General features: G+C 33.6%; 7 protein-coding genes across 8 annotated transcripts in view; 3 read left to right on the forward strand and 4 right to left on the reverse strand.

The window, feature by feature from the left end:
* LOC125214449 (leucine-rich repeat protein 1-like) overlaps positions 1-1,639 on the forward strand; it is a 1,655-nt gene extending 16 nt beyond the window's left edge. Inside the window, exons 1-7 of the mRNA XM_048115480.1 lie at positions 1-167; positions 241-373; positions 455-526; positions 865-1,008; positions 1,084-1,155; positions 1,239-1,310; positions 1,391-1,639. The exon at positions 1-167 is cut by the window's left edge and continues 16 nt beyond it. Coding sequence (XP_047971437.1) covers positions 104-167; positions 241-373; positions 455-526; positions 865-1,008; positions 1,084-1,155; positions 1,239-1,310; positions 1,391-1,463 — 630 coding nt within the window. The 5' untranslated portion in view covers positions 1-103 and the 3' untranslated portion in view covers positions 1,464-1,639. The remainder of the gene's footprint in view (positions 168-240; positions 374-454; positions 527-864; positions 1,009-1,083; positions 1,156-1,238; positions 1,311-1,390) is intronic.
* A 97-nt stretch (positions 1,640-1,736) lies between these two features.
* Positions 1,737-7,593, reverse strand: LOC125214448 (uncharacterized protein At2g33490). 2 transcript variants are annotated; one of them, XM_048115479.1, is made up of 11 exons: positions 7,287-7,593; positions 6,441-6,513; positions 6,075-6,149; positions 5,597-5,658; positions 5,452-5,520; positions 4,894-4,922; positions 4,570-4,777; positions 4,207-4,482; positions 3,963-4,016; positions 2,400-3,406; positions 1,737-1,978 (listed from the first exon to the last, which is right to left on the reverse strand). In XM_048115479.1, the coding sequence occupies exons 1-10, from the start codon at positions 7,395-7,397 to the stop codon at positions 2,423-2,425; spliced, it is 1,941 nt and encodes a 646-aa protein (XP_047971436.1). In that variant the 5' UTR covers positions 7,398-7,593; the 3' UTR covers positions 1,737-1,978; positions 2,400-2,422. The 2 variants fall into 2 exon arrangements, with proteins under 2 accessions (XP_047971436.1, XP_047971435.1); XM_048115478.1 differs by having other exon boundaries at positions 1,737-1,975; positions 7,287-7,592.
* Positions 7,594-10,910: 3,317 nt separating this feature from the next.
* On the forward strand, positions 10,911-13,180 carry LOC125211829. Its single transcript, XM_048111767.1, has 2 exons — positions 10,911-11,091; positions 12,830-13,180. The coding sequence occupies exons 1-2, from the start codon at positions 10,945-10,947 to the stop codon at positions 12,941-12,943; spliced, it is 261 nt and encodes an 86-aa protein (XP_047967724.1). The 5' UTR covers positions 10,911-10,944; the 3' UTR covers positions 12,944-13,180.
* A 2,870-nt stretch (positions 13,181-16,050) lies between these two features.
* Positions 16,051-17,215, reverse strand: LOC125212011 (NAC domain-containing protein 83). Its single transcript, XM_048112011.1, has 3 exons — positions 16,850-17,215; positions 16,483-16,739; positions 16,051-16,326 (listed from the first exon to the last, which is right to left on the reverse strand). The coding sequence occupies exons 1-3, from the start codon at positions 17,022-17,024 to the stop codon at positions 16,084-16,086; spliced, it is 675 nt and encodes a 224-aa protein (XP_047967968.1). The 5' UTR covers positions 17,025-17,215; the 3' UTR covers positions 16,051-16,083.
* A 9,174-nt stretch (positions 17,216-26,389) lies between these two features.
* Positions 26,390-27,223, forward strand: LOC125209874 (F-box protein At5g07610-like). Its single transcript, XM_048109451.1, has one exon. It carries the CDS (start codon positions 26,390-26,392, stop codon positions 27,221-27,223), a length of 834 nt encoding a protein of 277 aa, XP_047965408.1.
* A 9,685-nt stretch (positions 27,224-36,908) lies between these two features.
* Positions 36,909-37,943, reverse strand: LOC125209876 (F-box protein At5g07610-like). Its single transcript, XM_048109452.1, has one exon. The coding sequence runs from the start codon at positions 37,941-37,943 to the stop codon at positions 36,909-36,911; it is 1,035 nt and encodes a 344-aa protein (XP_047965409.1).
* Positions 37,944-41,892: 3,949 nt separating this feature from the next.
* Positions 41,893-43,286, reverse strand: LOC125211129 (F-box protein At5g07610-like). The gene is made up of 2 exons (XM_048110832.1): positions 43,223-43,286; positions 41,893-43,075 (listed from the first exon to the last, which is right to left on the reverse strand). The coding sequence occupies exon 2, from the start codon at positions 43,063-43,065 to the stop codon at positions 41,893-41,895; it is 1,173 nt and encodes a 390-aa protein (XP_047966789.1). The 5' UTR covers positions 43,066-43,075; positions 43,223-43,286.
* Positions 43,287-72,089: the final 28,803 nt, after the last annotated feature.

Consider the following 72,089-nt stretch of genomic DNA (forward strand, 5'->3'; position numbering starts at 1 on the left):
ATATTCCTTTCTTTCTTCCCAACACAAAAATATAATAGTGATACACACACACACACTAGTTCACACCAATCTTTTTCCAAGAATTCAAGAATTGGAGCTGCACATGGCTCTGAGGATTCCACTCCATCTGTTTCTCCTGATAGTGCCCATATATGCAAATTTAGAAGGTAAAGATTCAATCTTTATGCAACAAATGTGAATTTGGTTGATGATTTTGATGTTTATTTCTGTTGGGATTAGGGGATGCTCTTTATGCATTGAGGAGGGCTGTGAATGACCCAGAAAATGTGTTGCAAAGCTGGGATCCTACCTTGGTGGACCCCTGCACTTGGTTTCATGTCACTTGTGATGCTCAAAATAGAGTTACTAGGCTGTAAGTACACCCTCTCTAGTCATGGGAGTTTTAATTTCAAGAAAAAGTTTTGATCTTTGAGCTTAATTTGGTAATTGGCAGTGATCTTGGAAATGCAAAGCTGTCAGGGAAGCTTGTGCCTGAGTTGGGGAAGCTGGAGAGGCTCCAGTATCTGTGAGTGTAGAATTCTTGAATTCATTCTTGAAAATAAAATTGAAGCATGTATAGTTTTTGGAATTTGTTTGTTCTGGTTCTTAATTAGACCCTTGAATTATTTTGTACTAAGGGCTATTAATTATGATTAGAAAGATCATTTAGATATTAACAAGAAGAGCTAATTCATCAGATTAGTACAATTAACATGTTTAAGATAAGATATAAGAGGGTTTGGAAAATGGCCCCCCAATGCAACATTAATGGATGCAGTGTAATGTTATTATCTGATAGGTATGAGGTCAAGTTTAGCATTGATGAAGCATTCATTTGATGGGAGTTTTGGTTGGTGGTTGTAGGGAACTCTACATGAACAAGTTGATGGGGCTGATTCCAGCTGAAGTGGGACGGTTGAGGAGTCTCGTGAGCCTCGATTTGTATAACAATAACCTCACTGGCTCCATCCCTCCTTCGCTGTCCAATCTTTCCAATCTCAAGTTCTTGTGAGTTTCATCAGTCCATTTGCTATTTGCATCCTAGTTATTGTTTCTAACGTTGTGAAACACCGATGTGTTTAGGCGACTAAACGGTAATAGACTGAGCGGGAGGATACCGAGGGAGCTCACCAAGCTTGGAAACCTCAAGATTCTGTAAGGGGCAACTTTTAAAGCTGTTAAAGACGCAATGTCTCTACTTTTACATGGATTCTGAGCTGGTTTCCTTCTTTCTGCAGCGACGTGTCGAATAATGATTTGTGTGGTACTATTCCCACATCTGGCTCATTCTCAAAACTCACAGAAGAAAGGTACTGATGCTGCATTTTTCATGTTTTGAGTGAAACAATCTGTGTGTTTGTGTTTCACTAATTCTACATTTTTCTTGCAGTTTTATGAACAACTCGAGATTAGAAGGGCCTGAGCTGATGGGGTTCGTGAAATACGACGTCGGAGGGTGCTAAGGCATCTGTATAATTATTTGATAGGACTTTGAAAATGTCATTCTAGTTTCTAAATAGTAGTAAAGAGGGCCTTGAATTGTCAAGTTTGATTTTCATGAGACCACTTCTTTACTTGGAGGATGCAGTTTAGGAATCTTGTAGATTCTATAAATATATCATCTCATGAATTATGTTCAGTTTGATGAATAATAAATCTGATGGATAAACAAATACTGCTTACTGATGAACATTTTAAAATAAAGTTGAAACCCAGAAGAAACTGCATTTCTTGTGTACGAGGAAAACTAGCTCCATTCATTTCAAAATTTGTTACTCCTCATTCATTATGTTAAGTTCTGCCCGTCTAGGCAACGGCAACGGCAACGACAAGTTAGCAGTTTAGACAAAATTTGTGGTACTTTTTACATGACTAGCAAAATTTCAAGGACTAAGAAGAAAGCTATTCACATGGTCTGTTAGCGGATGAACGCTGCAGCTATCCTCAGTCTCGGGGTGCATGCTCTTCAAGTTACCTGCTGACATTCAAAATCAAGAATCATGATAAGAAACTAATATTTCGAGGATCGGAAACTTTGCATTTTTCATACATAAGCTGATGCTATGAAACAAGACTTGTTGTGCCGGTTTGGCAGCCAGCAAATCTCATTTCATACTTGAGTTTCGCAAAATATATAATTCTCTGCATTCGACGATATGTTTGATATGAAAAATGGGACCATGATTCGCGATGGAAAGTAGTGAACACAAGAGCATGCACCAGAGGATATATTGTAACTAAATGACATATTATGTGGCAATTGTATTCAAGGGCACGTTCGATATGTGTCTATGGGTCGAAATCGATGTAAATAGCAAATTGCAGAACAAGATCAAAATGGCAATATACAATTACTTTAAAGATGCATGACGTAGCTGAGATGCTAATTTTACAATTACCTTTTATGTGACTTGCTGGCTAATCACCTAGATGCTGGTTGGGTATTTGGAAAGGAAACTGATGCTGGGGGAGGTGAAGTAATATCTTCTTTCATCTTCGATTGAGACCCTTCTATAGGAGAACGCAAGGCTGATTCTAATGAACCTCCAACCGGAATTGAGTAGCTGCGTGATAATCCCTGGGGTGGGGTTGGGAGTTTGGATGCTGCTATGGACGATGTTGACACGCGAGAGGCAGACAGCTCATTTCTTTTCGATATTAAGGGGCCCGAATGAGCAAAGCGATTGGGGTGCCTTGTATCAGCCATATGGGCTGGTGGTCGAGGAAGCTCATGAAGTTCACTTATTTTAGGTGATGAGACAAAAGTAGATGGAAGATGTGAAGATGGTTTTGGGTTTGATGTTGGCCGAGGCATTGGGGTGCGCAATAAAGATCCAGAAAAAGAGGGAGGGAAGGCCGATGAGACAATGGGACCACTGGCTGTTAACTTTGGCTTACTTGGCCATGGCTTTCCAAATATTGGGCCAGAGAAAGCTTGTCTTTTAGCTTTCTTAGCATTGGACGCCAAATTTGGATCAAGTTGAGTGAACGAACGGCCTTCTGATAATGGAGGGGGCAAGACACTGGCTTTCATGGTGGTGTTACTCTCTTTGAGTACTGACTGAGTGTCTAAGATGATGGGTCCGGACAATTTATCATTTGCCCCAAAACTTTCATACTTGTTCTGATAGAGGGGAGATGAATGCCGAAGGTTGGAATCTGCTAGTCTTGTTTGAGGAGCTTCACTAAATAAATTCCCAGATCTTGGAGTTTTTGTCTCGTCTGGAGTGGGTAGTGCATAAGAAATGAACTTACGTGATGGTGAAGGTCCCATCTGAGCCATTCGCTCAGCTGAATCAACTTTTCTTGGAAAGAGAGGTGCGGATTTGCTGACTGCTCCTGTCCCTCTTTGGAGGAGAGGTGCGGAAAGTGAGTAAACATTTTGGCGATGACCTTGTGAGATCTCCTGCAATTATCAGCAGAACTACATCATCTAGGGTTGTTGATAAAAGTAATGAAGACCTTACATTCTAAATGGATACAGAAAATGAACACGCAACAAACTACATTCATATCCACAGTCATGAACTTTAGACAGTCGTTCTTTGACCCAAACAAGTAGATCCAGAAGTTCAGTTAACAATTCATCAGGACTAAATCAATAGATACCCTTATAGTTATAAACAGTAACCAAAAAATTGCATGAACCCTAGCATGATTTCTTCAGCTTATGCGTTCAGATTATTTTAATTATACAAGGGGTTAATCACAAACTTGAACATGCTTTATTTAGTTTTCACTTATACATCCAGACATTAATCAAATTTCATTACAATTTACAAAGCAACTTAACAAAGATAAATATTGAAAGAGTAAAAGAAAACGAGAGAACTTGAAGAATCAAATGCATAAAAGTGCCACATGTGATTTCAAGTATTATTCACACAAAGTATCCCGCCACCAGTCAGTCAAATAGGAGGCAAGCTACACCATTAGCATTAGCACAGGACAAGAATCCTTACCTTTGCGGGGCCCAATTTCCAGTCAGGAGAGAACGTCACATCAGACTTATCCACCTGCAGAAGGTAAAGTCATTGAGTATGTGAGTAACATACAAAGCTATATTAGCTTAATTATGAATAATTCTCTTTAGACAAGCAAACAAGTACAACAAGGGCCAAGGCAATGTTATAATAACCATTTTAAAATTCTTTTCTTTTGAGTTTTGACTAATAGAATATTATTTCACAGCAGTAGATGTATTACCTCCATTGAGTTTTCTAATGCATGGACTTCTTGCTGTTGAACATTTTGTCCATAATTAAAACTCAATTCCGTGTCATGCATTTCAGAACCATCTTCAGTATCATCATCCTCATCACTTTCGTCGCCATCATCATCATCGCTGTCGTCATTAAGAATTTCACGTCCATCATCTTGGATTCCGCTAAAATGGTAATCAATATGTAGCTGCTCAGCAAGTAAACTGACATGTGGCTCAATTGCCTCCAAAGATCTTGCTGCCCTCTTGAAGAAGTATAACTGTTGTGACAGTGAAGGCTCGCTCAAAAATAAGCTTATGGTAGGGAATCAGAAATATTGAACTTACAATGCAGTAAAGAGAACAACCTGTGCAGCATGATGCCGAGATGCCTGTGTTAGAAAACTACGGGATTGCCCTTGTTTTAGGGATTTCATGCGAAAGACAAAAACATTTGCCTCCTCGTCATATTCATCATGGGCTTCTTTAAGCTGAGGAGAATGAAAATGTTCGCTTTTACTGTTCCTTAACCTTACTTTTTCTTTTTGTTTGTTCAGCAAATCATCATATAGTTCTCTGCAAAGTAATGTTTCACAGTAAAAGAAGAATAGATCAAATGGTGTAATCTTGGACAAAAGACTGAACAAGTGAAACTCTGAAGCAGATCAAACAAAGAAAGAAGTTCGTTTGACCTTTTTTCATCACATCGCTTTTTCATCTCCTGCACAAAAGGGAAACAGAACCAAGATAAACAGCTGTAGGCATGAATTTCAGGCCAAAAAAAAAAAATGAGCATATCGACTGGCTATTAAGTATTAAGCCTAGATGCTATGGATTACCACAGTACATAATCTAGATAGATAAACACTGCTGGTCACCAAACTCAGTCACAAACAGTATGCAGCTAAATACATCCAGGAAGGCATGCATGGCAGATAAAGAGATATTGCTTAACTAAGTATTAATAGCATGCCACTAGCAATATAGGGGATGGATCCAAGGAAAGCATGATTCAGGCTATCTAAAAGAAAAGTATGTCCATTTTCAAAGCACAATGTCCAGGGATTCATCAATGCCCTATTTCAATAATCAATATATACTCCAAGAATCCAAGATTATACTATAGGGAATCGGACTAAAAAATTCTGAACCAATACAATGAACGGAGCAGCTATTTATGCACAATTTTAAGAGGAAAGTAACTATTAAGAGGGGGACCAGAAACAAGGAAAGACTAGAAACGGGCATACCTCTACTATCCGAAGCTCATTTAGAAGAGACTCTGACGGGATTGTGATTGTCTGAAATATATGTGACCTCTGAAATGCAGGACAAAAATATTAGTTGAAAGGCTTAACATATGTTAGAACTAATGTATAGGTTAATTAAACTTACATAACCATCAATAAGCTTCTGAAGTTCAAACTGTACTTTTCCTAGCATTAATAATACCTTCCCTGTAAATAAAATGCTATCGATTATTTTGAGGAAATTAAGTGCAAATAATAAAGATTATTAAAAACAGCAGTGAGAAAGAAATCTAACAGATCCGCTAGCAGCGCACTGGATGAAACTAGTTTAGTAGATGAGTAGAATGATACAAAGTTGGCAATCTAATAAGGTGTGCTATATTTCCTTAAGACAAAACTAAATTAGTTAATAGAAATTTAGTGATACTCCTAATATGTGAGAGACTTTGTATTCACTAATTTACCTAGAAAAAAATTGGAACAATTTGAACCAGGTCTATGGACATATAAATATGAAATAGATATTAGTTTTCTTTCAGGAGTACCCACATATACACAACTTATAGTACAACCATAGTATAATACATTGACCAAAAATTATCTTCAATGTTAGAAAAGCTTACCACTTTCTTCATCATCATTCAGGGCTGTTTTTTCAAGAAGACAATCACCCATCTCCCTTAATGATTCTGAAAATTCTGAAAGTATGGGGAGTTTATAAAAATAAGATTTCAAAATGCTTATATAAATTATAAAAGGTGAAAGAATACCGAAAATCAAAAGGAGACCAAATCATTCAAAGTTTATCACATTAAACATTCAACTTGGTAGCATGAGCTACCAAGTTGCATTAGATACGAACAGTGATAGAAATTGTTAATAAAGCATACATTTCAAAATCAAAGACTAATGGATGATAATCAAATTCATAAAATGTCAATGTGCAGCATCTAGAATACAAAGAGCTCTTTTTCCAATCATTGAGATACCATATACACTGTTTGCAGTTGCGGCTGCAGCAGACAGTAGCCTATCGTAGCAGTCTCTCATATCAATCATGTCCTGGTAAACACATAAAAATTTTCATATCAAATATAGGAATCCTGTGAGCAAAATAACCACAAGCAAATAGAATGCACCCAACAGAAAATTTTCTGGGATGGACACAAAAAGAATACCCACCAATGAATTAAGGCACTGGTTTTCATCACAAGTGATAAACCACCAATGTAACTAAGCACATGTGATGGTTCATCAGCTACAGTTTTCTCCTAAATCAATCAATTACGGAAATGCCACTGATAATCTACTGTTTTGTTTATTCATTCAGTCTTTCCCCAAATACTAATCTAGTAAAGGAAAATCAGTTATTAACTATGTACATAGCGGAATTCTTTTAATATCTCTATCTATTCTATTAAATCAAAAGCCAATTCAAATCAATATATTTCCATTTTAAAAAAAGCTGGCATCAGCTTCCTTCTTCATCCATCTATTGAAACCATTCACATACCTCAAAACACATTCAACATATCTCAGTACAGCTCAAAACACATTCAACAACAATCATACTTCAGTTGCGGATATTAACTTGTGATTCCAAATTAATGAGCACACAACATGCTAGGACTACTACTTTATTAGATCGTTGACCGGTCAAAGTTCGATCCATCTAGTTCGGATTTTCGGAATGCTATGCCAAGCAAAAACAGTCGTAAACAACAAAATTCTCCGACGCCGGGAAATAAATCTCGCAAATTCACATCCACCGCAAATTTCCACCAAATAATGCACATCAATCCAGAAACGGAAAGACGCGTGTAGCACAAAAGTACCTGCGTAGCTCGAGCGTGCTCATCTAGAGACACGGATTGGTTCTGCTTCTGCGCTCTTCTATCGTGCCTATGCGAAGCGAATTTTTGCAATTTCTTCAGCGATGTCTTCATTTCGTTCTAATTTTTTCCTAAAAATGAGTGCAATCAATGAAGCTTTCGATCAGGAGAAAGTGACGGGGTGGAATTGGTAAGTGATGATGAAACCCTAGATCGAATTGAAGGTGTGGAATGTGGAAAGGAGCGAGAAGGCAGTCGCCATTTTTGGTTACGTCAAAGCTAGTATTGTAAGATCGAGGAACACTCGGAAGTTCTATTTTTAATTCTATTTCCTTTTTTAAGGTTTTTCAATTTTTAAGTTTTCATTTTTAATTTAATTTCAGATGGAATTTTTAGTGGAATCATCCATATTTGATTTTTTGTAATTCTATTTGTAGTCATTTTCATCCACTCCTTAATGAAATGCACCTCACCTTTTTAATCATTTTGGTAATTCGTGAACATCCAAAATCCCATTTCTTATTATCTCTTTAAGTATTACATAATAATTTCTTATTGCATGTATTTGTTGTATCTTTATATTGAATTAAAATATATAATAATTATATAATTAAAAATAGTATAAAATTGTTCTTCCTTGCCCTACTCTACACCGATAGTTATAATAATGTATGACATGAGTTTTAATAGAAAGTTAGTCAATGTATGAAATAATAAACAAAGTAATTAAGATATGCATTGTTGGAAATAAATTTACTATAGTACTATAAAAGATGATATCATTTTATTAAAATAAAAATAAATACTCTATATAATAAAAATATAAAACCACAAAAACAATTACTTCACCATTTTATACATTATGTCTTTGTTAGCCTCCTCAGGGCGTAGTTCAAGCGTCTATTGACCGGGCTGTGGATGGAGCTGTCGTCGTTGTACTTCTCAAGCGTCACCTTTATTTTAATCAAATGGCGCATTCGTGCATACTCAGCTCGAAGCTTACGTTTTCGCCCCTACCCCGTTGACCAGGAGTCGTCAACTCTCTCTCAAGTTTTGACAAACTTGAAATATTTTTCAGTTATCTTCCTAATAGACGAAGATCATGAATTTGATTATATCTTTATTTATATCAACATTGTTTGTCCCACTTGCATATTCTTTCTCTTAGTTATTTGTATAAAATTCTAAATGTAACTATAATTTCTTAAACGCATGAGTAGTAGGACGCTTTTTGAGTATGCCGAGTTCTACTTTTCAATGCTTATCTTCTATTTATTGATTACCAACGAATGTATCTTTGATCGTATTGGCTTACTAGACTTCAAAATATTTACAATTACTATAGTACAAGAAACAAATTGCAAATAAACCTTTGCAGAATTGTTTTTTACAAACTTCAAAATATTTACAATTGCAATACTACAAGAAACAAAATGCAAACAACCTTTGCAAAATTGTTTTTTTCAAACTTTATAAATAAAGCACTATCATGTACGCTTGACTGAAGGTTTAAATAATGACTGAAAATAATAGGCTAGATCTTCAAATGCATCTGAAAGATATCATTATTTTTTAATGCTAGTACTATTTTGAATTGTTGACTTTGATCAATTATTACTCTATAATAACTTAACACCCAGGAGTAAAATAATGTGGAAATGACTTACTTCATTATATGGCCTCGTATGTTGACTGAAATGCAATAATATTTGGCGCTTAAAATATTTACAGAAACACATATTGTTTCTCCAAAAAAATTGCAACCCTAATTATTTTAATATTTTTAAAATTGTTAAGGAATGGGATTGCTCATGCGATTTAATTTGAGATCATATATATTTTTTGAACTTTAATTTAAACCCAAATCCTTCCCTGTAAAGTTTATTCAAGCTGAATGAGGTTGTGATATTATATAGTACTACAAAAATTAGACCAATTCATCATCGATACAAAAATATACTAACAAAATTCAGTGAAAGAGGTATCATTTAATTGTATTTCCATTATATATAAAAATAAAATCCATCATCGATACAATTAAACAAATTCCTGAAAAACTTTGAATATTTTTTATAGTCTGGCCGAACATTATTAATCACGCCTAATTTCGTTAATCGCGTTAGATGTTCAGCAATCTCGTTGAACTTTAATAGTATTAACTGTGTTCATATGTGCTTTGCAATTTTATTGAGCTGTATTAAATAATCATGCCTATTTATTTTGTTTCTAGTTTGAGTGAAACTAGTAATATTATTTACTCATATTTTTAATTGCAATCGCATGAGACATTCAGGAAGGTAATGAGCAATTAGTGTAAATTTAAATATTAGATCAATTGAACTCTTTCACCTAATAAATTTGTCTTTTAGAATTGGTTCTCTCATTTGTTTTTAAATAGAGTTGGGTCTTGATAAAATCTGTCCCGATCAATGAGGAAGTTGGATCTTATGGAGGTGGATGTAATCAACAATGATTTTTGGTCCTTGGAGGGTTGATATAGGATCAAGATCAATCGTGTCCAAACCGCACCAAATTGAAAAATCAAAATTTTGTGAAAATACAAATCGAATCGAACTATCCAAAAATTGAAATCCAAATTATTAAACCGATTCGAACAACAAAACCGAAATTGCATAAATATATCCATTAAAAAAAAAAAACAAAATCCAAACTACAAAAATCGAACTTTAAAACCAGAATGGCACAATATATCATAAAAAAAGTAAAAAAAATCCAAAAATTAATTTTCTAAAAAAACACAAAAATTACTAATATTATTACATTTATTATATGAATAAACACAAATACTAATATGAATCATACTCAAATAACACGAATTTTAATGTGTAATTAGTAAAGTAAGAACAAGATGAGGAAAAGTGGGGGTGTCAAAATGGATATCGGATATTGGATACCCGATATCCAAACCCGAAATATCGGGTAATTGGATATCCGATATCCGATTTTTCGGGTTTCGGGATCGGGTTCGGGTATAAGATTTTTGGATTATCGGGTATCGGGTTACCCGATATCCGATCGGGTATACCCAAATTACCCGAATTACCCGATTTTTTAAATTTTTAATTAATTTATTAAATTAAATATTCATTCTTTTATTTTAAAAAATTAAATATACTCTCAAAATCCTTCACTTTTAAGTCAAATTTAGGATTAATATTTGAATTGTGATGTTGATTATGGATGAATAATGGATGTTATAACTTATGAATTTTAATTTTCTTAAAAAATAATAATAAAAAAATATAAAATCGGGATTGGATACCCGAGTCAGGTATTTGGGTACCCGAAATTATTTTCGGAATGGATATCGGATATTAGATTTTGGAAAATTCGGGATCGGATACCCGAAATTTTCGGATCGGGTATCCGCTGATACCCGATTTGACAGGCCTAAGGGAAAGTAAGAAAGAGAGGAAAAATGTAACGGAAGTGAAGTTCGTTGATTATAGTGCCCCAATTATTAGTGGTGAGTAATTAGTTCAAAACTTTCGGTATATCCGAACCGAAAAACTTAAATTTGCCAAAAATTTAAACCAAATCGAATGGAGCCCATGATTTCTACCATTTGGGCTTGGCCCATACAATTAACACGATATGTAGAAAAAAATCTTCTTCTCTCTCAAAACAAAAAGAAGAAGCAATGTCGACGGCGTGGGGTGCATTTTTTGGGACGAGAGTGCTGGAGCTGGTGAAGAAACACGATTCCGGCGGCCTTGTTTGGAAGAGAATAAAGCTCACTCCCACCCGCAAAGCCAATGCCAAGAAACGCCTCCGTCGCGTTTGGCAGGTTCACCTACTTCACCTTTGTTTTTCAATTTAACCAAAATTAACCCTTAAATCAGCTCTTGTGAGAAATGGTTTTGATTAGGTTTCGTAATTTCTCGAAGAAAGGAATACTCATTTTGTATCTGACCTAATTTCTACTCTGCACACGAGCTGTTTGATGGAAGTCCTTAAAAATGACTTCACATAGGAGTAATTTTCTAGGGTTTTATATTTTGCTTCTGAAATTTGGAAATGTGTGCGTTCATCGGCTGTTATTGGATTGTTTAGATTGAGTGAACTACATCACTAGCTGCTGTTTGAAGATATGAGCTTGTAGATTGAATGCATGTTTTCTTCTGAATCATGGATTGTGCGTTGTATGATGACTGTGTTTGGACATTCAAAACTCTCAAGTGTGGTGAGTGTAATTATGTTCTAGCTGGCCGTTAGATTGATTAAAGCTCATGATGAATTTACGGCAATGCTTCTGCGAATTTGAGGATATTTTAAAACTAATTCCTGCTTTTCATCACTGCTCGTCGAAAAATTATGTTTGTGATTTTACTTACCACTGAAAGGAAATAGTCTGCCATAACCCTACTATTCAGAGACTGTTTGAGATCTTCAAGAACTGATTGTGCTTTACTTTTCCATCCTTTTATAATTGTGATGATTATGATTATCCATAGCATGAGCACTCTTTGCCTAGCTTGTTCACTAGCAGAGGGTTAAAGTGCCACACAGAAGTATAGTTGGGGTAAAAAATGTTATACAAACAATGTAAATCAATTTTAGCATTACAAAAAAATATAAATGTGTCTGGCGTTGTGGGATGGGGGGCTACAGCCTCCCCATCGGCTCATGAGGCATTGCCCCGAACCAACAGCTTAATTTCTTGATTCCGCGGAACATTTCATGTGTTGTAATTGTATTTATAAAGATCTTCTTGTTTACCTGAGTACTAGACTTATATATTTGCTGGTATTTCTCTTCAGTGTAATTTCCTGTTTCAAGCTATTGTTATGAATTCAAGGGACTTAAAATAACAGAGGAACTAGTTCTAATATTGAACATAGTTAAGTTAAGTGGGTGGCTTAAACCCTTGATCTCGTGTCTGTGCTTAGGTATGTTCAATAGTCAGTAAACTTAGCTTTAGTAGTCTATACTCTATACCTGAAGTCTACTGGTACTATTCAAGATTGAATAAACTCGAGCAGCACTAGTGACAGAGAAACAATGAAAGAAGAAAACTTAAATTTCATTTGGTATTGCTGGAAAATTAAAGTAACATAATCAATAATTGAAACAAGCAGAAAATACCAACTTTACAAGGCAGGGCTGCCCAATTAACTATGTTGAACACTCCATTGAAAGGTAGGGCTGCCCAATTAACTATGCTGAACAAGGGTGGGAAAGGTAATCAACAGTCAACACCTAAAACATTATTCAGATTATAATCTTATAAATATTGGATCAAATAAAATAAGTTAAAGGTAGAATATCATGTCCTCTATTTGATTTCTGGCTGCATCTTCAGCTTTCCTACATCAAAAAGGATTCCACCCCCCCCCTCCCCTATCAAATAGTCTAATGGCATCAGATAAAGCACCACTACCCCTCAGATACAATTTTGATCTGTAGTTATGATTTGTATGTTCCAGTAAATTTGAGCTCTGATTTTCTTTCTTTGTTTTGTTCTTAAGTGTTTAGGGGGGAGTTTCTCATGTTTTCTAGTTTTAATTTAAGTATCTTCTTTTCAGAATGAGGCTGTTTTGCGGGCATGCTCCGAGACACCTCCCCAAGAAGTATCACAGGCTGAAGGTAGCAGAAATATTGTAAAGGATAACCAAAGCTCCCAAGGTCAGACGAAATGAGTAAGGGATTTAAGCAAGTATAACAAGGGGACTAGGAAGAGTAATACCATCTTTGTGCTTCAAACTGCATAACAAAGTTTCGATATTCTTGAATTTTCCATATTGCTTAGTTTAAGCCAACAACATGCATCAGCTTGTAGTATTTTCCATCTATGTCTCCTTTGGTCTTGTTTTCACTGTCAAACGATAAATTCTACAGCTACTCGCTATCTATTTACATTGGGTTGCTTTATCTTAGAATTTCGTGATTCATTCGTGTATTGACTGCTAGTGCTTTACTAAAAGATGCCCCTTAAGCTGAAGCAACCTTTAGATATTTACATGCTGCACTTACAGTCACAGGAAGAAGGAAAGTTCATTATCCAACCGAATAAGTGGTCCGTCTTAGATATGACATAGTCACTGCTGATGGATATAAAACGACCGAAAGGTTAAATTCCATAGCAGTCCCTTTCTTTCCAGAATACTGATGCTAACAGCTTTTATAGTATTTGCTTTGGGTAGACTTATATGTTGATGAAGATTGAAGATGGCCCTTTTATTTGAATGTGGGTAAAGAAATCAGATGTCTCTGTTGCAGAGATTCTAAGCAACCTTCATAAAAACAACTTATTTTTGAGCAAACAAAAAACACTAGCTGTTTGAATTGTTCAACTTGCATAATTGGAAAATTATGCACATTCCTTGTCTGCAACTTCATCTTTGTAATAGACCAAACTGCCCCTTCCCCCACATCTAGTGGGCCTACCTTTTATTGCTGATTGACCTAATATGGTGATGCTAGTTTTAATATTTCATTTATGTTTGTGCCCCACCACTAACCTCCCTCCACGTCACACACAGTTAGTCAGCTGCACGAATTTTCTTTTCATGATATTATTATAATTTTCTTGTCATGGGAGAGTGAATAGTGATTTCATTTTCTGAAACGAGTTATATTTGTTGGGACGGACTGAGAAAGAAAGTGAATCATAATGAATCATCTTTGCTGAAACAGATGGAGTATTGTTCTTGGAGGAAGGGGCAATTTGGTAACTCTCATTAGCATTATAAAATAGGCCATTTTTGGTTCTTGAAGTGTTAGTTTTAACTAGTTAGATCACATATTGAATTTAACTAGCTGCAAAAGTTGTCAGCTAGGCTTTGTAGTGCAAGTTAGGGATTCTAAATGTGGTCTCAATTTGAGCAATCGATGATCAAATCAATCAAAATTGCTGTTTTAAGAGAAGAAGTTCGACTATTTTTTACCAGATAGAATTGCTAACAACAATAGGGTCAATTCCAATATTCCATCGATGATTAATTACATTACCCTACTTTTTACAAAAACAATTGAAAACGTTATGTGGATAATTTGCAATAAAAAATGCCACCTTTCCTTTCTATCTTTCAATGAGAAAAGACATGAAAATGAAATGTATGGAAAGTGATAATAAACTTATAGAAAGGGTGACGTGAAGAACTCCAACAGCATTAGATAATTCTGCACCATTGTCACAAGGAACTTTGGTCGGCAATTTTAATACTTTGGTGTTCTGTTTTTATGTGTTTTTTTAGTATATTTTTCATTTTTTGCTTTTTTTTTGGAGAATTTTCTTCCCTTAGTACAATTTGCTTAATAATTGTGGACAATTAATCCCTCCATCACCCACTTGTCACATACCATTTTCCTTTCATTGATCTCATCAATCATAAGCCCTTCCGAAACTATCCAAATTATCGCACAACATATCTACTATGTGACACTGACTGATTTAAAAAACGAAACTTGTGAGGTGAAAATTCTTGATCAACCTTCTAAGCAACTAGTAATTTTTTTTTACTAAACGACCTTAAAACAACAACCTATGCTTTGCTTCAGATATGAGCATATCTTGCCTCCCTCTTCGTTTATTTTGTCTTGACTTCCAATCATCGTAGTATCATTTTGCATGATAGAAAGAAAAAGGGTTGAGTTATTGGCAGAGTTAATGGAGTTTTCCAGCAATATTTATGAACTGACAATAGAGTCAATCGATCCCACCTAAGTCCGTCCATGTGCCTCGCAACGTAAAAACACTACTTACATTAAGATGTTACTAACGCCACGCCATTTTTTTGGATGGAGGGAGTATTTTGGTACTCTAATATAAAAATATATTTAAGGTGAGTCAACTACTACTACTATGAGGACTTTGCATGTCCGATGCTTGTACGTAACGTAACATACTAGTCTATTGCATTGAATTCATTAATCAATACTACTAGTATATTATTATAAGGTGCAAAACACAAGAATTAAATTAAACTTTGCCGTGCTCAATTTAGATTTGTGTCCAATCAAACATGGCCCAAAGAATTGAAATAAAGGATGGGTTAGCCAATCAAAGTAATTAAATAAAATGAACTAACTTGTGGGAATTGATTGCCTCTCAACTCACCTACTGGTCCTCTGTTTTCAATGTTTAGTTATTTCTGTTCCCCTAATAAAAGAAGCTTCATTTCCTTACAAGAATTTTCAAATATTTTGGAATCCTAAATTAATATTTGATCGATTCAATGTGGGATTTGATTCTTGAAATATTTGCCTTTTTAGGTTCCATGGAATCCAATGCAAAGGTCATGTGACGTACAATTTTCAAGGATAAAAAAATATTTAGGGAAATTTTAAGAATTTGAGAGAGTAACAAAATGATATGGAAAATTTTTGAGTGGTAAAAAATTAGCTACTTTTTGCTTTTTTACATGCTTCAATTTTTTCCCCATCTTTTAACTTTTGCCCATTCTTGAATAATGTTTTTTGCTTATGCATGGCGAAAGAGTTGAAATGTATTGATGATCAATAATGATTCTTTATTTACTAGCTGATCACATTAACACGAGACCTTTGGACTATCAATTAGAGAAGAACATTCTCAAAGTTGATTTTCGACAGAACTTTATAGTCTTTATTTCTCGTATTCAAAATGTTAAAAGAAGAATTTTTCTAGGATGATTTAAATTAAGTTATATGGTGAGTGGTCTATGTGACTTATTTTGAGGCACAATAATGATGTAATTAGTGGCTAATTAATCCTTTTGATGGAGTGCAAGAAAGTTGAGAGAGATTACTTGATTAAAAAGAAATATTGGGAGAAAAAGAAAATTTATACACTTAAAAATTAATTACTAGAAGACTGCTTCCTTGTAAAAGTAGATGGAAAACTACTACAACTACTCCTTTCTTCTTCTTCTTCTTCAATCTCCGAAGAAGAAATCTGCGTGATTCCACTTGATCCAGAGCTACAATTACCGTTCAAATCTGCTCTCCCCTTCGCCATGAAATCGTAGAACACCGGCGCCGGAGCTTCTCCGGCCTTGTTGCCCCTCCTCTTTAAAAATACTCTGCACAGAACCCAGCTTTCCTGCAACAAAATTAACGTGTCGTGTCAGGTTAATTGATTCGTATTCCTTTTCGAGATGTCCCAAGTTAATTGATTCATTTTCTTTGAAAAAAATTATTATTATTTTTTTAATTTTAAAAAAGAAATGTCTCAACTAACGAAAGAGGGGAGGCTGACCTTGGGCGGCGGGGCGGCGGCGGTGGTGAGGCGGTACTCATGCATGATCCAATCTGTCCGGCCGCCTTTGGGCGGCTTGCCTCTGTAGAAGACAAGTGTTTTCTTCATCCCGACAACTTGGCGGCTCGTGCCCACGATTTGCTTGTCCAAACCGGTCGCTTTCCAGTAGCCGGACACGGTGGCCCGGTTCGACCGGTTTCCGGTGGGATACTTTGCTTCTTTGGTGCTGAAGAAGTACCTCTCCTTGTCTGAATCTCCTGTAATAATGATAATGATGATGATGACGTGGATGATTAGACGCTTTTAAATTTTTTTTTTTTTTTAAAAAAGAGGATAAATAATGGTTCCCGATTTATTAATTAATTACCTGGCAAATCCCAGGGGTCGGCCTTGCAGACATCGAATTCGGAGATGATGGAGGCGGGGATGGGATGGGAGAGTACCTTGCGCTTTAAGTATTGTACCACGAGCTCTTCGTCCGTGGGGTGGAACCGGAAGCCCGGTGGCAATCTCAACGCCTCATGTTTTATTACTTTCTCCATAAATTTCTCACAAGAAAAAAAGGTTTTGATTGATCAAAGCCTTTGGGCCTCAAAGGTGTTTTAGTGTTGTGAGTGGTTGAAAATGGTCATGCACAAACATTCAATATATTACAAGAAGAAGAAAAAGGGGAGGGAGAGAGAGAAGGGGGGAGAGAGGGTTGTTTGGTGAGTTGAGAATTAAGGGGGAAAGTTGGGGTGCTTTATAGTGATGGGGGGTTTTGAAGGGAATAAAATAGTGTGAGGGATGCATATGGCGTGAAGTAGACTCAACAAAAGTTGGAGCTACACAATAACATGGTTTGTTTTCCTATTTTAAAAAGGTTTCACATTTCTTCCATGACCAAAGTTTGCTTCTTGTATTGGAATTTATAACCGCACGGTTAAAATAACCAATCCCCAACGTTTCGACTATGTCTCTCTCTCTCTCTCGTGTGTTTGGTGGGATAGATTTTGTCTAGATTAGCTTATTAATATCGGCCAAATAGTGTTTGGTTGCCAAGATTGATAAGAAATCGGCTTAGATTTAATTCATTGTTTCTCTTGTGCTTAATAATCGTGGCATTTTGCCGTGATTAATCTTCTCAATGTACAAAGAGGTAGAAAGGGGAATGACATGGAATGGTGGACGGAAGGGGGCGGTGACAATGTTGTGCAAGAATTGACTCGAGGAGGAGGAATTGAATCGCGTGCCTGGGTTATGAGGCTAGGTAGGGAATTGAGCTGCGTGTGGTCTGAAATCACGCCCTGTGTGGGCAAAATAAAGCGGTGCTAGGGCTAAAATCTAGTTATGTGCCTAGTTCGAGCAAAACAATGATAGAGGCTAAACCTAAGTTATCTAGACTTTATTTTAGCAACGTGGCCAAACTAGTCCTTCGTTGCAAAAAATAAAAAAACATCTTTACTACAGAGAGTAATTAACTTGTATTTTATCATGACTATGTTGGGTCTTAAATAGTGTGGTTAGGACTTAGGAGAGGTGTGATACTCTTTATCCAATAATTAATGAGATGAATTAAATGGGTAGTAAATGAAAAACGGTGGTGGGGGTATATTGGGGATTAAAATGGTTGCAGCTCCGTAAGGGTGAGGTCAGTGCACCCTAGATCATGCGAGCTCACGAGCACCTTTATTTAGTTGTGGCGCAAACCAAATTACCAAATTACCCTGCTTACAAAATTACCAAATTTTCTAGATTTGTAATAAAAGTATTTATTTTTCTTAAATCAACAAAAACTGGAAGCAGCAACTGTAACTTACGTAAGATACTTACACAAACATACTTATGAAATAGTCCAATTGGACTCATAACTATTCTTCGTGACATTTTATACTCTACCCAACGTGCGCATGATTTTTGATAGAAATCGAGCTTTTTTAGTGTTGTTTTACCTTTAATAAAATCTGTTTCAAGATTTAAAATTTTCATTTGATAAAAGAAATACATATATATGTGTGTTTAATTTTTCATTTTTATTCGTACATATTCATATAGTCCCTACACTGTTTCTGCTTTATATCAAACTAAACATTAATTTATCTATATCCTATACTATATTGTAGCATGCTTATCATATTTCATCTTCAAATATTAACTGTAGTAGTAGGACTATCGTACTAGCCTACCAAAAATAATTTTATAGCTATTCATGCATTGAAAAAAATAACTACTTCGCGTGACTTTTGTTTGATAAGTAGAATGTAATAATTGTTAAAATATATAAAGTACAATATAAGTAATTGTTAAAATATAGGAACTACAATATGATAATCCTCAAAATATAGCTATTATCACCTTTTACGCTTGTAATAAGTACTTACTACTAGCTCATCACATTATCTTGCAGGGCAATTAAACATAAAAAAATGTTGTAGATAAACCTGATATTTTATAGAATAGTTATATGTATTTTAAAAATAATTACATTACTATATAAATAATAGGAGTATATTAGTAATATATTTATTAGTAGTACATTTATTTCGTAAAATGCTTAATTAGACTGCTAAAAGACACAAAACCAAATTTTTTACTTTCTCTGTCTCATTCAAGATATTAACATTTTTATTTTATTACAACTAATACGTCATCTTTTCATATATTCCATAGAATAAAATATCAATAAAAGAGTAATATCGTCATTATGTTATCATGTGATAATTTTCGTGGGTGTTTTTTTATATCAACATTGTGTATTACAAATATCAACAATATCAATACAAGGACAAGAAAATATCAACACATTTTTATTGAGATTGGACATGCATAATATTGAGATTTTGCCTACAATATATTGAGATTTTTTGTTGCATTTGTTGATAAAAGCTGCTTATCAACATGTACGAAAATTGAAATATAATTTATCAAATTTCATCACCCGAACATCGTCGGAACATATGCAATTGAGATCTCGTTGGAATCCTTATTAAATTATCTTTAATTTGATATATTTTTTGCGAAAAAATAATTTAAATTGAGAGAGTTACGTAAATTTAAAGATTTGAGATGATTTTAAGGAGAGAGAAAGTAGTTAGTTATAATTACTACATATAGGATTTGACATTAATACCCTTTTTAATTTAATTAATAATTATTTAAATTTAAAATATATTACACTTGGCATTATATTAACCACAAGATCTTCTAATCTAATGGTTGAAAATTGATCTCAATTTGGGATTGGTAATTAGTTAGCAATTGATTACATCCCTCTATTTGCTTACTATAACATCTAACTTAATACACTAAACAATTCCATCTAAAATCTAGTCTCACTAAAAAAATGGTCATTTTAAATGGAACGAGGTACTTATTTTTTTGAATAACTCTAGTTATGGGGAAAAGACCATATATTTGCTATGAATTTTTAGGTTGGCATGTATATGTGATCTCTTGGAATATGATAAAAGTTTTTTCTTTCACAAAGAAATAGTTGTAAGCAATCCCACTTTAGGATCAAATAATTGGTTCATGATTCTAGTAAGTGACAATCCAAGATAAGAAAAATAGCTGTAAATACAAATACAATAAGTGATTCGTCGACAAATATTTAGTGTGCACGTCATGATTTACCAAGTTATAAAATTTTTCTAATTAATAAAAATAAATTTAGTATATAAGTAAAATTTTGATTTTTCTTACAAAGAATAAGGGCAAAGGCAATAATATGCTTTTCCAAGTTGGGTCCTCTTGAAAATGACAATGCGTTTAAGATTCTTCACAAACGGTCTCCCCTTTTATTATCTTATCTTTTATTCAAATGGTGGAAAAGAAAGGGCATTTTTTTGGGGAACTTTGTTCCCTTCTCCCTTTGCAATTATTGAGTGCACAATAAACTCCAACAGTGTTTATAAATCATTGTATTTAGAAAAAAAAACATTTGGATTTGGATTTAAGGTCAACGAAACACTAGTGATCATGAGATGTGGTTATAATGAAATCGCTTATATATATTACAGAAAACCATTTTTGTTGGATCGGTATTTCGTGGAATTAATGTAGAACTGAAATGAGTGGTGGATCCACATGGACGAGAGGGGTACGTCTGTACCCTAAAAAAGCTCAATAATGCACTGAGACCCTTTTTAAGACGAAGAAAACTTGGTGATGTGGTGGTAGAACTCTGTGTACGTGTAGATTAGGGTTTGATTCTTGTTAGTTCATTTCACTTTTGCTTATTTTTTTTGATTTCTTTGCTTTGGGAAATCATTATATTTAATATTTCTTAGCATATGAGTTTAGTTAGATTATATAATTATTTATTCTACCTTCAAATCAAAATTTTTGAATACGATTGGGACCGCCGGTCTTTAATTGGAGCGGGCCGGTTTTCGTCCCCGCCAATATCCCAAGTGCATCCACAACGACGGCACCCACGTTGGACCGAAGAATAAGAGACAAATCAGGCGATGGCCCATCTCAAGATTTCACAAAATCTTCTTGTCTCACTATTCTCCATCACACTAGCATTATTTACAAACAGACGACAATATGAAATGACTTATATGCCCTTGAAATGGTAAGTCATTTTCATTCTTATAATAGGAGTAATAATTATACATATTATTTAATAATAATATTATTATATGGAATTATGATGAAAGTCTGAACAAATTTTAGGCGTCAAACCCCTCAAACCTTCATTTTAAATATCGTTGAGCACATTGTGATTTAACAAATTGTCCACGAGTACAAGTTGGAGGTGTGCAAATGGCATATAACACAATTATATACTAGTATTTGACATTTCATTTAATCATGTTAATTAGCATTTTGATGTGATGATCATAAACCGAAATTATTTTTAATCTTTTCTTAAACCCCTTTTAGTTCTCAATACCTCTTAGCGTTAGTGTTGGTTCAGTGATAATGGAATTAAGATTGATCTCATGTATATTTCTTCTACTATATATGGATAATTTATTGTATTACTTAGATATTTGAGTAAAAATTAAAAGCTCTTCATTAAATTAAATTATACAATATTCATAAAAGTCAATGATAATTCAGAAGGCTAAGCTAATATTGTGAATTCCTTTCATACAAAAGGTACAAAACTAATCATTTGAACTCGTTACAAAAAGAATACTTGACTTTCTCATGGGTGTTCATAAGATGCAGATTAATCACAAAATATTGAATAAAAATAATTTTTAAACATATAATATTAATAAACATCAATTAGGCAGCCAATGAGAGTTGTCTACTACACGCACATACTAAACAAATAAGAGAATAATAATGTCGTCGATTGAGTGAAAGAAAGCACGATTATTATTTTTTAAAATAAAAAGTCCCACATTAAAGTTAGTGAAAAAGCATGATCAAATTCTCTCTCTTTTTTAAGGAAAAAAATTGCCCATGTAGTTGAAACAAGAGAATCAATGATGTCACGAGAGATAAGAACTCTTGATGCTCATCTTTTTATCTTTGGAAACTTACTTGATAAGCAACATGCATGTTTAAATAATTTCAAACAAAATTTCATTACTAATTTAAGGGATTACCACTATCTAATGTGTCTTTATATTCTTAAACTGTGGTAGTAGTTGAGACACAGACTAACAAAAGTGGCCAAAAATTCTTCATGTACTAGACAAAAAAATTTACTACTTAAATTATGGTGGGATAACATTAATTGGATCCCATGTCACTAGTGCATTATTGTAAAGTTTTTTTATACTATGACACAAAACTCTCAAGAAAACAACTTATCGACTAGGCAGCAATTAATCTATCTAAAATTAAAACAAAAATAAGGGGAAAAAAAAGGTACGACAAATTGTCGTTACCTGTCAATCTTCTTCCACCAGAGAATAGCAACCTCAATGCAAGTCAAAACCGAATAACAATTTCTAACAAAATCTCAAAACAGATAATGAGTGCCGCGTGCCCAAGCATAAAACATGGACCACACATATTGAGCGTTGTCTATCCAAACATAATAAATCAGCCGATAAACAGTGGAATAAAGCCTCAAGAAAAGAAGAGAAGAACACAAACAAAAAAATTACATCACGACTCTAATATGCACCAATAGCAATATTTAGAAATCGATCAAAGAGGATAAAGCCTTAAAGAGCGATACCTAATATCGATGCATCATTATGTATGCAATATTGTAAAGTTCTGAGTAATTTTGAACTTTGAAATGGACCATATAAGTTTTCGGTTACATTTTTGTACTAATCTAACTTTAATGTTTTTTTTTAAATACATAAAAAAGACTCGAGACTAGAAAAGGCGAGTAAATATGTCAAACGAACAAAACTCACTAACAAAAGAAAGACAAAAACATCTGCACAAATGTTATGAATTTTTTAGGGAGAATTTGGGATGGAAAATAATTAATGAGGTTGAAATGTAACAACGTGGGACAGGTTGTCATGTAAGTTGAGTTGGATTCTCAAACATTGAATATTGGCAAGGGTTATTGGTTTCGTAGGGAAAAGGGACACTCTCCATATTCCTATTTCTCTTTGACATATTATATGAATAAAGTTAATTTAGATGTTTGGAGGGAGAGAGGCAAAAAGTAATATAGTATAAATTAGGAAAATGCTCATAATATTTTTGTGGAAACATTAGAGTGAGAATCCCACAAGCAAAGAGCAAATTGTCGATGGAGAGAGAAAGAAAGAGAAATTGCGGCGGAGGGTTTTCATTTCCTAAGTTGAGATATACGTTGTTGGTTTGGAGGGGTCAATGGAGTTTGCGTATGGGTTGTTGAAGAGAGAAACATAAACATGAAGAGCATTTTAAGGAGATTAAGAGAAGAAAGAAAGGTCAAACACCATCTAATTATTTGTCTTTTCTATCGCCCTCATGTGAAAAATTAATTGAAATGTATAATAAAAATCAAATTTCTAAGAAACATTATTGATTTGAGGCCCGATCAACGCCCCGTATCTAAAGTCAGAGCGTAAATCAGATGTGGACTCATACCTGTATCGTGTGGGACAACTCGTACTGCCTCATACCCAATATGGCATAGTAGATGTTACACTTGAGAGATGATATGAGATTTTAAGAGATGTTATTTTGTGTGTTAAGTGGTGAGAAAAAAATATAATTTTATAATTGATGTGAGAAGGAATTTTTTCTAAAAGAGGAAATATGACATTTTTTGTGGGACAAACTAAAAAAGAAAGTGTGACATCTACTATGAGACAGAAGAAATATATATTAATAAGTCAAAATAAGGTATGACTAAATTGTAGCATTGTATACTCACAAAAATACCCTTCCACCAGCTAAGACAATCATAGATTTTGGTATGATTAACTAGGGCAACCAAAGCATTGTAGGGTCTCATTTAATTGAAGATATTATTGAGTGAAAATTGCACTAGGAAAAGAGAAAATGATGCGCAAAGAATGTCAATCATTTAAGCATAATGCTCATTCCATTGTGTTATCATTACTTGTGTTTTTAACTTTCCTCAATAATTATAACCTCACAAAGAATAAATGATATCATTAATATTTAGTTGGTGGTAGGAGTGGCATATTTAGAAATTTTGTTAGAAGTCTAACAATTAATTACTATGAATTTAAGTCTCAAAATTCGAACGCATAAAAGAAGCATCAGCTTACTGTTTTACAAGTAATGTTTTTTTAAATAGAAAACCAATTTCATTTGCAAATATTCAGTAATCATCAGCAAAAGCTGAATATGCTAAAGAAAATATAACTAAATTAGGAAGCCAAAATAACAATAAAAAAGATCAATTAAACCATTAAAATAAGGTTATTCTAGAAGGAAGAAAAACAATTAATAATTTCTAAAGTCGCAATGATGCTTTGTTGACCAAAGGTACCTCTTTATTTTATTTTTTTGATTGAAGCAACGCATTCATGATTATTTTATTTGTAAACATGTAGTAGTAGAGATAGTTTAGATTACTACTAGTAATTTTGATAAAAATACATTATTAAATCGTATATATATAATATTCGATTTATTGAGCTATTATTATATTTCTATATTTAATATCATTCGATTCATAGAATGATGAGTTTGCTAACTTTTTGATTTGGTTATCTAATTAAATAAAATAAATACTGGTTTTATGTAATGAAAAATACATTATATTGCTATTCAATTTATCTATATTTCAAAAAAAAGGAAAACAAAAAAAGTCCCAACATTAACGTACTTCAGTTGTACTGCTAACATCATTGTGTACCTAAATGATTCATATGAAGCAACACATTTCTTCTGATTTCAGAAAATTGGATTGAAACTCCTAATTATCACAAAAAGGAAACAAAAGGAGTTGAGTGGCTAATTTATTACATTACCAAGTAACAAATATTGGTAATCTGTAACAATAATTCGTTTTCATAAAGTTTAGTCGTGATGATGCATTAAAAATGAAGTAATTTGATACTCGAACTATATTTCTTGTCTGATTACTAAGCAATAGTTTTGTTATGTAAACAAAATAAAAAATCAATGAACCCCCTCAAAAGTGAAATTTGATTAAAATTGAAGTAAGTTGTATAGGAATATATTGAAACCAAACATTACTGAGGAACGTTGCACTACATCGTCTTGATTAAATTCTAATTATGATTAATATGTTTTAATGTATTTTAATTAAAATAATGCATTTTACATTCACATGTTTGCCAACATTATTAAGTGGTCACAAATAAAAAAGTATAGTTAATTCATATTGAAATAATCATTTATAGTAGGTGTGGGTAAACGGTTTTCGGTTAATCGGTTAACCGAGAAGCGAACCGAAACCGGTCGGTTATCGGTTCGGTTCGGTTCCGATTTTAAGTTTTGCTAAAAATAATGATAATAATAATAATAGTAATAGTAATAATAATAATAATAATAATAATAATAATAATAATAATAATAATAATAATAATACTGTAATTTACTTCTAAATTTTGTCAAAGTCTCATATTGCAAATTTGCAATGTCAAAAAAGTCTTTTTTAATTTGAATTAATTTATTATGGTGTAGGATAAAATTGAATGATTATGACTAAAATGCAAAAAAATATGATAAAAAATTTGACGTTTTCGGTTTTACAATCATGCAGAAATGCGTAGAATTGAGAATACACAAAATCAATTAACAATCTTTGTGAGAAAATTTCAGAATTTTATATATTATAGATTGAATCATTGAATTGAATGATTGATCATTGAAGGATGGCCGTGAAATAGTTAATTCAACTTTTGGTGATAAACTAATAGTGTGATTAGGTGTAGGTTGAGTTATCTATCACAACCTTAATCATGCAAAATAAACATTTGAATAAGTTAAATCAATTCGGTTAGTTCGGTTATAACCGAGAACCGACCGATTCTAACCGAGTCGGTTAATTAAGTAACTGAACTGAGTCGGTTAATTAAGATCGGTTCGGTTCCGGTTATTTTTTTGAAGGCATTTTGGGGTCGGTTAACCGACAAGTCGGTTCGGTTAATAACCGAACCGACCGAATAACCAGCCCTAATTTATAGTAGTATGTATTTTGGTAACATAATTGTACAAAATGTTTCAAATTTATGCAGAAGAGAATAGTTATTTGTCGAAATTTATAAAGGCATTCCTTTACATAAATCTTGCAGATTTTTTCCTGATTTTGATCCATAAAAATAATGAAATTGCTTTTCTAGATCTAGAGAAAATATTATTTAATGTCATGTAGGTTTGCTAAAACGGCCCAAAAATAGCCCGGCCCAACACCCACGGGCCACTTTAATCAGGGGTTCATTTCCTTTAAAATATTTTCAAGAATTTTTATGCCTATTGAGAAAATATGATTCTACTTTTTGAGAATTTAGTCATTAGATGATCATATTATTGTGAAATATTTTTATTTAAGGATTTATTTAATGGCCTGATGCTGATACCATCTTTTAGAGACTATCCAATAGAGAGTTTCCTTGTTTACAATCCGACCACTAGGCTGTCAAGAAATGTGAGTGCGACCAATGCTAATAGTGTTGTGGCATTTGCCTTAGCTTTTGATCCTTCAAAGTCGCCCCATTACAAGCTTGTATTCATTACGGCAACCACACTCTTTTGCACCAATCCTCATGATCAGATACATACTTACCAGATCGAGGTTTATGAATCAGAGATTCACGCCTGGAAGCTCAGGTTGGGACCATTTACGTTCCCTAAGCAGCTTTCCCAGTGTGGCGAGTGCTGGGGTGCGGGTGTGTATTGTAATGGCTCGATATACTGGGAGATGTGTGATAACATCGTCTACTATGATATTGCTCAGAATGAATTCAAAACTTTCTCTATGCCTCATTATCAATCTTACAAGGCAGGAGAATTCATCAGTGGGAGCATTTCCTGTCTCCAAGAGGCAAATGGTCGTCTATACAAATCTAGATATCTCAGAAGGGACGACAGTATTCTATCAATTGAGGTGTTTGAGTTGGAGATGAATGATGATCGTTCTTCTTCATGGCTATTGAGGTACGAGGGAACAATTTCTCATCATGAACCTAGCTTAGCTTTTCAATTGAGATTCATAAAGGGATCATACGACACTGAGATGTGCAGTGCAGTGTTCAATATTTACGGAAAGATCATAGCCTACAGTTTCCTCGACAGCAGCTATAAGCTGCTTGTTGATATGAATCGCCATCCAATTCCCATTAGTTTTGGTCGTCATGGTTCTAGTAAAATGTATGAATTTGTTGAATGCTTAGCTGTGGTTTGATGCAACTCAGACTTTGATGATATTACTATGTAGATTATGGCTCTATGTTCAAGATCTTTGGTTTGGTGTTTGCTAAGTTATGTCTTATTGCAACATTTTGTATTTTCTTACGTTGTATTTATGAACATTTTGTAATATTTGCATCAATGTTCTTCAGATGCAGGCTTTTGAAACATCCCTCTGTACCACTGCTCACTCTATCTGATAAATTTGGAGACATATCTGACATAGAAAAACACATAATATAGTTTAATGTGTTGTTTGAAGAAAGTACATACTACATAAACAAGAATTTTAGTTACACATAATATAGTTTAATGTACTGTGTAACTCACATTATCATGCACTTCTCTTAACAAGGTTATGGATTCTTCAACTAAGCCATCTAATTCCCCAGGTATACATTTTCTGATAAAGTTATAATTATTTGTGGACACCAGCCACACATCTAATTCACCAACCATTTAACAAGAAAAGCCAAAAACCACTGTAGATACATACTCACCATAGATGCAGTCATGGAGATCAGGTAGCTTCACAATGAGATAAGCCTTCCGCGGTTGATTATGCGACTTGATTCTGCGGTTGTTAATGCGACAAGGAGAGGCAAATTGTGTTTAAAATTTGCTGGGAAATCCATCCGCTAGATTTGGGACTAAAACCGAGCACCCTTCCAATGTGTTTAAAATATTTGTTGAGCATTTCGTACTTGCAAAATCAGACTAATCAGTTATCCACCGAGCACACATAAGGTGCTCGAACAATTTATTTTCGAGCATAGACAGTGCTCGGAAAGTCTCGTATATTCGAAGAAGTAATCGGAGTTATTGATTGTTGCTCGGAGTATGGTTGGAAATACCGTGCACTTGTAGTGCTTGGAGTTTTGTGCTCGCTATTCAACATTTTTTTTTAGTGTTGGTTGTATTTATTTAAGTATTATTTTACTAATTTCACATTTTGTATAAATAAAATAAAACATAACACATTTTGAGAAATTTTAAAGCAAGTTTTAAAAATTTAAATATTTTTTTTTAATTTGAAGACTCTATTTAACATAACATATAATATGTCTATTTTATATTAAAATTGAACGTCATGTTTTAAGTTATTTATATTATAAAATTAATCAATAAAGTGTTGTATTAGAAATCACATAAAGAGAATAATAAAGATTTTATTGGGTTTTTAGGCCAATCCATCGGGATTTCGGTTTAGCCATATATGGTTACGAGCTAATCGGGTGCAGGCTTATCGGGTTAAAAATTTTCAATTCTAATCCTATAAATTTAGCAAGCTATTTGAGTCAAGCTATTTGAGTCAACACACGAGTTGCGGGCTGCACTGACATCACTATTGGTAACTATTTGACAAAAAGTAGTTGTAACATAGGATTAATTTTTAAACAGAAAACGTTTAGTGTTGTACTCGTCATAGAATATTCTTAAAACAGGCCCAAATCTACAATTGTTAGCTAAGATTTGGTTGAAAGTGTGAATGGAGAAGATAAAAGTTATCTTGGGAACCGAACCGGCACTAACTATATTTTTAGTTAGTTCTATAGCGAACAAAGGGATTATGACTTATAGTTAGAGTGATGTATTCTTCTTTTACGAACAAAAACCCTAATTTACAAAACTATTCTCATTTATCACAAAAATTTCAATGCAAATGTTCTATCACGTACATTTATCGCGGAAGAGATCACCTCATGCATTGTATACTACATTACATAATACACCATTAATATATTGACAAGTGTATCTTATTTTATGGAAAGAAAAGCTATTTCCAATATAACCTCTCCATTAAGTAAAGAAATTAAATTACACTAAATATAAAAAACGTATATATTCAAATCAATTTCAGTTAATTATGCTTAATGTCAAAATAAAAAGAAAGTAATGTTGGATAACATTTTATAGAAAGAAAAGTTATTTCAAATAATTTTGTTTGCACTTCGTTTCTACACATCTTTTAGTTTCACTAATTCTCAACATATTTTAATAACTAATCTTGTTTCTCTTCAAAAGTTATCTCCTCATAATTTTGTTAGCTGCTATATCTATAATATATATGTATGTCTATTAATTTTTTTGTATTTTATACTAAAATAACATCGCAATTATTTAGTATTAGCAACATTAGTCGATATATCAGTAATTTTTGTATCATGAAATAAGTACAAATACATAGCAGGAATATAAAAATCAAAATATCATAAAAAAAAAATAATGGAAAAACTTCAAGTAACAAGAAAGAAAATAGTAGGAGTAGTACTACTAAAAAGTAAGAATATATTTAATATACAAAATTTTAAAGGTTCATAATTTATTTATTATAAACATAGCTTCTGCATACAATATGTTTGTATCAAACGATCATATTTGAGTTCTAGAAAAAACACAATATCAAGATAATAAAATTGATTGAAATTATTTTTTTTAATTAAAATTAAGCATAATCAACTTAAATTGATTTCAATAAATACGTTTTTGATATTTAGTGTAGTTTAATTTCTTTACTTAAGTGGAGAGGTTATATTGGAAATAGCTTTTCTTCCATAAAATAAGATACACTTGTCAATTTTTTAATAGTGTATTATGTAATGTAGTATACAATGCATGAAGTGATGATCCCTTCCGAAAAACTGGAATGATATCATTCTACCGAAATCTCGGATTTTGCAGTTTTGAAACGCATGTATAAAATCTTGTGTTTCCTATTCTACCCCCGTAATGTACCAAATCGACCTAATAATGTAACATGGACTATCACATCTCCTACTAATCTAATCCGTCCAACATTAACACTTAAGGAGGCAATAGAACCTTACACTAAATATTTGTAAAATATAAAACACATCTTAATCCGATGGGGATGTATTCAGGTCCTTACACTAAATATTTGTAAAATATAAAACACATCTCAATCCATTGATTTTTTCCATCTAGTGGCCGGTTTTTATGCCAATCGTAATTAATAATATTACTTTTAAAATACTAAAAGGTTAGTTTAGGCATATCCTCAATGCATCGGTTATACATTTCCCTTGATTATCTCCTTCCATTTAGACGTGTATTTCATGGTTGATTTATTTTGATTTTATTTCCTTTCTTAATCTCCTATCTACAGAAACTCACGCAGATTTATATATTCATTCGTCTCAACTCTTCAGAAACTCAGCGAAATAGACTTTAAATTTTTATATCTCCCTATACGTTCAGAAACTCGACCAACACAAGCAACAATAGAAGAAGGTAACGTCGATGTGTAATTTCAAGTACTCAACGTACATGAATTCTTGGTGTGTTGTTTAAATTCTCAACTTTGTATAAGAGCATCCGCAATGGTGCTTAGGCCAGCCATAGGCCAGCAATAGGCCAGCCATTCTCTCCCCTGCCACGTCAGCAACACTAAAAAATCCACCACTGCCGCATTTAGGCCGACATAGCCGGCCCGCAATAAAAATAATTCCAAAATATACTACATTTACGGAATTAAAATTACGATTAAATTATGGAATTAAATTTACGACATATACGGGAAAATCCATTCATTAACTAAAAACACATAATAAAAAAAAATTCGGGCTTCCACACACGAGCCACCTTGAATCTGTTAGAGATAGAGAAAATCGCGTTTATATAGTTTTTCAAAAATTAAGAAAAAGAATTAATTTTTTTTAAAAGAATTAAAAAAATTAAAAAAAAGAATTAAAAAAAAAACAAAATTCTGCGCTGGCCGATCGCTGGCCGATCGGGCCGCCACAATATGCGGCCAGCGCCGCAGCGATACGGCCAGCCCACGCCGATCGGCTCGCCGATTTCGCGCTGGCCGACTCCAATGGTTCGGCTAGCCGGTCGCTAGCCGACCATTGCGGATGCTCTAATATGCGTTCTTTTTATAGTCATGTTTTTGCCGGAAGTTTGTAGTTCCCACTAATTCACAAATTGTGTTTAATGTACGACCAACTGTTTGTAATGTACTTGTCATTTTTCCTTTTTTTTTTCGTGAGTGACATCTTGTAAATTTTCGAATGTAATGTACAATTTTAGGTGTATAATGTAGATTTTCTATACATAATGATGTAGATTTGATACCAGTCAGTAGGGATGTCAATCGGGCCAGCCCACCGGGTTTCGGGCCAGCCCTACTCGGGTTACGGGTCAATCGGGTGCGGGCTAACCGGGTTGTGAATTCTTTCGGGTTATAAAAGTTCAACCCTAACCCTAAAAGTTCGGGTTTCGGGCTAGCCCGGCGGGTTAATCGGGTTGCTACCGATAAGATTAACAAGCGATCAATCCAACAAATAATGATGAAAATTAGTTATATTCATAAAATGTAAAATATTTAATTATGATAAATTTGAGATATATGCTCAAACTCAATCAAAAACATGATCAAATACTAATATTTGAGATATATCGTGAAATTTTAATGCATATATTAGAAAATTAAATAATTTTTTTAAGTGAATTTGAAGTTTTTTATTTATTTATCAATTATTATATTAATAAATATTCAATATATAATTTGTATATTTAATATAAAAAATTGAAAGTTATGTTTTTAGTTACCAATGAAGTGTCAAATTAGGAGTAAAAAATAGAATAATAGAAATTTTATCGGGTTTTCGGGCCAGCCCATCGGGTTTTCGGGTCTGGCCCTAACGGGCCGCGGGTTAATCGGGTGCGGGCTAATCGGGTTTTAATTTTATCGGGCTGGAAATTTCCAGCCCCAACCCTATAAATTTGGCGGGTTATTCGGGCCAGCCCACGGGTTGCGGGCTACATTGACATCCCTACCAGTCAGTTTGCATGAATCATATGGTTCAATAAGAGCCGGAAGTTAAATCAATTCCCCTTTCTTTTGGGCACAGGAAATGGAGTTGGTAGTAGAGTAAATTTTTACCATAAATAGAAATGATTCAAGTGTATTGGGACACTCCAAAGTAGAATAGGGGTCTAATATCTTGAGACGGATGGAGTACTAATTTAATCCTAGCCAAGGTCTATTTTAGTGTATCTTAGAGTACTGTTTTCCGAGACTGAGTTCATCTTATTAAAAAAATTAATTTATTAAAAAATAAAAAGTAATTAATTTTTGTAATCGAATCAAAATGGAAAAATAGAAGTATTGATTGTGAGAGAGTATATTTATAAATGGAATTCTTACGTAAATAATTTCATTAATATCATAACATGATTCTCTAATTGTCAACCATGAGATAATGTTTGTAAATTCAATATTTAATAAATAGTAGAAAGCATTTTCACGTGGAATGCTAATGCCTTTGCTATATGTTCAATGCAAATATTACATTATCATCCTTAAATCCAAAAATGAGATATAAATAAATAGTGATCTATTAAAACTTTTATCATACATAATACATTGTCCCATATTAGTCTACCCTTAATATTTTGTGCTCATAATATCAAATTATTTGTAACTATAGGTACTTTTCTAGAATTTTAATCTATTGGACATTCGTAACTATTGTATACTTTTCTAAATTTATTAATATTCGTTAGAATATGAATATGATGCAAATTAACTTTCTTTAAACAAAATTTATTTTTAAAACTAATTCGTTCCATTCTTTATTTTGGGCATAATTGTTATCAAATCATACAACTTGTATTTATTCAAACGTTTAAAATGAAATACTGATCTATTGAAAAATAATTTTGATAAATAGAATAAGAAAAGCGGGTTTTTCCCAATTCTTGAATTTCCTATTATAAAACTGACGTTTCATTACTGATGTCATTCTATGACGTCAGATATGTAAGAACATTCTATGACGAGTACAACACTAAAGTAAATGTTTTCCGTTTAAAAATTAATCCTATGTTACAACTACTTTTTGTCAAATAGTTAGCATAGTGATGTCAGTGCAGCCCGCAACTCGTGTGTTGACTCAAATAACTTGCTAAATTTATAGGATTAGAATTGAAAATTTCTAACCCGATAAGTCTGCACTCGATTAGCTCGCAACCCTATATGGCTAAACCGAAATCCCGATGGGTTGGCCTAAAAACCCAATAAAATTTTTATTATTCTCTTTATGTGATTTCTAATTCTACACTTTATTGATTAATTTTGTAATTTAAATAACTTAAAAACATAACCTTCAATTTTTATATTAAATAGACATATTATATGTTAAGTTTTTTAGTAAAATAATAAATAAATAAATTAGAATCTTCAAATTCAAAAAAATATTTAAATTTCTAAGACTTGCTTTAAAATTTCAAATTCAAAAAAATATTTAAATTTTTAAGACTTGCTTTAAAATTTCTCGAAATATGTTTATGCTTTATTTTATTTATACAAAATGTAAAATTAGTAAAATAATAATTAAATAAATACAACCAACTACATTATCTTGTATTTACAACCATTGTTAGTGTAAAAGGGGAAACAAGAAAGAGCTGGCATTGTGATTATCACATGAATGTAGCACTAAAGCTGCATATAAGTTTACCTGAGTTTTCCGATCACAAACTCTCCGAAGAAATCGGCGGAGAAAGATGGTTTTCCTTGAACATAATTGTAAGAGAGATCAACGGTTAATCTAGGACGGAGATAGTATGTTTTGACTTGGCCAGAAAATGAACCGATTCGATGAGTTCGACTCCAAACTTTAAGGTTTTGGTACTCAGACCACACTTTGCTAAGGATAGCAAAGCTGGGAAATCGTGACTAGGGGTGGGAAATAAGAAGAGGGGAACAAAAAGTGGATAAAACAATGATCGAATATTCACTCAGAAAAAAGGGGAAGATAATTTCAAATTAACTCTTAATCACTAGAATATGAATGGAAATCTTTTCAAAATTTAAATCCGTATTCATCAATAGCTATTTATTAGAGTATGGAAGAACAATCGATGCTATGCAGCGGAATGAACACGGTCACATGTATGGAGACATACACCTCCGAGAGCCTCTACTTAAAATAAAAAAGAAATTCATAATTCTGCTCAGCATTCTCCACCATCAGTGTTCAACCTGCACATTTAGAAATATATGCAGGGCTGAGTACAAAAGTATTCAGTGAACACATTGCTGAAAGATACACATATACATTTGAAAATATTGCCAAGACATCATCCCAGTAACACTCAGGGATTTTCTCTTAAAAGGCCCGAGCTTACTAAATTCGTTGTGAGCTAAAATTCGATTGATCAGTCTAAGTTCTTTATGTACTTCTGCCATATCTGAACACCAAGTGCCGTGGAGATGATGCTCTCCCACGGTCACCTACATCTTTCACCTACAGCCGGAGATGGCAAGACAATGTTTATCCACGGTCACCTACATCTTTCACCTACATCTCACTCGGACACGAATTCGATTCTTACCTTTCCAACCAAACAGATAGGCTTCGTACACATAAAATAATTCATTTATGGCAAGACAACATTATTTGCATAAATAAATATCAACTCGAAAATATTTTGCATTTTATCCACATTAATATGTAGGATAGGAAAGTTCACCTCGTTCGTTTAATTTCCTTAACTTGAATTTCTCACTCCGACCTTAACTTGCGGGGATAACCTTTTTGGAAACATCACAGTATAAAATACTAATCAAACTTTCAAGAAATTCTTAAACTTTAATAGGAATGCATGCCTCCTAATTAATCTCTTTCATTATTTCACTTATCTTTAAGGAATTTCTAAAACTCATATTATTTGATGCTCCTTCTTCTATTAGTCTCGGATTCCATAATTAATTTGGCTTGTGCTAGATTACTGAAATTAAATTTCTTCCAAATAAGTTCTAATTCCGAAACTATGCCAAGACTTCCCCTTTATTTTTAGTCCAAGTAATTAAATTCGGAACTGGGCCCCAAATATTTAAATTAGAGTTGAGCTTAAATTATTTACTCCACTCCTTAGTCCAAACAAAATAAAATGCTAGCCCAAACCATTAAATTCAGGGGTAGTTGCATGTTTCATACAAAATGTTTTGCCTTTATTTCAATTTAGTACAAAAGTATTAAGTTTACATATTTTATACAAAAAGTTATATTAGTGTTACAAGATAATACATTCCGTCAAGTCCCTACTAACACCGTTACTTCCAATTACATCATACATACAAAAGTTTCATCAATGTTTCAAATTTGTACAAAAAAATTTAAATTAAAACTTTCCATTAATTATTTCAAACACAATTATTTTTATTACTAATAAAAATGAAAAACACATACAAAAAAATTACCACTCTTCACCATCAAATTAGCGAATTGCATTTTATTGTCAAAGCTTTGTCGCGTAACAATGGAGAATACAACCAAAAAGATATTGAATCTTGTTTGTAAAAATTAAATATTGACTTTTTGACTGTTGGAAGGTCAAAATTAACCATTTTGTAAAGATGAAATATGGACTTATTTTATATTGTGTTCTATAAAGAATACAGTGAAAAAAGTAGAGTATATTGAGAGACAGAATTTTTTTAAACCACGATCAATTGCTGGAAGAATTAATATTGACGGTTATTTTGCCACAAGTAAATAATGTATTCTATGTACTAAATAATGTAAAACAATTGATAGAAACAACTTGTCCCTTCAAACTCATAGAATTATGCCATTATACAACAATGTCAGCCATGAAGCTTCCCCAGAAATCAACACACTAAACACACTAATTACTTCAACGAATCTAATTGATAATTCATCACCATAAAGATCTATTATATTCAAAGTTAAAGAGACGTTTAAAAAAGAATATAGACCTACTACAAATGATGCACCAAAAGTAATAAATTCAAACACTTAAATTATGGAAAAGACGATCATAAGACAAAGAAGAACATTGAATAAATCACACGAACAATTTATACGTCTACATGTTTGAAGCAATACTAAGATTTTTAGCCGATCATAATTAAACTAGGAGCAATTACAAATGGATAGAAAACCCTTTGAACCATGGAGTTTTGAAGAGAATGAAACTTTGAGTTGGAATAGAAGAAATAGAACGGAGAAGAGAATTCCATGGCATGTACATCTTTTCTTCAGGAGTTTGTGCGTGGAACTGAAGCAGCAAGAGGCTGACTTGGAGCAGCTCGGCCTTGAATCCCGTAACCTTCTCTTGTTTCACCAAAGATAACAATCATGACACCCTTGACAGAAATTCATGTTTAGCACGTCAATGAGTCTTTCAATCACTGCACTCCATCCCTTTCATGTTTGGAAAGTAAATACATTGAGAGAATTTACTTTTGCCTTCAAAATGTTTGATGAAATGCTTCAAAACGATTTTCTTTCTATTAAACTATGTAAAACCACACAAAGTTGAGAATAAAAATTGAATATTTGATTTGCATCAAATACCCCCAAACTTGAGTCATTGCAAAATATATCAAAAGCACCGTGGTACCATTTTACCACCCAAAATGAGCACTCAACTTACAAACAAATCTCATGGGTTTTTGCAGTTACTTGAGAGCTCAGGAAGTGTGAAAATTAGGTTGCTCACATATATGCGTTTGTTGTGTGTTGTGTGAGTTTCCGGTGGATCACGATAACTTAAAGAAAAGAAATTAGGCAAAACTTATTATTTCATAAATTGGGAAAAAGAATAACAAGGCCTATTAGATGAATTAAGCAAAATATCCAAAAAGATTCGTAGTAACTAATATTCAGAAATAAAGAAAAATAAAACTAGTGAGGCACCAAGTCTCCAAAACGGTTTGGTGGCCTGCGCGAGCGCTGAGGTCTCGCCTCACGAACCGGTGTCGCCTCTTGCGCAGTCGCTGCTTCAGCTGGTTCCTCTTCCTCCGGCGTCGTGAGTTCCTCTCCTGTGCTATCGGGTGCCGGGGCTTGCTTAACCTTCGGAGCACACACTACCGCCAGACTTGGCTGGTAGCTGTGCAATTGAGGTTTAGATGCAATTGATAACTCCGAGTCACAAAGTGTATCAATCATCTCAAAGTTCGAGCTACTTTCTTTGTTGGAGTGGTTGAAAAGGATCATTCTCTTGCACTTGTGGTAAACCACGGTGCGTATCTCACCTTTGATTGACATGCATCCCAATATGGCATGCCAATCATTCCTTGATCTAAAAGCACAACCACACCTATTGATTGGGTCGTCGTGGACCCTAAGCCACGAAGTTAACATATTTTCGTCCATCTCCATCCTGTAGAGCTGAATCGACTGAGACTTGTTTTCCGATATGTGTAGCCTGCATTTGTACAGATGCCCCTCGATCTCTTGCAGCCCGGACTCAGCGTCACTATCCGATATCTTCGGGTGGTAATACTCTTTGGCCGAACCCAAACTTTCCAAATGATTATCCTTAATATCATACCGTATCACTCCATGCGATGCCTCCCAATAAACCGACCTACCGAAGTAGACGCCCTTGCTACAATTCTTGACCTTTTGATGTGCTAACAATCTCGTGCTCCATTCGTCCGTCTCCGAGCTATAAATGTTAGCCCGGTACCTGTATTCATCTCCCACAAGTTTCGAGGTGCACACAATACACACCACTTTATAGTGGTGGGATACTGTTGGATCGAATGCCAAGGCTGGTATCAAATTATTAGACCGTTGCTCAACATCGCACTCAGGGGTAGTAAGCAATTTGTATAGCCGTGTTGCCGGATTGTACACGTAGAATTCTTCCTTTAGGAAATCCGAGCTGACAAGTATAAGTCCTCGACACGAATTTATGACTTGACGATAAGGCATATTGAACCTACGGTCCTTAGTCGGAGTAGATATTTCATGTCGTATAATCTCTTTGCTCCCATTTTTAGGATGGGGTCAAACTCGATAAAACTCATTGATGGAAAATCCAAGTAAAGGATGTAAGAATACCTTATTGGGCGCATGTAGGAATCGTAGGACTGGCAGAACTCTACAGACGATAGAACCTCATTCCACCCTTTGCGTACGACCTTCAATTGAGTCATGTCTTTGATAGATAGTCGGACTAATACATTAGCTATTAAATCCATGCTTAACACGGACATCATATCTCTATTCATTCTGCAGAGAGGCAAGTACAGATTGAATTCTTGAATTCTTGGATGAGAGGAGATGATTTTCTTGAATTCTTGGAGCAGACTGATGAGAAGATCTTGGAGTACTGCGATGATGAGAAGCGATGATCACGAATAATTGAATTCTTTGAAAGAGAGCAGACTGAAGAGAAGATCTTGGAGTACTGCGATGATGAGCGAATAATTGAATTCTTTGATTAAACTGGACTTTTCAAAAGTTAGTAATGATAATATGCATAATTCTGTTACTATTAATTTAAGTAAATGAACTGGAAATAAAACAAAAAGTAAATGAGTGAATATATAATCAAATAGGAGAAAAAACAAAGTAAAAGATAGCAATCGTACGATATTTCGTTAAAAAAATGAAATGACTCACTTGAGATGAGACGTCCCAAAAATGAATACTAATACACTTATGATGGGACACAGAGTACATGTTTATATATTTGTTACTCCTGATTTATTGTGTTTTCTATATTGATTACACATAATATATACTCCATCTGGCCCATTAGAAATGTAATATTTGTTTTTCAGTACATGATTTTATATAATGTTGTTTTGTGAGTTAATGAGAAAAGAATAAAAGTAAGAGAGGTGAAAAAACAGAGATGTTGTTGTTGTTATTTTAGGCAACATTTTATTTTTAATGGAACAAGCAAAACAGAAAATTTTAATGAGACAGATGAAGTATTCAGTAAAGCGTCTGCTTAATATATTTTGTGTGTCTGCCACTGGATGAAATTGTACTCAAAGGTTCACACAAAAGCACAAGATTGAGCACTAATTCTATTTTCATAAAGAGAAGATTCATAATTGGAGGGATTATCTTAGGCTCCATTGTCACCCTCCGTGTATACAAACCCTACATCTTTTAAGTAACTATCATTCCCTCTCTCTATATACGATAAATGTACGTGATAGAACATTTGCATTGAAATTTTTGTGATAAATGAGAATAGTTTCGTAAATTAGGGTTTTTGTTCGTAAAAGAAGAATACATCACTCTAACTATAAGTCATAATCCCTTTGTTCACTATAGAACTAACTAAAAATATAGTTAGTGCCGGTTCGGTTCCCAAGATAACTTTTATCTTCTCCATTCACACTTTCAACTAAATCTTAGCTAACAATTGTAGATTTGGGCCTGTTTCGGCCCATTTGAATGGACTCCTTTTCCCCTAATCTCATGACTAACCATCTCACCTCACGCCCTCCTAATAATTTATCCATCTCGCTCTCCTCATTATACTAATTTATCCTAGCCAAGGTCTATTTTAGTGTATCTTAAACTGCATCTCAAGATAATTTTGTTTCATAAACCGAACAGCCACTTAGAGTACTGCACGCCGAGAATGAGTTCATCTTATTAAAAAAATTAAATTATTAAAAAATAAAAAGTAAATAATGTTTGTAATCGAATCAAAATGGAAAAATAAGTATAAAATTAATTTATTAAAAAATAAAAAGTAATTAATTTTTGTAATCAAATCAAAATGGAAAAATAAAAGTATTGATTGTGAGAGAGTATATTTATAAATGGAATTCTTACGTAAATAATTTAATAAAGAGTAGAAAGCATTTTCACGTAGAATGCTCAAATGCCTTTGCTATATGTTCAATGCAAATATCACATTATCATCCTTAAATCCAAAAATGAGATATAAATAAATAGTGATCTATTTAAACTTTTATCATACATTGTCCCATATTAGTCTACCCTTAATATTTTCTGCTCATAATATCAAATTATTTGTAACTATAGTATACTTTTCTAGAATTTTAATCTATTGGTCATTCGTAACTATTGTATACTTTTCTAAATTTATTATTATTCGTTAGAATATGAATATGATATGCAAATTAACTTTTTTCAAACAAAATTTATTTTTAAAATGTGTAAATATTTGGTGTTCAATTGTGTAATTAGTTTGAAAAATAAGAACTAGAGAAACATAATTAAAACTAATTCGTTCCATTTAAATAACCCTTTATTTTGGGCATAATTATTATCAAATCATAATTCTTGTATTTATTCAACGTTTAAATGAAATACTGATCTATTGAAAAGTTATTGAAAAATAAATTTGATAAATTGAATAAGAAAAGCGGGTTTTTCCTAATTTTTCAATTTCCTATTATAAAACTGACGTTTCATCACTGACGTCATTCTATGACGTCATATATGTAAGAATATTCTATGACGAGTACAACACTAAACGTTTTCTGTTTAAAAATTAATCCTATGTTACAACTACTTTTTGTCAAATAGTTACCAATAGTGATGTCAGTGCAGCCCGCAACTCGTGTGTTGACTCAAATAGCTTGACTCAAATAGCTTGCTAAATTTATAGGATTAGAATTGAAAATTTTTAACCCGATAAGCCTGCACCCGATTAGCTCGTAACCATATATGGCTAAACCGAAATCCCGATGGATTGGCCTAAAAACCCAATAAAATCTTTATTATTCTCTTTATGTGATTTCTAATACAACACTTTATTGATTAATTTTATAATATAAATAACTTAAAACATGACGTTCAATTTTAATATAAAATAGACATATTATATGTTATGTTAAATAGAGTCTTCAAATTAAAAAAAAATATTTAAATTTTTAAAACTTGCTTTAAAATTTCTCAAAATGTGTTATGTTTTATTTTATTTATACAAAATGTGAAATTAGTAAAATAATACTTAAATAAATACAACCAACACTAAAAAAAAATGTTGAATAGCGAGCACAAAACTCCAAGCACTACAAGTGCACGGTATTTCCAACCATACTCCGAGCAACAATCAATAACTCCGATTACTTCTTCGAATATACGAGACTTTCCGAGCACTGTCTATGCTCGAAAATAAATTGTTCGAGCACCTTATGTGTGCTCGGTGGATAACTGATTAGTCTGATTTTGCAAGTACGAAATGCTCAACAAATATTTTAAACACATTGGAAGGGTGCTCGGTTTTAGTCCCAAATCTAGCGGATGGATTTCCCAGCAAATTTTAAACACAATTTGCCTCTCCTTGTCGCATTAACAACCGCAGAATCAAGTCGCATAATCAACCGCGGAAGGCTTATCTCATTGTGAAGCTACCTGATCTCCATGACTGCATCTATGGTGAGTATGTATCTACAGTGGTTTTTGGCTTTTCTTGTTAAATGGTTGGTGAATTAGATGTGTGGCTGGTGTCCACAAATAATTATAACTTTATCAGAAAATGTATACCTGGGGAATTAGATGGCTTAGTTGAAGAATCCATAACCTTGTTAAGAGAAGTGCATGATAATGTGAGTTACACAGTACATTAAACTATATTATGTGTAACTAAAATTCTTGTTTATGTAGTATGTACTTTCTTCAAACAACACATTAAACTATATTATGTGTTTTTCTATGTCAGATATGTCTCCAAATTTATCAGATAGAGTGAGCAGTGGTACAGAGGGATGTTTCAAAAGCCTGCATCTGAAGAACATTGATGCAAATATTACAAAATGTTCATAAATACAACGTAAGAAAATACAAAATGTTGCAATAAGACATAACTTAGCAAACACCAAACCAAAGATCTTGAACATAGAGCCATAATCTACATAGTAATATCATCAAAGTCTGAGTTGCATCAAACCACAGCTAAGCATTCAACAAATTCATACATTTTACTAGAACCATGACGACCAAAACTAATGGGAATTGGATGGCGATTCATATCAACAAGCAGCTTATAGCTGCTGTCGAGGAAACTGTAGGCTATGATCTTTCCGTAAATATTGAACACTGCACTGCACATCTCAGTGTCGTATGATCCCTTTATGAATCTCAATTGAAAAGCTAAGCTAGGTTCATGATGAGAAATTGTTCCCTCGTACCTCAATAGCCATGAAGAAGAACGATCATCATTCATCTCCAACTCAAACACCTCAATTGATAGAATACTGTCGTCCCTTCTGAGATATCTAGATTTGTATAGACGACCATTTGCCTCTTGGAGACAGGAAATGCTCCCACTGATGAATTCTCCTGCCTTGTAAGATTGATAATGAGGCATAGAGAAAGTTTTGAATTCATTCTGAGCAATATCATAGTAGACGATGTTATCACACATCTCCCAGTATATCGAGCCATTACAATACACACCCGCACCCCAGCACTCGCCACACTGGGAAAGCTGCTTAGGGAACGTAAATGGTCCCAACCTGAGCTTCCAGGCGTGAATCTCTGATTCATAAACCTCGATCTGGTAAGTATGTATCTGATCATGAGGATTGGTGCAAAAGAGTGTGGTTGCCGTAATGAATACAAGCTTGTAATGGGGCGACTTTGAAGGATCAAAAGCTAAGGCAAATGCCACAACACTATTAGCATTGGTCGCACTCACATTTCTTGACAGCCTAGTGGTCGGATTGTAAACAAGGAAACTCTCTATTGGATAGTCTCTAAAAGATGGTATCAGCATCAGGCCATTACAAGAAATTTTCATGACCTTTAGTATTATGTGTTCTGGAACACAGAAGGTGTAAGGTATTAGCTTTTCTCCATTCATTACGGGATCAATGATAAAGTACTTATCGTTGATCACGTCAGGGTCCAGGATAAAAGACGGGCGCAGGTTTGGGCAGCGCAGGGTGTGGAGATGGCAGAATTCATGAGAGGAGATAAGTGAGAGCCACTGTTTGCATACCAACTTGCATCGGGTAACAGATTTTGGTGGTAAGAGGACGAATATTTCCGTCAAAAGATCGTTGTTCCAGATAAGCCTCGACCATCTATCAACATACTTCTTCTTAGAATCCATGCTGCCAAATCTTAATCACAAAAAGTAGGAGAATTTTCGGAACTTCAAATCGTGAAAATGAAATTAACAGATAATCAGAATTAAGATCGGTAAAAAAATGAAATCCCCAATTAGAAACAGCTAAACGCAAAAATCATCATTAAGAATATATACATACTTGCCGGAGAGAATCGGAGTTGAAGCGTTGGTGCCGCCAATTTTATGCGTTCCCTTTATTTCACCATAAAACAAATCTTCCACCAATTTTATGCAAATAGTGAGACCATCTCCGAGCGCTGCAAAACCAATCCCATAGGTTTTTGAAGAGAAAAATTTATCTTAGGTTTGCACTATAAGTATACAAAACACACTTTTCATAGTTTGAATTATTGCTTTCAAATCCAAATCAATTCATATTTATCAATACAGAAGAAATGAAGGAAGATAAATTAAAATACAATAGAAAAAAAACGTACAGAGAAGAAATGGCGGCGTGGAGAAGTTGACTGTGAATTAACTTAATCTAATCTTGTTAATATTTGATTTAGTTATTAAATATTGGACTGACCCATATTAATATTATATCATTCAATATATTGGGAAAAAAAATAACGGTACATATAAAATGTATGGAAACAATTATTTTACTAGTTAATTAAATGCTATACAATGATCTTATATTATATTATTTAATTTAATTTAAGATATTGAAAAAATGTCATGTGGTTAGTGTGTAATTTAGATAAAATATATAGGTATGATTAAAAAGTATAAAAAGTTAGTGGGAGCGGAATATTCTTTTGGAATTTTATGCGAGTGGAGACTGCGAACACTTAAGAAATGAGATTGCAATTTTATATTCCCTTTATTTCACCATAAAACAAATCTTCCACCAACTTTATGCAAATAGTGATTCCTAATTTAAAGATTCGTGTTTGATTTTGCTTAATTTTAATTAAGGAATCAAATATTTGGTATTATTGGTGTAATTTGAAAAAAAAATAGAATTAGCTATTTACTTGAAATTAACAAATCATTAAAATGCTAATACTATGATTCTACTAAAGTAAATACCACCCGGAAATCATTCATAAAACTAACTACTGATATACTGAACAGATAAAAGATGAGATTAGGCATTTTGGTAAAATATTATCGCACACGCCTAAACAAATTACTTTAGAATGATGCATAGACAGGAAACAATGTAAAGTAATTAACATTGTCACATCTACAAGAACATTATGATAGTATTCGTGTTCATCAAATACAAAGAAAACACAACCATCAACATTTAAATATCACGCTCTCAGATTTTTAACATAATTCAAACGAAACCACATAAACATATAAAAGACTACACGTTCCAATTTAACGCAGTGGGGGCAATAATTCGATTCAGTACACATGATCATCAAACCAAACAACATTACCATTACAAAATCAAATTTGAACACACAAATTCCAGATACCCTAATCCATCCCCAATCATCACACGAATACATAGAGGGTAAGAGACGTTGAGAAACACTTACTTTGAACCTCGGGAGAGAGGATGGGCTGATAAACCCTAATGGACTTTGCAAGGCGGCCTCTTTGGAGTTTGGACGACATATATATACACCTAATTCCTAGTCCACTAATTAAGGAACAATAAGAGAGGAGTAAACGTCCATTTGCTCATTTTATGGATATTCTCCTAATAATATTAATATGGAAGTGAGAATTGTGTTATGTACTAGCTACTGTTGAAGTTTTGATAGAATTTAACTTTTTAGCAACCTTCATACTATTCTATTTGAAATATACGAATATTTCCTTTTTGATTTTTGATTTTTATTATTTTAAAATCTTGAATTTCTATATGCTAATAAAAAGATGGAGTAATAAAAATCACAGGACTAATTTATTATACTAACAAAATACTAAGTATAAGTTATAGTCATAATTTTTTATTTTAAAAAATTTCGTATATAGAAAAGAAAAAAGTTTACCATAAAATTTCAAAAAGTAGTATCTTTTTCATTTTCTATTTTTATTGTTTTAAAATCTTGAATTTCTATATGCTAATAAAAAGATAATAAAAATTCCTTGACATGAAAGTAATGAATATTGTTTATATGTTTAATTTATTATATTATATTATGAGATCTCGTGTGTGTGTGTGTGTGTGTGTGTGTGTGTGTGTGTGTGTGTGTGTGTGTGTGTGTGTGTGTGTGTGTGTGTGTGTGTGTGTGTGTGTGTGTGTGTGTGTGTGTGTGTGTGTGTGTGTGTGTGTGTGTGTGTGTGTGTGTGTGTGTGTGTGTGTGTGTGTGTGTGTGTGTGTGTGTGTGTGTGTGTGTGTGTGTGTGTGTGTGTGTGTGTGTGTGTGTGTGTGTGTGTGTGTGTGTGTGTGTGTGTGTGTGTGTGTGTGTGTGTGTGTGTGTGTGTGTGTGTGTGTGTGTGTGTGTGTGTGTGTGTGTGTGTGTGTGTGTGTGTGTGTGTGTGTGTGTGTGTGTGTGTGTGTGTGTGTGTGTGTGTGTGTGTGTGTTCTTTTTGTGAAAGTGTGTCTAAAGTGTGTAAACATAGCATTCGACGAAAATACGTTACTCCAATGTATGAATCGAAAATAAGCTTTTTATGCACTCTCGGATATATTAGCCCTGCGGCGGAGGTGTCACAAAGTTCGTCATTTTAAGAGTGTTGTCATTTTAACGCACCCATATATATATATATATATATATATATATATATAGGGATGTATTCACATCCTTTTTGCATCTTTTGTTCTTTTTCCTTCTCAATCGCCACCATCAATTTTCAAGATCTAAGGGCCGAAAATAGGGCATGATTTAATCCTTTTTATTCATTAAAAAAATAGAAAAGGGCGTTTAGGGGATACACATTTACGTCGGTTATGGAAAGTCCATGATTCTCTCCATCACAAAATATTCCAGCGGTTTTATTCAAAAGATTACAGAATTATTTCTTCTCTTTCATGATTATTCTCCCATCATTCTCCATTGAAGAAATTTCTGCTTCTAAAATATTTTGCGAAATTTGCATTGTTTTTAATTCTCGTTGAAATTATATTTTTTTCGAGAGTACCGGTAATTTCTTCTGTACCCGTAATTACTTCTATAATGGAAGATGTTGAGATCGGATATGGAGATGTTGAAATTGGGGGAATTGAACACCGTTTTTTTCTCCATTGAAGACCTTCTCCAGAAATTGATGTTGTCCTTTTTCAATTGAAGACGTCGGTTTTTTTTTTTTTTGATAAATTTTGGTGGAAAGTTATTGTATTAGTCGTGCTTCTCAAGAATTGATGTCGTCCTTCTCAAGATTTTTGGTATAAATTTTGGTAGAAAATGATGTCGTCCTTCTCAAGAATTTGTTAATCCATTATCTGATTCTCATCATTCGTACATTTTGGTACATTATATGCACAATAACAATGCATTATTTGTTTTTTTTTTTGCATTATTTGCTACAATAACATTGTTTTACGCAATATAGTATCTATATCCGATTCTGAGATCAGTTACATTATTCCTAACATATAGTACATTATTAATATGATTTTGTCCATTATTATTAGTACAATTGTACATCATATTAAACGAAACACATAATTTAGTGAACGTGATAAGTACTGTTAAGAGCACTATTGATTCCATTACATACGATAAAGTGCGAGTAATACTTTAATGTGAATTATTCATTAAATTATACACATTATTATTTACATTTTATACATTACTAGTTAACTTATAGCAATTATGTTGGTTATTTTTCGGTCAAGTTATATTGATTAATTTAAACACTAGATAAAATTTTATACATTATTTTGTTCGTATACTACATTATTAATGTCAGACTTTACATTATACAATAATTTTTATCCATTATAGGGTTTAAGATAATTCTATAATCAGCTAATACGAAAAATGAAGCTGGATTTGCACAAGTTCATAAAACTTGAAATTGTTCACAACTAGCTAACCAACAAGTCTGATATTTTCACTTTCAACATTAAGTTATCAAAACAAAAAAAAACCAGTTCCAATCCCAAAAAAACATCCTATCCATAAAGTATCCATACGATCACTCCACCCCATACTCCTCGACCCACCGTTCAAAGTTGAAATTCTTCGGCCTCTCTCTCCAAAGCCTAGTCGCACGTGTCTGGTTGACACCCCCTCTGGTATTATGTGTGCAGGTGAGCAGAGTCCTTGCAAACTTCACTCGCTTGGAATAACATCGTCAACCGCTTCGTCAAAATCAAGCTGACGCTGCTAAGATGTTGTCCAGAATAGGAAACAGAGATGTATCAGTAGTGTATTGTGTAATGCAGGAACCAAAGGTCACTAACAACATAATGCACAAAACTTCATACAGTAATGTTTACATTCCATCAAATAATGGAGAACATTATATAACATCCACTACACCAACAAACAGTTATGCATACTGATAAGGCTCGTTTCATGCATCGGTTTAGGGTTAAAATTCTGTGCATTTGGGGCGCTAATGTGCGTTATTGAGTTCAGGTGCGTAGTAAATCTGTCGGACCCAGGAGTTGTTGTTACCTGACCTGGCAGATGCAAAAGAGATGAAATTGAAGCAAAAATCAGAAGTCGTCGTTCGGACCTGGGAGAATCAAAAGTTGGCGACAGGAGCAGAATGGAGCGAGAGCAAATTATTTTAAAGAGTCTTACTCAAGGGCAGGAGTGTAAAATCACCAGAGGGAATACCCTAGGGATCAGAGCCTCACATATATAAAGAGCTCAACCTTGAAGAAGAAAACGGTCGGTCAACAGCCACTTCTGCACTTTCTTAGCTCTAGCTTTCGTTCCATGTTTTAGTTCCACACCTCAAGTTTCTCTTTTCGACTGCTGCGCACTTGGACATGGAGGATTCTGGCCACCGTGGTTCTCATCGTCATCGTTGTTATTTTGCTGTGTGTAACACCGCCTCGTGGAGGCGAAGAAACAATTTTATTTGCTTTCGTTTAGTACCTTGTTGGTTTTAAGTTTCGCAACTCTAGTTTCTTGCTTTGATCTACTGGATTCAGACCTATTTTAAGTTATTATGGAAGTTTATGTTTGCTTTTGGTTGAATATCTCTGAGTTTATGTTCATCTCTAGTTTTTAGCTCTCGTTTTTGTTTGTTGTTGGATGTTTGGAGCTGAGATCTGTGTTTGTTGTTGGAGGTTGGGAATTTGCATATGAAGGTGTTTGGATTTGTTGAATCTTGGTGTTTCGGAGTTGGAATTTCGCATATTTGATGCTTGATGTTTACGTTATGCATGATTATGGCTATTTACTTTCTGTTTCTGCATCCTTTAGGTCCAGTAGCGTAGATCTGTTAGTTTAGGCTTTAATTTCTCGTTTTAAGTCTCGTTTTAAGTTTAGATTTAAGGTTGCTCTATTTTCATGGTGCTTAATACCCTGTTTTCTCTGCTATTCTCGTTTGGTTCCCGAAGAAGATGAAGTTGGTGGTAGTTAGAACCGGATCTGCTTTATGTCAGTACTTTTCAGCATGTACTTTACTTTTTCTGCATATCTGCTAGACCTGTCAAGTACGATCTACTTTGTCTCTTTTACTTTTCTGCATGCTTTTCCAGACCCTGGTAGTTTACGGAAATTTGTCTTGCTTTTCACTTTATGCTTGTCTGTCCAAATTAGGAAAGTCTGTCTAGTTAAGTTTACTCCAGTTGTCTTAGAACTTTAAAATATCTCACTTTCTCTGAGTCATGTATGTTCCGTACGCTTTCGCTTTCTTAGGTCCAAGTAGGTAGAGTAAAGTTCTCCCGATCTATTAGACCCAATAGGTAGAGTAAAGTTTCGCTTATCTCTCAGACCCAGTAGTTTAAGTTCTCGACCCACAAAAAATTGCGTGGCAGCAGCCAACCCTTTCCCAAAACATCCTCAATTACAGTTCCGTGACACCTGGCTTCCTCGTGGGATCGATCCTTTACTTCCCTGTGCTAGTTGTAGTATAGTGGGTTGAGGTTTTTGAAGGGACAGAGTGCACCCAACGACCCCTTTCTGATAAGTCTCATGGTTTTCTAGCTTCTGAAGTCTAGTCGAATCATCTGGACCTATTAGATCGAGTGATATCACACACAGCACAAACCTGCACTGCACTCTTTGGACCTGTCACATACCAATCCATAAAATGTACACAACAAATGATGCACAAACGATGTTAATATAATGCAATAAATCAGACCAATAATGTAACATAGAGTTAGTCATGTATCTCTCTCATTATATAATGCAATAAATCAGACCAATAATGCATTAATGTGTAATGCATAATATCAAACTAATAATGCCTAATATGAAATTAATATTGGTGTTACTGTAGACAGTAAACCAATCATAATGCACAGATTAGCATAAATAATGCATCAATTCTAATGAGACAATCGCTTCAGATTACAACCCTTAATCCAAATCGACCAAAAACCAAGAAATAACTAAATAATCAACCAAACCATCAATAATGGATAGAATCGACAACAAACTAAACACAAAATCGTTAATTTCCAGTACCATCTAAAAAATCCTAATGGTTTCAAGCGTAAAATTCAAACATGTACCAAATAGACTAAAAAACTTCAATACTGGACAGAACCCTAGTTCAATTGATTACAATTTTCTTATTTTGCTGAAAAATTGACCTAAATTTTTTTGCATTATTGCATCAACGAACTCAATCGAAGCTAGAAACGGTGAATCAAAGACTATGTGGTCTCCTAAATGACCAAAATCGAAGCTTAGATGTTTTAAATACCCTGAATCGAAATTTCAAAAACCCACCTTGTTGCAATAATGGACAGAATCAACTGGTGCATCGTTGAGAATCGACTGAAAATCGCTACTTCATGGCTGTGAATCGTTTTTGGCGTTGCTTTTTCTACGAATGGAGCGGCGGCTAGAGTTTCGGCGGTTTAGAATGAGAGAGAATGGTCAAGAATTGTGTTGATCGTGGGTGGATTGGATTGAATGAGAGAGAGAGAGAGTGAGTAGACGAAAGGTTTATGAAAATTCCGCTTAATTATCGGACCTTCCGTTTTGAAACGCGCTCCAGCCATCAGGCTTTTACTCTTATACCCTCATAATGCACAGATTAGCACAAATAATGCAACACGGGATCAGATATTTCCTTTTAATCTAGTCCATCCATTCCATCAATTTAATGGTTGATACTAAGAAGGAAATAAACACTAAGGGGGCAATAGGACCCTAATGCACCCCTATATATATATATATATATATAATAGAACTTAATCGCACTATAGATTGCGCTCTAGCTGTATTGATATTGCAATGGGAAAATTGCAGCCTAGTGGCTGATATTGCAGCTTCCCGAAAAATTACCTTTGAGCAATTTTTATGATTGTCAGTTGATGGGCGCCTTATTATTCGGCCCACATGTACAAATAATTGGCTAGGAATGGTGGTATGGTGTTACTTTAGGAGGTGTTGTCATTTTAACACAATCCTATATATATATATATATATATATATATATATATATATATAGATATGTGATCATATCATAACCCTCAAATCACATGATAACTCTATAACCAAATCAGGACCACACATATTTTATAATCTTGTGGTCAGATTCAAACTTTAGATTTATTTAATAAAAAAAGGCTAGAGGTAAATATGTCATTTCGCCATTTAATTTTTGAATTTCGCCCCAGATTCACCCGCATTTCACGCCTCTTCTCATCGGTTTCTTCTCAAAGAATTTTCGCCATTCTCTCCTCTTCTCTCGCGATTTTTGTTTCCATATGCTCCAGATTTTTGTTTCATATTTTCTCGGGCTTATTTTGTTTCCATAAAGCTCTTAGATTTTCTTCCGATTTGATTCATTTTCCATAGTCTTCAGATTTTGCTCGCATATTTCTTGCATAATTCATTATTTTCATCGATTACTTGTTCAATCGAGCCGCCACAAATTTTTTCTTATTGAGTTTGTAGGAAATATCAAGATAACAATCAAATTTCTATTATTTAGCTTATTGATTGTGTTCATATTTTAGTTTATTGATTGTTTTGCTTCATGTATTCAATTTGATTTTAGGATTAATATTATGTATTGCTGATTATGTGTTATACCTCAAGTTTATTGAATGGATCAATTAATAAATGTTTTGAATGATAAAATGATATTTTCAGATGATAAAATGATAGTTTTTGGGTAATAAAATGATAGTTTTGGCTATTAAAATGATACTTTGCCAATTATACTTTAGTTGATAAAATAATACTTTTACTGATTTGTAAGTATGTACTTTCCTCGCTTGTGATGATGCTTAAGCCAATGATTGAAATAAAATTCAATACATTAGTAGGGCGCCATTTTTATGAACATTATGCTCGTTCAAACTGGTTTTGCATTCGTGAAATGGGTAACAAATCAGTTCAAGCTATTACTAAGTGGCAAGATTTGGCTTGCGCAGACAAGGCTCTAAGAATTTTATACCCTGTCACGCATCCCAATCAACCGGTGTCATTTTTAAGCGTAGGTGTCGGTCATTTAGGTGTGAATGTCTTGCTAAGATCAATTTGAGATATTATTCGATGGCAAGAGCAGCAGGATATGAGGTTTATCACTTGTTGAGTATCATAATCATTTAATGGTTATGATGAGCATAGGCATTTTATGATGGCCAATCTAACTGGATCCTATCCATCTAGAGGTTTACAAGGATTGGTGGTGTGTCTCACTCTCACATTCAAACTTTTAGCTTATTAGGTGGTGGACTCGAAAATGTTGATGATATTATTGATATTAGAAATGGTTATCGCAGATATTAAGTATCCAACATTGATGGTCTTGATGCTCAAATGATTTTTGATTATACGCGTTTCTCAAAAGGAATCATTTGATGCCTTCTATTATGAAATTGAGATAGATCTCATGGAAAGTTAACTAGACTCTTCTTGGCTGATGCTATTTCAAGACGAAATTATCATATGTTCGAGATGTAATTTCATTTGATTCAACATACAACACTTCAATGTGTATACATTATTGCTAATACATAAAATGATACTTTTTTACGACAAATTATATTTCAGTTGATAAAATGATACTTTTTGTTGAGATAAATGATAGCTATTTATAAAATGATATTTTTTATGTTATAAAATGATACTGGACTATATAATGACAAAATGATACTGGATAAAATGATATTTAATAATAAAATTATACTTTTCGTCGATAAAATGATGCTTATAAATATAAATGATACTTTTCTATATGCATGAAAATATAATTCATTTTTATGTTATAAAATGGTATCAATTATATAATGACAAAATGATACTTAAAAATAGATAAAATGATACTTCTACTAATAAAATGATACTTGGCCGACAAATGATACTTTATCGAGCAAAATGATACTATAAATGATAAAATGATACTTTTGGCTGATAAAATGATACTCATAGCCAAAAATCTAAAACTATCATTATGAAACAAAAGTATCATTTTATTCACATCGTATCAAACTTGCCGTTCAACAAGTAATTTTATTAAAACAAGGCAACTGGCGGTATGTGGCATATCATGGTTAAGGTGTCGATAAGTTGCCCAAATTTGGTAATAAAGATTTCAAAAGAGTTGAATGCATGTTTGGTCTGATTTATTGAGTCTGACGAGTTTGATATAATATGAATGATATAATGGAACGGCATGATTAGAAGACGTGCACCGTTTGGATCAATGTTTGAAGATAGAGAATTCTGGTTCCCGCTATTTTCGAGATTTTCCCATGGGGTCGCTTCAGATCTACATCGATAAAACCGAATCTGGATAATAGCTTTTTTAAAAACTACACAAAGCCACGTGCAAATCTTGTACAGTTCATCAATTTCTACTAGATACAGGGGAGATCAAAGGAATGCCAATTCACGATTGAATTACTGATTACTCAACTATTCCTCGATTTGTCAACCCAATTGCCTTTTGAGAAGATGATCTACAATCTACAATGATTCTATTTTCAAACATGTACAACAGAAATAAGATGGTATGAGATTGTTTCTATAACTATCATGAGGATAACATCAAGATGCATCAGTCAAGGACCAATATGTAGAACATTGGATGGCATGGCGATTGGTAAGTGAAGACACATTCTAGCCTTGTTGTTAAGTTTTAATTGGTTTGTTATGCTGTCATATATTTTTGTTCGCTAAAGAATAAGTCTCTGCTAATCTCATTCCCAGAAATATTTTGGTCGGTTGCGGTTGAAGAGCTCTTTACTAAAGGCAAGACATGGTCTACCATCTGAGGAACAACAACCATTTGAACGCAGTGGTGTTCCATTTTTAACCTTATTTGTAAAATTCTATTTTTCAATCGAAATGATAGATTTTATTGTAATAATGTTATCTTTTATCTGCAGATTTGGATGAAAAGCGTTTTAAGTTAAGAAAAGTTGTTCTCCAACTTATCTATTTTATCCAAAAGTCTCAAGGAAGTATCAGATCATTTGTCTTTGTTATGTACGTCTTGGATGATTTGGAACACCATATATTTGGAAATTGTGCAGCACCTTCAAGCCATTGAAAAGAAGAAGATGGTTGAGGATTTATGAATGGGCAAGACTGATGTAATTGATGTACATCCTCCAGATCAGTAGTACCAAAGGATCAGCTAGTTGACAAAGTAGCAAAGAGGCAGAGGCAATAAGGAAAGCGAAGCCTTCACGATTTTGTGGTAAATGTCAGCTTATTGGTCAGCTATGATTCAAGAAATTAGCGGCAGAGTCAATGAGAAGACAACATTGAAGCCATTTGATATAGTTTAGGTATTTTTGGTGGCAATGACATTTCTATTGATAACATCATTCTTTTGTTTATAAACTTGATAAAATGATACTTTAACCAAAACGATACCGGCAAAGAAATAAACATACAACCTTATAAAATGATGAAATGAAAAAATGACATATAAGCTGATAAATGATACTCTCAACTTGATAAAACGATATATAAGCTGATAAATGATACTTCGACTCTTATAAAATTATAAACGACATCAAGCAATGAGTTAAACGACATTTCAACAGATAAAATTGATAAAATGATACTAATTATATAATGACAAAATCATATTTTGGCATAGATAAAACGATACTTTGCTTATAAAATGACATTTTGGTCGATAACATCATTCTTGTTTATAAACCGATAAAATGACACTTTAACTTAAAAATGATACTGCAAAGAAATAAAATGACAATAACCTTATAAAATGATGTATAAGCTGGAAAATGACATATGCAAGCTGATAAAATGATACTCTCAATGGATAAAATGATATTTTAACTGACAAAATGATATATAAGCTGATAAAATGATACTTCGACTTATAAAATTATAAAATGATAATTTCATTGATAAAATGATACTTTCAAATAGATAAAATGATAAATGATACTGATCGATAAAACGATATAATGACAAAATCATACTTGCGTTAGATAAAATGATAATTTTGGGTGATTATATCTAACCACTATTACAAAACGCTATTATCAAGTCATAGAAGTTAGTATTATTAGGGGTTTAAATTCTCTAATCATCTTTTTCAACATCAATTTCTCCTTTTTTGTTGTCATTCTCAAACTTCTTCTTTATCATTGTAAGTCTCAAAAGCCTTCTTGTTAGTATCTCCATTTGTATAATGCTTCAAGATATCCGCACCTGAGTTTTATGAAAGACCGTTCCCTTCTTCGCTTAAACTCCGACTCCAAGCATTTAATGTTAATTTCAATTCATGTGTCTTTAAATGGCGACTGTTATAAATTCCACACCAACTTTATTTATATCGTTTCGCTTACGGTACATTCATGGTCTCGTTTTCGACAAGCTTTGACAAGCCCCATTGATGGATTGATCCATTTCCAAGATAAGTTCGAAGAAATTTCTCTATTCAAATAACACAAAACATATATGAGGTTGATTAAAAATTATATTATGTTCCATACCTAATTATATTCAACGTGATTTTTAACTAATAACACGAATGCATTTAACTAAACATACCGTAGCATTTCGTGTATCTTCATATTTCTTCTAAAGTAAATCTTCACTGCACTGTCAATTACATCCATCATTTGCATTTTGAGATCAGCGTATGATATAATAATGTTCGTGACGTCTGTGACTGAAAGAATATCTAATTTTCAAAACATTATATATAAATGTCATTTTCAAAAATATGTATGTTGTTCGCAATGGATGTGATCATATTATAACTCATATTTATGGTGATAACCTAATAACCCTCATTTTATGGACCTAAAAGTATCATTTTATAGATCTAAAATACTATCATTTTATCATGTAATATCATTTTTAGTAAATGATATTTTTGACCTATAAAATGATATGGTTATTAGCTTATCACATAAATATGGGTTATCATTATAACGACCCCTATTCTCAGAATGTATATCTAATTATTACTTACCAGGTCATAATTTTCCCATTTGAAATCTTCAATCTTTGACACAAATTCATTCAAGTTTGAGCAAATCTTTCTAATTCTCCGCTTCAGTCCAACCAGATCTCCTTGCGCAATGTTGTAAAGCTGTCATGTTTACATTTTTGTAAATATATTTTAACTTTTAATGTAATACTATTATTTATTTATCGTTACATCGCATCACAGAAGGTGTTGATGAAAAGACGAATGTAGATGCCTTTGATTTGAATTTTTCATTGTAGTCGAGAACACAACTCATGCATCTATGATGTTGATCCTGACGATGACGCGGGAGCCAGCGTCAGGAAGTCAATCTTGAACATCATGATCTTGTCGCTCTCATAAACTACCTCATAACTGATTTCAAATTCATATTTAATGTTAGTTAAAAGAACTGAATGCTAATATAATTATGTAATTCAAAACTTACAATTCACTTTGTTCATCTCTGTCATCAACCAAGACATTATTTTTTCTTGGTCAAATTTTCCTTCGATGCATCACGCTTCCGACATTGTAGTGAGCAAAGACATCGCTTCAACAATTTTCTTTGTTACCACCACTTTCTCCTTTTCCAATCGGAGGATCTTGAGAAACCATCTTCTTCCTTGTCCTTATTCAAATTTTCTTCCTTTGTTTTAAAACTTCATCATCTTCGAGAAACCACTTTCTCCTTATTCAAATTTTCTTTCTCTCTGCTTTTAAAAACTTCATCATCTCTCAGGATATCCTCCATGACAAAGGGTTATTATGGTATCAACTCATGCTTTCATTAAAAAAATATAAATTGTTATTGACAAGTGTATACTATTTTAACCACGTGAACTATCACATTATCGCCCAAAAATCTAAAACTATCATTATGAAACAAGATCATTTTATTCACGTAATCCCATCACGGGCCTCAAAACTATCATTTTATCATTTTATTACAAAAAAGTATCATTTATCCGCTAACTATCATTTTATGATGCAGCATTTGGGCTTTTCAAATAAAAGTATCAGAAAATGATACTTTTTATGTTATAAAATGATACTTCTGAATTATATAATGACAAAATGATACTTGCAGTAGATAAAATGATACTTCTTACTAATAAAATAAACTATCATTTTATGATGCAAAAGTATCAGTTTTCAAATAAAACAGAACCACCAAAAAACATCATCAAACCTATATTATTTTAACCATATAAACAATCATTTTATGTACTTAAACTATCATTTTTAAAAGTTACCTCATATTCTTCATTCTCGAACTTCTTTCCCCCGAAACTTTTTCCTTTTCTTTTCCAAATGCTTTATTAGCCATTTCCTTTTCGCTCATTCCGTTTCTCTTGCTCAAGTTTCCACCATCATCTTTTCCTTCTCCACATCCTTTTCCCGATTAAATTCTTGATTCTCATTAGACTGCCGCCACATTCAGTATCGTAGAGTGAAGGTAGGGAACTCATTCCTATTTTTCAATATATATGTCCTCTCAAATTTTCTTTAGTTAACTCAATCATGATATCAATCCATTCAGATCATCAGCTTTCATCATTATACTGTGTCATCAGACTCGACTTTCTATAACATGCCGCACACCTTCCTCTCAATCCCACGCATTTCTCGTTGTATCGCATTATCTTAAAGCTATTTAGATTCCTGAAGTTTTTTTCTGCGCTCGGCTTCAAGGACATCAACAATCTTCTCCATCGACGCTTAACATTTTTGGCAGTTTCCTCTCATTCATGTATGAAATTCCTCCCATTCATTTGGCCCCACTTCATCATGATCATGATGATCATTTGTCTTCAAAACTTCTTAAGCATCTTGAGATTCTTCTTCGCTATCTTCTATCATTTTCTTCATGTGGTTTTTTATATCGACATACATACGACCTGCATCAAATGTCAATTCCTCCATTTCTCAAGCCATATTTTCTTCTTTCAATGGGGTCATACCATCCTTTCACTCATTGATAACATCTGCACCATTTTTTTTTCAAAAAGAATCCCGCTCCACGCAATGTTTACATTAAACAAAAAACTAAATATTAGTTTTTCAGAATAGATTCATGCATAATGGAAAACAAATATATTCTTACCACTACAAAGATAACTCAGCCCTGCAGAATATCTTCGCCGTGTTTTTTTCCACCTCAGGTTTCATGCAATCTAGATATGACATAGCCACACCAATTGTACTCTTGATCTTCTCAACATCACTGTAATCTAAAATTTTGGCCTCAAATTTCCATCACAGTGAGGCTAATCAAGGCATACTCCATGAGAACCATAAAAGTCCATTTAAACAACTCACCACCTCTTTTCGTTTCTCCATCTGTTTCACAACATACTTTGGCACCATTTTTTTCTCTCCACCTTATTGCACTTTAGCACTCTTTAGCTTTTGATGTGGGTATTTTTCGAAATTCTGCTTTTATTGATAGGTAAAGATCCAATCAAAGAACCCAAGAGTTATGTGAACATCTTCATCATCTAAAAACAAGATTCCCCACCGTTCAACTCACTGATGAACTTTACGGTTAAAGTTGTAGATCGTATACGCTATTGCTCTTGGGAAACTTCTTATATTGAAGTTTAGGAGTGCGCTAAACCCAATCTCTCCAATGCCTCTTCTTTGATTCTCGTTAGAGATTCAAGCATGTCAACGGCTAGTTTCAGATTCTTCCCGCTAAAGTTGCTATCTTAATGACTCATCTTCAACAACTTTTCGGGCTCTTCTTTGATGCCGTCTTACCATCAGCTTGCATCATCATTCTTTCTTTTCTTCTTATTTCTTATATGTTCTACTTCTTCAATAATGTTCTATGTTGTTTATGTCATTATATAAAGTTAAAGTATCATTTTATCCCATGAAACTATCATTTTATCAAGGGCAATTATCATTTTATCAATGGCAATTTTCATTTTATCTTCTGAAACTATCATTTTCTGAATTTCAATGAGTTCAAAAAAGTAGAGAGGGCATAACTTGTCACTTAAGTAGAACAAAAAACACTATTCACAAAGTATCATTTATCATTTTCTTTAAACTATCATTTTACGCACCCAAAGATCATTCCCATCAAGAAAGGCACAATTTCTACATTTAAACATCAACCAAACACATAGCAACACACACACACATACAACAACATACACACACAGCAACACACACACACACACAAAGAAGAAGAAGATCGACACACACACAAACAAACATAAAGTATCATTTTATCCCATTAAAACTATCATTTTATAATGTAAACTATCATTTTGTCCCATGAAACTATCATTTTATCCCATAATCCCATGAAACTATCATTTTATAACTGGAACTATCATTTTATCAAGAATTATCATTTTATCTTTCAACTATCATTTTCCCGAATTTCAATTTAGCCTAAAAGAGAGAGGCATAACTTGTCACTTAAGTAGAACAAACACTATTCACAAAGTATCATTTATCATTTTCGTAAACTATCATTTTATAATTCTAAAGTATCATTTATCAAGTAAAAGACACAATTTCTACATTTAAACTACTCAAATCAAATACATAGTAAATACACACATACAAAAACACAGACACACAACAACACACAAACACGAACAGAAGATCAGCTTAATAATACACACAAACAAACATAAAGTATCATTTTATCCCATGAAACTATCATTTTATAATGTAAACTAGCATTTTGTCCCATGAAACTATCATTTTATCCCATATCCCACTTAAACTATCATTTTATAATCCGAAACTATCATTTTATCAAGGGCAATTATCATTTTATCTTCAAACTATCATTTCTTCAATTTTCAATGAGTTCAAAAAGGTAGAGGGCATAACTTGTCACTTTAAGTAGAACAAAAACACTATTCACAAAGTATCATTTTAGTCATTTTTCTAGAAACTATCATTTTACGCACTCCAAAGATCATTTTATCGTGGTTAGTGCACAATTTACATTTAAATGTATCAACTAAACAGCCATACAACACACACACATACAAAAATACAGACACACACAACAACACACACAAACACAAAGAGCAGAGTGAATGGACACACATACAAACAAACATAAAGTATCATTTTATCTGATTGTAAACTATCATTTTATAACAACTACTATTTTATCCCATGAAACTATCATTTTATCCCATATCCCATGAAACTATCATTTATAATCCTAACTATCATTTTGTTTAAGTGGCAATTATCATTTTATCTTCCAACTATCATTTTCTCGAATTTTAAATGAAATTAAAAAGTTAGAGGAGTGCATAAATTGTCACTTAAGAAAACAAAACACTATTCACAAAGATTTATTTATCATTTTCGTAAAACTATCATTTTATGCACCCAAAGTATCATTTTATCAAGCAAAATCACAATTTCTACATTTAAACAGATCAACCAAACACATAGCAACACACACACAAAGAAACAATACTCTTAAAATGTGCTAAAACACACACACAAACACAGAAACACACACCAAATAAAGATACACAAGAAAAACGTGAATTCAACATGTGAATGTCAATATTGTTATGCATGAACGATATTGTATAAATGTAAGAAGATCACACTAAAAAACTAATCTAAAAAATCGAGAAAATCTTCAAGAAAATTGATAAATCGAGCAAAATCAAAAGTTGAAATAAGTAATAAACTTCATCCAACCTTCTTCTATGAAGCTTCAGCCGTTTTCCTTCGACATATTCTGCACTTGTGATGATTTTTCCTTCGATTCGTAGGTTTGAAACGCTGCATTCGCAGGGTTTGATGTTAGAGAAATTGCATCGAGCATCAAGTTTCCTCTGCTCCCACCAAATTTTGTGAAACTTAAATGACAATTTTGCCCTAATATTTGATAAATGATAGTTTTGTTTTATAAAAATGATAGTTTTGTTAGATTAAATCTAGACTGGCCATATTTTAAAATGTGTGTGGAGATTTAGTTATAGGGTTATTACACAAATTAGGGTTATCATTATAATGCACCTATATATGTATATATATATATATATATATATATATATATACATATATATATATATAGAGTCCCATTATCCACAAATCCATTCTTAAAGACCGAACCACCGAACCTACCAAATTAGGGCTTTTAATCTGTTTTTATGGATAAAATACAAAATTTTAAAAATTTATTTTTTTTTTCATCAGGCCTATTTTAATTCTTGGTAAATAAGTCATACTAACATGTTACAAGATTTAATGCCCAAAATTTATTTATTCTGGGGTTTTTTATTTTATTAAAAAGGGGTTTTACTTCTTTCCCGACGAAATTGGGTTTCCCCGTCGCGGGCGTTTTTTTTACAATATCTTCCCCGCCATAGCTAATATGGTTTAAAAAACACATGGAATAATGTAATAAATTATTGGAATGAAGGATGTAGAAGCTTTTGAAGTCAAATAAAAAAAACCTTATATAATGAAGTAAAAGGGGTAATGGTAAAAAATTTTCAAAAACCCATCTCATCAAAAATAGATTAATCCCAAGACCCTCTATTCTTTAAAAATTGTTAAATTTTTATCACAATTTATATATATATATATATATATTTTAAATTATATATATATATATATGGGATGATAAATTTTGCTAATAATTTAATTCTCTCCTAATTTGAGGCCATGGGATTTTAGAAAAAGTAGTCACAATTTGCCACTTTTAATTTTTTTTTTTATTAATAAAATAAAAAAATAAAAAAAAAGCCAAATTGGATTTTAATAAAATGCCCCTATATTTTAAAAATAAACACAGCTTAAAGCAACAGAATTTAAGAATGTTAACTCATTGCATATTGACATTCTACATTATTTTTTGAATATTTTTTATAAAATTTGGGGATTTTCCTTTAAAAAAAAGAAAAAGTTTAAAATTTTTTTCAAATTTTGACGCAACATATGCTATATGATATCGTTTTAACCTTATAAAATTATCTTTAATTTGATATATGTTAATGAATTTAAAGTTTTGGGATTTCTTTTAAAAATTAGTTATAACTAAACATGTATTAATTGACATTAATACCCCTATTATTTTTATAATTAATCCCATTTTTTTGACGTTTTTTTGATCGATTGATATTTTGTTTGATGATCTAGGGCCCCTTTAATTTTAATATTAATGGGATTTTTATTTTAATTAGAATTAGGTATTGAGTTAGCAATATAAATCCATATATATATATATAAAATATATATATATATATATTTATTGTCATATATATAACGCCAATTAGATATGGAAATTTCCAAATTTATTATTTGGAGGTTTATAAGATAAAATGGATGTTTACTCCTATTATTTTCCGGGTTTTTAAGATAAAAAATTTCACAAATTGGGAAAAAGAATAACAAGGCCTATTAAAGAATTAACAAAATATCTAAAATATCCCAAAAGATTCGTAGTAAGTAGTAACTAATATTCAGGATTAAAACAATAAAACTAGTGAGGCACCAAGTCTCCAAATCGGTCCGGGCCTGCCGAGCGCTGAGGTCTCGCCTCACATGCCATATGAATTGAACACATGTATTTATAAATTGATGGAACAATAAGAGAGGAGTACACGTCCATTTGCTCATTTTATGGAGGGTGTTGGGATTTTGGGACCCTGTTTTGGGCTTCTTTAACGTTTGGGGCTTTTATTGTTGACCCCAAAAGAAATTTTTGGGCCCCAAATCAGCCTGGCCCTTTATCCAAATGGCTGGATGTGTGACACCCGGGCTTCCCGCGATCAAAGCCGTTGGATGAGTGTTGTGTTTTTAAGGAGAAAACCGTTAGTCTTCTCATCATTCTCTCTTTCTCTTTTTAAGTTCCCAAACCGCCTTCATCTCTCTCCCGCCTTTTCTAAGATTCCGGGCGGAGTTCCCCTTCGGCTTTTTTTCCCCTGATTCTCGTTTAAGAGTTCCACCGGTGTAGATTGAGTGTTAGGCAACTTCTTTTTCCCTTTTTCTTTCTGGGTTTTGGGGTTGTTTGTGCCCAACCCTGGGGGGTTGGGGGGGGTTTGTGTTTTTGGGGTTGGGGAGAGCCCGTCCTGAAGGCGGTTTTTGGGGGCCGGAGATCGGGGTTCCCCCGATCTCTGGTTTGAGTTCTTTCAACGGCCCTCCTTTGTGACTTGGGGGGTTTGGGGAGGTCCGAGGCCGGGCCCTCGGACTGGCCCATTTGGGCCCCGATTCTCGATTTAGTCTTTTTTGTTTTAGATCCTTCGGGATAACCGGGGACTAATTCAGACAGGCGTACAACGAAAGGATGACCTCAAAAACCCAAAGGGAGTTCTTGCTTAGTCTGGGGTTTTTTTGTAACATAGTCTTAGTGTAATCAAGATACCACGTTTGTATTTGGTTTTACTCAGATTGCCATCTGAACCAAACAATAAAAGAGGTTGGTAATTAGCGAATCCCCGTGGTCCGATCCCTACGAGGGGGAAAAGACGGGAGTGATAAAAAAAGATGAGTTGGAGCGGGGGAGTGGGGGAGAAGAGGGAATTGGGGGAGCATGGGGATATTAAGATGTTTTTGCGCAGGTCGGGCAGGGCCGATAATTTTGGTTTTCGGCCTTGATTGGGTAAAGGGCTAACGAGGGGGGGTAATGAGCTTTTTTTTAGGGTTAGAGTAGAAAGTCCAAATTATTATATTGATTTTTTAATAAAATGTAAGGAGATAAAATTAGTGGAATTTGGAGTCTAGTAAAAGTAAATGATAAGTTTATTGATGGATGATGAAAATAGTAAAATTGGGAAATTTATTGGGGAGAATCTTTATACACATTATCATGCTCATTGGTTATTTGGTTTTAGTTCACACTTTGTAAACCCAAATTTTCCCCTAAAATAAAAGTCTAAGACCATCTTTACACCAAAACCATTTTGGGGAAAAAAATTCCCAAACCCCACACCAAATTCAAATCCCTTTTTTTTTTTATGGATTTACACCCGGATATTCGGTGTCCAAGTTTTGGTGTAAATGATTAGTGTAAAATTACTTTTGGTGTTGACGTATACCCAAAAATGAGTTCGATTTTGGGTCAAATGGTGGAGATGGTCTAAGGTTATCTACAACTATACTGCATATCCCATTTTTGCAGGAGATTGAAGCTCCAACCATCCTTCACATCCCCATCTTGATTTCAAAAATTTTACTTTATCCGATGATAGGGGAAAACTCAAGACACTCAAGATGAAGTAACTGCATAACAAGATCGATAAGTCGAGAAAACTTAGAGAAAATCTAAGAGGAAAAGATTGCCAAAAAATATAAAAGGGGTTATGATATGCTCATTACGCTCCCTTGGGTGGTGAAGAGATGAGTATCATGAATCATCCACATTTAAAAGGGAAAAATAAGGACTCATGAGAAAGATAAGTGGTTGAGGGCTATGCAAGAGGAAATAGACTCTTTATACAAGAACAAGACTTGGGTCCTAGTCTTGGGGGCCAACCAATCAAAAGGCAGTTGTGAAGTGGATTTTCAAGAAGAAAATTGAGGTTTTCTTAATGATTCCATAAGATTCAAGGCTAGATTGGTTGAGTAAAATTTTTTCTAAGTGGGGTTTTTAATATATTTAATTTAATGGCCTAGGCTTAATTTTATGTAATGGATTATTAAGTAAAATTTGTTCTGAGTGGGTTTTTAACGCACTAGTATCACATTTGTGCGATGCTATTAAAATATTTATTATTTATTAGTTTTAAATTTTAGTTTATTGAATGAAATTAAAAACAATATCATTATATAAAAATTGTAAATAAAATAACTATGAATTATACAACAAAAACATACTACTACAAACTTAAAAGTATTAATAACAAACTATTGAAATTTAGAGAGCTCTGATTCATCATACATGATATGGGACATTTAAAACATCATTTGATTAAAAAATGAATCAACTTACATCACTTATAACAAAAATTTGAATTGGCGACCAATTTGAGAGTCAATCAAAACTAAATCGAACAAAGAAAGAACTAAGTGATTTACGGGTTCGGCCGTAAGACCTACATCCACGGATAAGACGATCCAAGGTTTTATTCAATCACACCAATGGCGAAAAAAACCAAAAACAATCGATCCAAAAATAACCAAGGAAAAACACTCATACAAATGTTCACAAACAATCACAGCAAGAACATCAATGAACCTCACAAACATAGTGCTCCTTTCTTGAATCTCTCCCCCGATTTCTGACTGGAAATTTGGGGTGTAATCTGCTTCTTCACCCGAAGCCTTGAGCTGCAGTTAACTCCCAAAACCGAATTCCGTTTGAGCTCCCCCAACTGAGGTTAACTAAAATCAAACAACTTTTCTTATTTCACTTTAGTCCTCAGACCCCTATCTATTCATTAGTTACACCCCAACAAATTCCAATTATAATAGTTACAACATATATAATAATAATAATAATAATAGAGAATTATATTTTAGTCTTTTGACATTTACTAATAGGGGGGTTTTGGGGGTCCCACCATCTCTTAAAAAAACCAAATACCACCATTCCTACCAATCATTTGATACGAAATAATGTCCACTAAAAAAAAAAAAAATTTAAAAAAAAGACGCGAAAAATTTGAAACATACAACAATTTTTTTTTGTAGTTAAATTAACCGCTAGACATGCCGCTAGCATTAATATTTTATGAAAAGATTTATAATTTTTGGATATAGGGCCATTCCACTTAAAGGCCATTTTTAAAAAACCTTTATAATATCCTCAATAACAACAAATATATATTAAAAGAACATCATCCTAAACAAAGAATAAGAAGTTAAAAAAGTGTCATGTCTATGAAAAAAATGTAATATTTAAATATTCTAAAAATTGCGTTATCTAAAAAATTAACTTTTAATCATTCTATACAAAACTCAAAATAAATTAAGTCAATTATTTATTTTCATGTATTTTTAAGACATAAGTAGAACTAACAAATAAACAACTAAACGAATATATACCAAAAAAATATATACTAATTTTTTTAAAAATAAATATAACTACAGTAATCAAAAAATATACAAAACTCTACAATTTCTCACGAAAGAGGGCACCGCCTTCTTTACCAAATTCATTTTTCAACTAAAACTTCAATTTCGTATTTTTCTTTTGAAATTTTTCGTCAAAGTTTTTCCTCCTTTTATATAACTAAATTAATTTGAAATATATTGGGTTTTTATTGAATTAAGTATCCAAAAAAAAAAAATTTAAGAAAAAACAAGGCTTGCTTTTTTTTGTAACCCTATAAAAAAAATAAAAAAAAATTTACCATAATGGTTTTTGATAAATTAACTAAAAAAAGAATAAAAAAAAAAAAAAAACCCCATACATACGTTCAGGAAATGCATTAATATTGACATATGATTCCCCATATTTAGTCATTTCAAAAAATAGAAATCGGATGATAACGATTTGGAGGTCGGGGTAGATCACAAAGGAATGGAATTCCCTGATTTTGAAAATTTTGCTCTCTAGAGGATTTGTGATAAAATATGAAAGATAAAAAAAGGGAACCCCCAAACAGAAAATGATGGACATTTATGTTGAAAAAAAAAATGCTGAAAATAAAAAACACTAAAATCTTTATCGACTACATTGTATTGAATTTGAATTGTTCTTTGTGATACAATGGACATCTCTATTTATAGGACTGAGAATTAAAGTGCCTGAGGATTTATAAACTTGGAACTCTACCATAATAATGACATATTCCCTTGAGACCCAAAGTTACTCTTTCCCACAATCTTGAGACTTCATCTATTTCCAAAACTCCCCTCAAGTTACGTATAAAATTTTTTTCAAAACTTAACTTGTACGACTTCACTTTGATAAATAGTTTATACTCGTTTTTGGGAGTTCTTCATTTTTCATTGACAGCTTATACTGTATCATGAGCTTTTTCAATTCATCATTGATAGTTTATACTCGTATCAAGGAGTTCTTCAATTTTTTTGTTGACAATTTTAACTCTGTCATAGAGCTCTCAATTTTGGTTGACAATTTTAATTTCGTGTCGGAGCCTTCTAGACTTTTTTAACTCATATCCGAGAGCCTTCTAAATAGTTTTTACTCGTGTCAAGGAGCCCATTTTTTTTTATGAACTGAATTTGCTAAGCGTCCAAAAACCTTCAATTTGGAAGGCCATTCTAGGCCCATTTCGGCTCAATACAATGAGCTAATTATCTTTTCATTCTTGAGCCCAATACTAGCAAAAAATTACCCATGTTTCTTCTTTACGTAAGACCCTATATTGAGGGACGGTCAAACAGTGATCCTTTTTTTCTTTCTCGTTCAGCGGCACCAACTCCGACAATTAATCGCCGAACACTTCTGTTTGGCTTCACCCTTTGCACGGAGAGACATCTCACGAGCTTCTGCTCTCATTCTCTCAACGTTTCTTTTTTCATTCCTCCACTGTTGGACCAACTCTTCTCCAGCAGTCGTTATTCTCTTTTGGTGCTCTACCGAGAGCAGCTCTTCTCAGTCATTTCAATCTTCCCCCGCTCAAAAAATTACGCTTCTGAATTTTAGCATCCCAACATGGAAAGATTTGAATCTCACACCTTCAACCCGCACTAGGAAAACCACCGTGAGCTCTTTTAAAAATAGCCTCTGCCTACTTCTTGGCGGCGTATATACGCCAATAGATGGCGACCACATCCTTCATCAGCGGTGAGATGCTACTTCTTCTTGTCGTTTGTTGCAACGACTTCCGCCATTAAACTGGCAGTCCTCTTCTCGACAATCTTCCATGCTGTCCAGCTCTGTCAGTTGGACTTATTTTTGGATCTGTCTGATCAGCTTCTTTTCCGGGCAACAAACTAGTATCCTTTCTCAGCTTAACTCAATTTGATGAGTTGTTTGGTCAGATACTTCCTCTCCTCCTTGGCCGGACAATTCATCAACGACAAGTTTCTCAACCTCCTCAATTTTAGCTTTTGGTGGCTTTCTAAACGGCCTCTCTGGCCATATTCTTTGGAAGCTATCTCAATGACCTTTGTTATCTCTCTTCGGGCAGTACTTCCTCTTCCCCTCTACCGAAAAATAACTTCTATGTTTTCTTCTCTTTGGAGGTGGAGACTGGATCTCTTCCATCTGCAGCCTTCTTCTCCATCTGTGGCGCCTCCTTCGGCCAGCCCTTAGTCTTCAGCTTGGCCACCATGGCTCTCCAGGCTTGCTTTCTCGGGGCTTCTCCTGTCAGCAACCGCCTCCACAACACCCTCTTCCAAGTGACAGCCTCTCCCCGTGTCGGACTCCACTTTATAAGCTGGCACAAGCTGTCTCTGCCGTGGGTCTTTTCGCGGCGATCAATATGCTTTCCATCTTCTCGGCATCCTTCAAGGCACCTATCTTTAACCTCTCAATCTCTTCGGCGGGCTGCTCCCTTTTGGGGCCTTTTCCTCCGTACATGGAGGCATTGTTCGGCTGTTTAGTTCCTCTCCTCCTCAGCCGTACGAGTAGCGTCTCTTCTACCCAAAATTGGAGTCTAATAAGCCATACGAGTAGCGTCTCTTCTACTCATCTTTTTTTTTTTCAATTCGACAAAACAGTGGCCTTGTGAGGTCACCCCCCTGATTTTCCCATCGCCTTTCTTCCATTGATTTCACGGTGACAACACCGTGGTTTGCGTGGTTCGCTTCCGCGTCTAGCGCTGCCGCTTTTTCACTCAGGGAAAACGATTCACCGCTGCCAGCGCTGTTTAGCCGCCAACATTGCTTCTCGCTGCTGCCATCTCCACCACGGTCGTTCGTTCGTAAAGCAGCAGCCTCGTTATCGCCGACGTTCATCACTGTCGGGGTTCTGCAGCCGTTGCCATTGCCTTGCGCTAACTCTCGCCGTCTCAATTCATACCGCGGTGTTGTTGTTGCTTAATCTCGTTGTTGCCTCGCCATGGTCAGGCTTCACCGTTGACGCCCATTCGAAATTCTACCGCCGAGAACTCACTGTCGTCGTCTCGGTCCAGCCCGGCACCACCGTCGTTTACAGCGCCACCACCGCCAGCCTCAGACGGTCGCTGCCATTGCCGTCGTGACGTTGTTTCCGTCGGATCTTCCTATGCCATCACTTTGGTGAAGAGCTTCCTGGTCGGGCAGAGTTTCAGCCTCATGCTAACTGCAGAGCGTCTCCTTGATATTTTTCCGATAGGATTTTTGTTTTTTGTTTTTTTTTTTATTTATTTGATATAGATACAGAGATCGATCCATATAAGGAATCGAACCCGCTCGATACCATGTTGAAAAATAATACGGAAAATAAAAGACACTAAAATCTTTATCGACTACATTGTATTGGATTTGAATTGTTCTTTGTGATACAATGGACATCTCTATTTATAGGACTAAATTAAAGTGCTGAGACTTATAAACTTGGATTCTACCATAATAATGGCATATTCCTTGAGACCCTAAAGTTACTCTTTTCTCACAATCTTGAGACTCTCATATTGTATTTCAAACCATTTATAGGGAAAAAAAACATAAAAAGGTATCCTAAAACTCACCGTACATCACAAAAATAAAAAGGTCTAATTTATCTAGCTAATAATGAAAATTAAAATAAATAATTGTTGAATCAGAGACCCTAAAACTTCCAATTCAATTGAATAATCATTAATGATTATTTAGTGAAATTAGTGTTGATGGTAAAAAAACGCCTAAAGAAGTTTATTACTCTTTCAAAATAATCAATGACATAATTAAATTGCTTTAATTTTCAATTGAATAGCGATCATTTTATTGCTTATTATTTAGTAAATTTAGGCGATGGATGTTTTTCATATAATCAATGGAAATATAACGTTTAGTATAGCACCAAATATAATGGTCTTAAGAATTTGTTAAATGCTCATTATTTCATTAAAAGAATTGTAACATCAGGCTACCCGTTATAATGCTCTTAAAATTAGTCAAAGTCTTTATTAAAATATCTAAATAAATATTCATAGCAACTACTTATAAATATTTAAATTCAAGTCTAAAACTTATAAGTATTTAAATTTAAAACCAAAATTTATAAATAATCAAAATAAGGTTAAAATTTGCCTTTTATATATGTATAGACTATTTATTTAATTTCATATACTATTATTTTTAGTTAAGTTTTATTTATTATTGTTTGTTTTAATTGGGTGGTAGTTTTTCACCTATTAATTAATTTTTTATAATTTGTAATATTTATGATATTAATACTAAAAAAATTAAACAGTAGATATTTAATAATAAAAAGTACTGTATAACATACTTAATACATAGTGGTGCTACAAGTGCAAAATTACGTTACAACGACATAAATATAAAATAAAAGACAAACGATAAATTACAATAACTAATAAATGAAAAACTTAAGCTAATAATACGGTAAATTTGTGGGAAAATTCTCAAATATGCAATCTTGAATTTTAACTATTTTTGATGTATTATATTTACCAAGTTAGTGTATTTTTTTATTGAATGTACAGCGTGCCACCATCTTTAGGGTGACACCATAACACTAATCTGGACCGCCAGATTTTATAGATGGACGGATTTGATTTAAAACCTGAAACGAGTCCGAATTGCGAATAAGGTATAGGATATTGCAGTTGGGGTAATTTAGTCATTTTGTTTTGATTCAAATAATAACTAATATGGTAAATCCCCAAATTAGGTGTGATGATTCATTCCACAAAGGAGCGATGCTCTCTCTCCCAAAACCCTTTCTCTCTCTCCATTACACAAATTCCCCTACCACTCCGAGACTCTTTCTGAAACCTTCTTTTCCGAAACCTAATGTGAATGCCATCAATGATCGGTGAATAATCGCAATTACGAAGGGACGGCGACGAATCGAAAGGAAACCCTCGAAAATCCAATTTCATCGACGATTAGAAGGAATTTGCTTGGCCAAACGAAGAAATTTTATTGGCGATTGTGAATTGAGTTCGTACTTGTTTTTCGACTACACCTAGGTAAATTTCGAGTTACTTTGTTTAGCGGCGCAATTTGAGGGTTTGTGTTTCTCATCGATGTGGTTGGTTTCGATTATGTGTGCTTTCTCAATCCCGATTCATGACTCAATTGCTCGTTTTTTTCAAACTATTGATGAATCGAGTTATGTAATCTATTTAGTATAAGCGACGAGTCTCTAGAGTGCGGTGCGGTTTTGCTGTGTGATATCACTCGATCTACAGTACGAAGGATTCGACTAGACTTCGAGAGCTAGAAGATCATGAAACTATCGAAAGGGGTCGTTGGGTGCACTCTATTCCTTCAAAAACCTCAACCCACTATACTACAACTTAGCATAGGGAAGTAAAGGATCGATCCACGAGACGAAGGTGCTCGAACTGCATTTGAGGATGTTTTGGGAAAAAGGGGTTGGCGCTGCCACGCAATTTTGTGGGTTGAGAACTTAAAACTATTGGGTCTAATAGATCGGAAGAACTTTACTCTACCTACGGGTCTAAGAACGGAACGTACGGAATATACATGACTTAGAGCGAGATATTTTAAAGTTCTAAAGCAGATGGAGTAAACTTAACTAGAAAGACTTTCCTAATTTGGACATACAAGCATAAAGCGAAAAGCAAGACAAGTTTCCTTAAACTACACGTCTGGAAAAGCATGCGAAAAGTAAAAGAGACAAAGCAAATCGATCGATAGTGGTGCGGAGGATATGCGGAAAAAAGTAAAGTACATGCGAAAGATCCGACATAAAGCGATCTGGTTCTAACTACCAACAACTTCATCTTCTTCGGGAATCAAACGAGAATAGCAGATAAAACGAGTTTTAAACACTATGAAAACAAAGCAAACTTTAGATCTAGACTTAAAACGAAAAACTAAAGCCTAAACTAACATATCTACGCTCACTGGACCTAAAGGATGCGAACTGAAAGTAAATAGCCATAATCATGCACAACGTAAACATCAAGCACCAAATATGCGAAACTTCAACTCTAAAACACCACGATTCAACAAATCCGACATCTCCATACGCAAATCCCCAACCTCCAACAACAAACCAACAGATCTCGCCTTCAAACATCCAACAATAAACAAAGAACACAAGTAAAGGCAAGAAATAAGATTAACTCGCGAGATCCAACAAAAGCAAACATAAACTTCCATAATAACTAGAAATGGGTCTGAATCCAAGAGATCAAAGTCGAAACGAGAGTTATGAACTTAAAAACCACAAAGTACTAAACGAAAGCAAGTAAGATTGTTTCTTCACCTTCACAAGGCGGTGTTACACAACAAAATAACGGTGATAACGATGAGAACCACGGTGGCCGAATCCTCCATGTCCAAGTGCGCAGCAGAGCAAATGAAAATTTGAAGTGTGGAACTAGAGCTAGAGCTAGGAAAGCGTAGAAGTGGTTGTTCACGGTCTTTTTGTTCTTCAAGGTTGAGCTCCTTATATATGCGAGGCTCGATGCCTAGGGTATCCCTTCGGTGATTTGACGCTCTTGCCCTTGAGTAAGACTCTTTAAAAGAATTTGCTCTCGCTCCATTCTGCTCCGTCGCCAACTTTGATTCTC

The sequence above is a fragment of the Salvia hispanica genome, chromosome 3, assembly GCF_023119035.1.
Source record: "Salvia hispanica cultivar TCC Black 2014 chromosome 3, UniMelb_Shisp_WGS_1.0, whole genome shotgun sequence".
NCBI classification, from domain to species: Eukaryota; Viridiplantae; Streptophyta; class Magnoliopsida; order Lamiales; family Lamiaceae; genus Salvia; species Salvia hispanica.

What these genes read in the sequence shown, in the direction of transcription:
- LOC125211829 (XM_048111767.1), top strand. Translation starts at nt 10,945, where the DNA reads ATGTCGACGGCGTGGGGTGCATTTTTTGGGACGAGAGTGCTGGAGCTG. An exon ending in GCCTCCGTCGCGTTTGGCAG is followed by an intron (nt 11,092 to 12,829) that starts GTTCACCTACTT and finishes TCTTCTTTTCAG; the next exon opens with AATGAGGCTGTTTTGCGGGC.
- LOC125214448 (XM_048115479.1), bottom strand. Translation starts at nt 7,397, where the DNA reads ATGAAGACATCGCTGAAGAAATTGCAAAAATTCGCTTCGCATAGGCAC. An exon ending in AGAAGCTTATTGATGGTTAT is followed by an intron (nt 5,521 to 5,596) that starts GTAAGTTTAATT and finishes CCTGCATTTCAG; the next exon opens with AGGTCACATATATTTCAGAC. An exon ending in GGAAATTGGGCCCCGCAAAG is followed by an intron (nt 3,407 to 3,962) that starts GTAAGGATTCTT and finishes TGATAATTGCAG; the next exon opens with GAGATCTCACAAGGTCATCG.
- LOC125212011 (XM_048112011.1), bottom strand. Translation starts at nt 17,024, where the DNA reads ATGGAGAAAGTAATAAAACATGAGGCGTTGAGATTGCCACCGGGCTTC. An exon ending in CGACCCCTGGGATTTGCCAG is followed by an intron (nt 16,740 to 16,849) that starts GTAATTAATTAA and finishes TCATTATTACAG; the next exon opens with GAGATTCAGACAAGGAGAGG. An exon ending in CCGCCGCCCCGCCGCCCAAG is followed by an intron (nt 16,327 to 16,482) that starts GTCAGCCTCCCC and finishes ATTTTGTTGCAG; the next exon opens with GAAAGCTGGGTTCTGTGCAG.
- LOC125211129 (XM_048110832.1), bottom strand. Translation starts at nt 43,065, where the DNA reads ATGGATTCTAAGAAGAAGTATGTTGATAGATGGTCGAGGCTTATCTGG.
- LOC125209874 (XM_048109451.1), top strand. Translation starts at nt 26,390, where the DNA reads ATGCTGATACCATCTTTTAGAGACTATCCAATAGAGAGTTTCCTTGTT.
- LOC125209876 (XM_048109452.1), bottom strand. Translation starts at nt 37,943, where the DNA reads ATGCCTTATCGTCAAGTCATAAATTCGTGTCGAGGACTTATACTTGTC.